Raw genomic sequence first — 72,089 nt, 5'->3', positions numbered from 1 at the left:
CTGGTAGGGAGGTGAGAGAGGGCGAGGTCCCGTATCTCACCAATAGCAGAGTGTAGATGGTGTTCCACATCTCAGTAGCAGCAGAGCAGGGGCGAGGCCCAAGTTAGGAAAGGAGTGAGGGTGGGCTGGGCCCGAACCTCACTATCAGCAGGAGTATGGACGAGGTTCCATGACTCATCAGTAGCAGAACTCGGGCGGGGCCCAGAGATAGGCGAGGCCTTAGAGCAAGGGTTGTTAGTATATGTTTAGCTTATGTAATGTTATGTGATACGTTATGTGCTATTATATGTTAGTGGGCGAGGCCCTGTGACAGGCGAGGCCTAAGTGAAACAGATCTGTATCCGAGCGAGGCTCGAAGCTAGGCGGGGCCTGGAGCGGCGGGGCCGTTGTAGCGGGCGAGGCCCGAAGTAGGGGGCGAGGCCCCGGATAGCGGGCGTGGCCCAGTATGTGCAGTATGTGGTTATGCATGGTATGTGGTAAGGTGGGGAACTCACTAAGCTTCGTGCTTACGGTTTTCAGTTTTGTTTTCAGGTACTTCCGGTAGCGGAGGGAGGAGCTCGGAGTGATCGCATGACACACACCATAGATTAGTCAGCCTGGGAATGTTTACTCTGATAATAACAAGTGTTTTGAAAACTTATACTGGAATGATGTCTTTGTTTAAAGTAATGTTTTATTAAAAAGAAATTTTTGGTCTTGAATTTTGGGGATGTTACAGTTTGAACATTCGGGACTTATTGCTATGAGTTCTGAAAAAGTTTAGACACACACATAAGCTATCTAATGAATGGTGTATGAGCTTGAGAAGTCTAGATAAAGACTTATCGAAGCACCTTGTATGAAATCTGAACTTTGGTAAGAAATTCAATAAGCATTGATTTCTAGAAGTCTAATTGATTTATGAGTACATGTCAAAGCTAGTGGAGCATAATTGTTATGCTGGTAAGAACATAATTGTTATGCTAGTGGGAGCATGATTATTATGTTAAGTGTTGCAACTTACCAATGTTGTTTATAGGAAACAAAGTTCTAAATTTGCAAAGTTATAGAATTTGGAAATTGTTCGCTATAATAAGGTTTAAGGGAGAGGGCATTAATACTTTATTTCAAATCTAAAAGGTTTAGCTTGAAATTTTAATAGAACTTAGTCATGAACATATATGAATGTCATGTTGAAATGTTTCAACATAGGAAATTCTATATATATATAAATATTATAGAAATATATATATATATATATATATATATATATATATATATATATATATATATATATATAAAGAGATTAAGAGAGTTGACTTTTATGTTGAGACCTCATGATTATCCAACATACCTCTAAGCTATATCCCTCATGTATCCATGCCAAGTTCATGTACAACGAAAGCTCATTTCCCTCATGTATCCATGCCAAGTTCATATATCCCTCATGTATCCATGCCAAGTTCATGTATCCCCCCTCTCTCCTTATCTACGGCCGAGAGCACCACACACCACCACCATTTTCATTTTGATCAAACTCTTACAAGGAAAACTCTCAAGGACTCTTCCTTTTTTCTCTAAATTTTCGAGCATTAGTGTGTGTCTTCAAGGAGTTTATCAATTAATATCATCATTCTTGGTAAGTTTTTACTTGAATCCATGGCTTAACTTCTATATTTCATCAAAAATCTCATCTTAACTCATGCAAATTCATCATCATGCTTCTTAGAACCCATTTAAGCCTAAAGACCTCTCAAGAAACTTGCTAGGGCCGAAAATCACCTCATTTTCTTCCAATTCTTCTTCAAACCGAGAACAACTAAGCAAGGTGAGTTCATACCCCTCTCTTTTCGGTTTTCACAAGTTTTATGCGGGAGAATACAAGTAAAATGTGTAGATCTATGTGTATGTTGTATGTTATGTGTGATTTCATGTGCTTATGTGGTAAATATGTAACAAAATGAGAGAAATATCGAGATCTATGGCTCTAGGAGTAAGATAAACATGATCTAATATATGTTACACTAAACAAGTCAAGAAAATTACCCTATAAGGTGATAATAAACATATTACAACATAAAACCCATTTTGGACTTAATTTGTCAAATAAACAAAAGTTGGGTTGAAAACTTGCCATCCACGGTTTTCTTAAGGACCAAAAGAGTCAAAACAGTAAAAATAAATGTTTTTATGAATATCATACTCTTTTAAGGGCTAGAAATGTAATTTGTAGCTTAATGGGCCAAATTTTGGGCTTTTCGGCCCATTGAGCCAAAAATTGTGAAAAATACAACTTTCAAGGGATTGAAATGGTACATTTCTCAAAAAAGAGGTTAAAAGGGTAAATAAAACTAATTCAGGGGTTAAAATGATGTATTTTCCAAACAAGGATGAAAAATGTAAACTTTTTGGATTTTGGGCCAAAATTGTAAAAATTGCGATAAGTTTGGGCTTAAACTGAAAAAATCTTTACTAGAGGGGCTGAAACCGCCAAAGAGTAAATTTTGAACTAAAAACATCACTTAAACAAGTCTATGGGTCAAAGATGTCAAGAAAATGGTTTAAGGGCCTAAAATGTCTTTTTTTTTTAAATAAGGGGCTAAAATTGTCATTTTTATTAAAGAAGGGCTGAAAAGGTCAAACTGATATTTTGAACCAATTATTTTATTACTAAGATATTTGAGTCAAAAATACCAAACCACAACTCATAAAAATAGAAAGATTAATATACGTGAAATTCCAAATATCGTTATAAACAACTGACCGGTCTCGTGCCGATACGAAATTAACAATTGTTCAATCAAACCTTCCAACAATTATACTATACCTAAAATAAGTAAACATTCAAATCTTTGGGCTTGAAAGTCTCAAATCATGCTTATTAGGCCTTCGTGACCCATTAACATAACTTTTGAGGCCAACGATAGAAAATTAATGTTATTGGGCCTCTTGTGACATTACATGTTTAAGAGACCCTCAATGGCTTTCAAGTGCTATTGGGCCTCAGTGGCCCATTAGCATTGCTAGTAAGGTCCGAATAAATCAAATGCGAAATGGGTCTATGCGTCCGTCGCATACTCGACAACCTTAAATAACAAACGTGATTAGTAGGATCTCGTTCTCCTCTTCTTCTCGTCTGTTAGGCTCACCATCATTTCAAGTAAACAAATACAGGTCGATAATCAATAGTAATCAAATTCATTGGGATTTAGTGAGTAATAACGGGCGGCACCAACGAGTGTCGGTCGTAGTCTGTAGTTATAATCAAAGTCTCCTGGAGGGAGAGCGAGAGTTTGTGTGATCTATACGGGGGTGACTCCCCCACACCTCAGTTGTTCGCTACAGTTAGACTTGTCCATTCTAGGGTGACAAAATCTTAAGATCAATTTCGGCGTTCACCAGAGTGCCAAGACAGACGAACTAGTCATTATCATGCATGGTTATAACGACTCACATAAAAAAATCTAATACTATCAGAGTAATCAAGGAAAAATCGTAATCATTCGTTGTGACGGTATAACAATTTGAAACAATTATATTTCTGATCGGAAAACATCGGGTTTTTCGAGGAAGTCAACACCATTCATTTGTACTTTTCAATAACTATAATGCAAAACTTTTCATTTATACACGTTTTGAAATCATTCATGCATTAACCGATGGATCTTCACACTTTGGTATAAACAATTGTCTTTTTTCAGAAAATATCGGATTTTCTGGGTTTTATAAACTACACAAAACATTTTCCTAACAACCATGCTTATGAACTCACCAACATTCCACATGTTGACGTTTTTCAAAATAACTTGTATTCTCAGGTAACAGGTAAGCCGAGGAGTAACATGAAATATGTTAGGATATTATGTTTTTTTTAAACTATCAAACAATTTATATTATGGATATGTAATGTTTAAACAATGTACTTGATGTGAACAATGTCAGTTGTAATGTATTGATTCATGGTGATGTTTATGTTATGATTCATGTATATTCATTATGATGATATTCAATTTAAGTCACGCGAGCCCTCGGACGGTTCCGCCGTTTGGTTCGGGGGTGTGACACACTTCGCATGTTTTACTTCCCAAATAATAACATTATTCGAACATCCACAATCGATCATACTTTGGAAGTAAGTAATGAGGCAACACTATCATGAATCCGACTGTAGATTATCTAAGAGGTTAGATATGGCACAAGTTTGATGTGGTGTTCATGAGTACTCCTGAAATAGGAATTTGAGTATTGGATTAAACTCACGCTCATTTGAATCATTTCATGGATTTTATCACGAGTGGTTGTGAGACGATAATATCTTATATTCTTGAAACAGAGACATATAGTTGTTGTTTACAAGTCGGTTGTGCATTGATAATACGTAAACGCATCAGTAACTTGATGTTATAAAACATATTATTGTTTGTGATTTGATTAGTAAATAATACAAGCATATGAGTCGAAGTTTATCCATTCCTTTTACCCTAAATGGGATAAAAGCGATATCTGTGGGCCCCTCAATGATTCAGTGATGACACCCTGAGGGCTTGGCTAAGCCGGGACTAATTTGATGTGTTCAGTTGTAGTCTGAGTCAGTCGTCGTAAGTCAAAATTCGAGAGACAACACATGGATAGAGACAATGATTATAATCCACGTCTCATGTCCATATGATATCTTCTAGAATGCAGGAATATTTGATCCCTTATCTAAAGGACGCGTTAGTGATAAGATCAGAGTTTGACAACGACTTTTGAAAGCTACGATTGCTAATCAGATTCTGAAGTCATACTTGCAATAATAGTTATTAAGTGGATGTTTGGGATAGCTTTTAAAAAAAGCTTATTAGCTTTTTAGCTTTTTAAAAAGCTAATAAGCTAAAAAGTGTTTGTCTATTTAAAAAGTGCTTTTTTAAAACAACTTTTTGGATGAGAAAAAGTAAACATTCAAAAAGCTGGAAAATCCTAGCTTTTTAGTTTTTTAACCATTTTACTCCTGAAAAAGCAGCTTTTCGCATCCAAACACTTTTTAAAACCAGCTTTTTCTAAAAGCTATAAAGCTAATAAGCACTTTTCTTAAAAATCACTTTTGACCTAAAAAAAGCTAACCCAAACATACCCTAAGCTTATCCAAGTGGGAGACTGTTGGATTAGGTGTCTAAGCCCATAACTATATTTGGTATGTACTTGATTTGATTATGAGCATGGTCCTTCTGGGTTGCCTTCACTCATGCAATTTGATAGGATGAGTAGTGGAGAGAAAGAGAGTATTATTTATTATATGAATAATAAATTGGTACTCAGAATGATTTTATTAATATATTATAAGATTAATATATTATTTGGAAATCATATTATTAATTAGTAATTAATCAGAAATTAATTTGATATTAATTTTAGGATTAAAAGAACTAATAAAAGAACTAATTTTGGGATTAATTTTGGGACTTCATAGAGTGGAGTGGATGAAATTTATGGGTAAACCCATAAGATTTCGTCCAAGGGCTCTAAAGAGGAAGTTCATGGGCTGCTTAAGCCTTAAGCAGGAATTAGGGTTTCCTCCAGAAACCCTAGCAGCCCACACGACTATATAATGAACCCCTTATCATGGGATTTTTGGCTCTATGCATAAGAATCATAACCCTGGCCAAAAATCCTTGTCTCTCCTTCTTCATCCTTTGCATTGGGTGTTTGTGACTCCATTAGAGGTGCAACACTTGAGGCACTAAGCTTTCAAGAGTCAAGGACTTCAAGGATTGTCTTGTTATTACTACATAACAAGTGAGGTAATGATTAAACCCTAGTTTTATATATGAATTTCGAAATTGTATATGCTAGATCTAGGGTTATTGCTTTGGTGTTCATATTTGCATGTTCAATAGAGAAAAACTTAGATCCAAAGCAATTAGGGTTGCATGATTACATAGGATTGTAGTTATGCTCAAAACCCATCAGTTTCTTCTGTAGCTAATGGCAAAGAGTGGCGGGAAGGGAATCCTAGAAGAACCTAGGAAGCATGCTAGTTTAGCAGACGTGTTGTTTAGCGGTAGTGTAGAATGTTTGGTAGCAGGGAGTCAGTTAGCGAATCAGGACGGCTCTTGATGAAAGTATGGATATATGTGGAAGGTAGTATTGTACCCATACTACTGAAAGCACAAGATTCGTACTCGGAGCAGTCATGAGGATACTATGGAACTCACTATATGTGGAAATTTTTCAAGTTTTTTTTTGATGGATGTATTGTTTATTTTTAGTATGGTGGTCACTTAAGGTGGTTCAAGTTCAGGTGAGGGATCGGGTTTGGGATCTGGAGCCAGATCCTTGTATGATCATATGTGAGAGTTCATTTCGTCTGAGATTACTTACAGCATTCTGGAGTAGACTCCTATGATCTTTCGTACGATGAAGGAGAGCATTATGGAGTTGATAGATGAGTGTATAGGCTCATTCTGTACTAAGATGGTGGCTATGGTGGGTGCATGCTCTTTGAATTTTTGAGAGTTTTGTGAATGTGGGGCTCCTAAGTTCTTTGGGAAGAAGAACCCCATTGCTGGTAGACGGTGGTTGGTGGACATCGGGAATGCCTTCTAGTATAGCCTTAATCCCGAGGAGGCGAAGGTCAGACTTGCATCATGTCTTATGAAAGACAGAGCCTGTGACTGGTGGGAGGAGGTAGGCCATGACTTGGGAGGAAAGGTTGTTGAGGCAATGACTTGGGATGATCTGGTTACGAGGTTCAAGGATCAGTTTGCACCACTGATCGAGGTCCAACAACTGGCGAGGGAGTTCCAAGACCTTCGTTAGACTACTGAGTCAGTGCCAAAGATTATTGCCATGTTATGAGAGGGGGCATTGCTAGTTCCGTAGTATGTAGTGGATGAGGAGATGAAGAAGGCTAGGTACCATGATATGTTGAAAGATGAGATATAGGAGTTTGTGCGCATGTGTAGCTGCAAGACATAGGAGGACATGATAGCTCAGGCTTGTGAGCGGGAGATTAATCTGGAGACTATAAGGAAGAGGAAACCGGTTTAGGCGTAGGAATCAGAGGGATCAGGTAAGAAGCACGAGGTTTTTGATTCGTGATAAAGATGCCAATAAGGTCGGGGCCGCTGTAGAAAGTGCGGAAAGGAGCACGATGGAGTTTATAGAATGTGTGGGTTCGACTACTACAAATGCGACAAGACCGGTCAATTTAGTTGGGATTGCCCCACCCCCCAGGTGTCTGATCTGATTTGCTTTCATTGCAATCAGATTGGCCACAATAAGGCCCATTGTCCGAGCTTGCTGGGGGAGCGGTGGTAGAAATTTCTCCAACTACACTGAGGATCATCGATTGTCACCAGGGTAAGGCAGATGAGGAGCCGATCTTTCCAATTGTCATCCGAGGAGTCTCGCACAGCACCAAATGTGGTTACAAGTATGTATTTTCTCCCTATTTCATTTATTGTTCTGATGCTGATGCTTATTATATTTGTGATGTTATTTGGGGACGTTCCTAGTGAATGATGTTCCAGTTTTAGTTTTGTTTAATTTAGGCGCCACCCGATCGTTTGTATCTCTTGCGCTCATTAATAGGTTTGATGACGCTCCATGGGAGCTTGATTATCCATCAGAGGTAGAGATCACCGATGATCGTCCGATATGGTTATCGAGGGTTCATCGGGGTTGTGTTCTGGAGCTATTTAGCGAGTGGTATCCGATTGATTTGGTTCCTATTCCTTTGCAAAAGAGCAAGGTGATCGTGGGGATGGATTGGTTGATCCCTAATGGGGTGATGATAGATTTCAGGCACCAGTTAGTTCGGGTTCGAACCCCAAGTGGGGGATAACTAGTTATTCATGGCGAGGGTGCTCATCGTGGACCGATTCTTTGTTCATCCGTGAGAGCTAGGAGATACCTACATCATGGTTGTTATGGTTTTGTGGCTTATGTATTAGACACTAAGGAGGAGATGAAGAGGACGATTGAGGATGTGACATTCGTTCGAAAGTATTCATATGTGTTCTCAGAGAACTTGCATGGGGTGCCTCCTGAGAGGCAGATGGGGTTTCGTATTGATATGGTTCCAAGTGTGGCTTCGATAGACAAGGCACCTTATCGGTTAACACTGCCAGAGATGTAGGATTTGTCTACACAGTTGTAGGAGCTGTTAGAAAAGGGGTTTATCAAACTAAGTAGTTCACCTTGGGGAGCGCTGATTCTGTTTGTGAAGAAGAAAGATGGCTCCTACATGATGTGCATCGATTATCAGGAGCTGAACAAGCTAACACCAAAGAAATGTTATCCGCTTCCGAGGATTGATGATTTGTTCGACCAGTAACAGGGTGCGCCTTGGTTCTCAAAGATTGATCTGCGTTCATGCCATCATCAGATGAGGGTTAGGGATGAGGATGTCCAGAAGATAATTTTAAAGACTCGTTATGTTCATTACGAGATCATGGTGAGGCCTTTGGGCTCACCAATGCACTGGTGGTGTTCATGGATCTCATGAACAGAGTTTGCAGACCGATGTTGTATCGGCCAGTCATTGTGTTTATTCATGATATCTTGGTCTATTCTAAGACACAAGAGCAACATTTTGGAGAGTTTGAGGAGGCAGAGGCTATATTCCAAATTCTCCAAGTGCGAGTTCTGGTTGTGCGAGGTGCAGTTTATGGGGCACCTTGTCAATCAAAAGGGTATATAGGTTGATTCGGCCAAGATCAAGGCCATGATGCAGTGGGAGGTTCCAAGGTCTCCATCCAAGATTTGGAGTTTCCTTGGTTTAGCTGCATATCATCGGAGATTTATTGAGAATATCTCGACGATCGCAGTTCCGTTGACCAGATTGATGAAGAAGTTTGTTACTTTCCATTGGGGGCCTAAGCAGCAAGCGATATTTGAGACTTTGAGGCAGAAGTTATGTGAGGCTCCGATATTGACCTTACCAGATGGTGTAGATGATTGTGTGGTGTACTATGATGCGTCAATTAAAGGGTTTGGGTGTGGTGTTGATGTAGAGGGTCATGTGATTTCTAATGCTTTGTGGCAGCTAAAGCCTCATGAGGCGAACTATCCCATTCTTGATTTGGAGTTGGGGCGGTGGTTTTTGCCCTCAATATATGGCATTATTACTTGTATAGGGTTCGTTGTATCATCTACACGAACCATGAGAGTTTAAGGTATTTGATGGATCAGCCAAATCTGAATATCAGACAACACAAGTGGCTCGATGTGGTGAAGGTTTATGATTGTGAGATCCTTTATCACCCAGGGAAAGACAATATGGTGGCCGATGCTCTTACGCAAGGCGACTAGTACTCCGATCAGGGATGTATGTTTGAGGAGGTCAGTGATTACCCAACTCTTGGAGCAAATTCGTAAGGCTCAAGTTGAGGCTATGAAATAGGAGCATCAGAAGAGTGAGCGTATAGTGGCTCATGTGTCCTCTTTGGATTATGATAACCGAGGACTATTGTCCCTTTATCGGAGAGTTTGGTTTCCATATTTCGGGGGTACGCAACATATTTTGATGGAGGAGGCGCATAAGTCGAAGTTTTCTATTCATCAGGGTGCGTCAAAGATGTATAGAGACCTCTAACTTGATTATTGGCGGCCCTGCATGAAGTGGGACATAGATATGTATGTGGAGAGGTGCTTGACTTGCAGGAAAGGCAAGGCCAAACATCAGCGTCCTCACAACAAGATGGATCCGCTGGGTGTTCTCATTTGGAAATGGGAAGAGATTACAATGAATTTTATCACAAAGCTACCACGAACTGTCGCCGGGGGGGGGGGGGGGATGAATTCGATTTGGGTCATCATGGATCGATTGACCAAGAGTGCACATTTTATTCCTATTTAAGAGAGAATTTCCGCGAAGAAGTTGGTGGATGTCTATATCTGAGAGGTCATGGCACGACAGGTAGCTCTAGTCTCAGTGGTTTTGGATTGGGATTTTAGGTTCACTTCCAGGTTCAGGAAGAGATTCCATGAGGAGTTGGGCACTCATCTCCTTTTCAGCATGAATTTTCCTTCGCAGACTGATGGGCAAAGTGAGCAGACTATTTAGAACTTGGAGGATATTCTTCGGGCATGCGTGCTGGATTTCGGCGGTAGCTGGGATACGTAACTCCCATTGACCGAGTTTTCTTACAAAAACAGCTACCACGCCAGTGTTGGTCGACCTCCTTTTGATATGCTATATGAGAAGAAATGTCGGACCCCAATTTGTTCGGGTGAGGTCGGTTAGGGAGTTATGGGTAGCACGGAGGTGATACTCCGAACTACTGAGTTAATCCAACAGGTGCGCGGGAGATTGTAGATCTCATAGAGCCAACAGAAGAGTTATACTGATAGGCGCCAGTCGGATTTGAAATTTCAGATTGGGGACATGGTACTCTTGAAGGTGTCACCATGGAAAGGTGTCATCTAGTTTAGGAAGTGAGGCATGTTGGGCCTCATATATATTGGTCCTTTCAGGGTTATTGCTCGGGTGGACATGGTTGCATATCATTTGAGCTACCCAAGGAGCTTATTCACATTCACAACACTTTTCACATCTCTTAGTTGCAAAGGTATTTGGTTGATGATTCTTAAGTAGTGCCATTGGAGGACATTCAGGTGGGCGAGCACCCTAAACTATATAGAGAGACTGATGGCGATCCTTGATAAGAAGACGAAGACTCTGCGCAACAAGGTGATGAATCTTGTGAAGGTGCAATGACAACACCGGAAAGGTTTAGAGTGGACTTGGGAACCTGAGGAGGAGATGAAGGGGCACTATCCGGAGCTATCTTCAGCAACGGACTTCGGGGACGAAGTCTGATTCAAGTGGGGGAGAATCGTAACATCCGGTTTTTGAGGTATATTTTTATTTTAAATAAAGTTTGATTTTAGGAGTCACCACGACGTGGGGAAGGATTGCCACGGTGTGGTGATACATTTTTGGTCGCGGGTCTCTTTTGACTTGCCACGACGTGGCATGTAAAGGCCATGGTGTAGCCGCCACTGACGTCTTAAACCCTAATTTTCTAGGTTTTGCACCTTATTTAAAGGAACGAGGAGGCTATGGTTTGCTCACTCTCAGCCTCCACCTCCCTCTTTAGCTCAAAAGAATTCCTAATTCCTTTTCCTCCATTTTTAAAGCTTTCTTGATTGCTCTTTAGATATTTTTAAGGAAGAAGCAAGAAGGAGTAAGCCAAGGATCAGCAAGAAATTTCCCATTTATCTTCCTAGTTTGATTATGGACCCTTGTAAACGTTCAAGGCTCCACTTTTATGTTACTAGGTTTATATATCTTGAGTTTTATCCCATTTTCTTCTAGATCTTGCTAGTTGGGGTGGTGAGATTTCATAAAGGTTGCAACTTTACGAATCTCTGGATCATTTGGAGTAATTCATGGTTTTGATATGAAGTTTGGTTTGTTGTTTGATCCATACATAAGATTTTGGTCATAAATCCCATTTTTGATATAATATGAGTCCAAGACATGCATTGGTCATGCATGTCTAAAAAGCACCAACCTTTAAGTTGGTTGTAGTGTTATAAGCTCTTATGGAGCAAATGGGTTAAGGAATCGAGGGATTAAGTTTTTCTTGGTTGAGCCCATGTCATGTTTTTGCCTTTTTGACATAAGAATTGAGATCCAGACCTCTTGGAGAGTCTTAAGGGATAAAGATGGAAACTTTATTCATCTAGGATATAATAATGACTAAATATGTTCTTTGGAACCTTTAGAATCGGAGGATTCGACTTAACCCATTAAGATGTTTTGAATCCTAGTGTGCATGACATGGCCCTAGGTTGTTACGATGTGGAGATTGGGGGAAATCGTATATGTTTTGTCGATTGAGGGCCACGACATGGCCAAGGATGGCCACAACATGGCGAGTCAAATTTTATCACTGACTTTTGATTTACATTGACTTTTGTTCAAACCCATAGTTTTGGAAGATAAACTAAGGGTGTACTTGGTATGCCTGTATATGTGGTATATAGCATATGTATTCACGGTAGTAGTTAATCATCGTTGGACAGGTGAGTATCCTCACTATACTTGTGGGTCGAAGGCACCAATGCCGACCCTTTGGATTATGTTGTAGGAGAATATTTGTCCTCTTGACACTTATTGGTATGCTTGTATGTGCTCATTGTCTTTGTTAATCTTGTTAGTATGATTGTATGCTTAGTTGTAGGAGTTCAAATAGACCCGTACCGGTTGAAAGATACCAATGGAGTCGGAAGAGACTCAGTGAGTCGGAAGGGACTGAGGGATGAAATAGACCCGTTACAGCCTTAGTATGATATGTATGTATGGTATGTTTTATTTGGGGGAGCTCACTAATGTTTATGCTTATGGTTTATGTTTAAATGTGTTTCAGGTACTTCCTATTCAAAAGGGAAGGGCTCGACTTGATCGCATTGCATCCACCTTTGTTTGGAATTTTATGATTTTGGGATTATACTTTTATAACTATTTTTACTCTTTGACATACTTGATTGTTTTTGAAATATTTGGTTGATGGTTTGGTTGATTTTAAGCAAAAAAAAAATTACTTAGTATTCTTGGGATGTTACACCCACATTTCATGAAATTGTCACTTTTATTTGATTATAATATTATCTTAAATAATTTTCTAATAGTAATTATATCATCTTTATTTAAATTAACTAAAATTTGTTTTTATTTAACTATTTTATCTAATTATTAATTTATTATCATTTCTCTTCTAAAATTTTTAGTTTCACTAAATAACCAAAAAATCTAGGCCCAAAATCAATTGTCACAATTAAGCTGTTGAGAAACCATTGATGTATTGTTGTTAAAAAAATCAAATTAATATTGTTATTGATGGTTTTCATATGTATTTTGATAACACATTAATGTACTTGACACTATTTGATGTTATTATGTTATAACGAACCCTAAGGAAACACACTATTGCCCATTTATGATGGCCGATTCTGTCTATCCATGGACGATAGTCATCGGTAAGGACATGTCATAACCTAGCTAAATTGTCTCTAAAATTTGACTCCTTGTAAGCTTTGCATGTCTCCCAAAATAAAATTTTAATTCTCTTATGTTTTACAAATCTTCGCTCGCATATTCATCAACAAATATCAACAACAAAAGTTTGTGGTATGCATTTGGGAACAAAACTTGGATGGTCATATCAATGGAAATCTCCTTATAATATGCATCATATCCCTAATATATTCTTTGAATAAAAACCATATCTATGGTTCCTCACTTTCTGTTTTTCCAACTCTAAATGCAAGTGAGATGATTTGGTTTGTTGGTGTCCATTGCTATCACTAGGAACATAGTTCCTCATCATTTCCCTTTCAAGTGGGCACCGTCAATGACAAGAAGGGACGCAAACAGGTTTCAAACGATCGAATAACGCGGATAAATGGAAATTTTATTGATAAAACCTTTTCAATTGTAGCCAATATCTGATTACGAATATATATAAAATAATATATTGGTAATCAAATCCTAAAACCTTATAACAACTACAAAAAATGTTTGCAAAATATTTTTACCATACAACCGATAGCGACAAAAAAAAATTCAAATCTCGTTGTCATCTATCTTTATATGTGTAACCGTATTTGGATTCTTCTTTCTATAAATTATAACAATATATAGAGTCTTGGAAAGCTTTGTTAATGATATCCTCTCAATAAATCTAGAGCATGCAATTTCGTCCATGTTTGTCGGTTGAAAATATTAACATTAAAGAGGTCATTTAGAGTTCGATGAATTTGCTTTTTTTGTGACATATTTTATGTATTATCAACTAATATATATATATATATATATATATATATATATATATATATATATATATATATATATATATATATATCAAGATTTACTAAACATTTTCTACAAAATCTCTTCAAAATGGACGAAGAAGGCTATAAAAATGACTAATTTATAACTTTTGAATATCACTATGAAATATACTTACATTCTGGACTATACTCCATAATATATAATGTCAGATTTCAAAATACTTTTATGTTACATCATATTAACCACCATTTACATTATAAAAAACTATGGATGTCAACGGCGTCCCGTAGGAGATTTCACGAGACTTTTCGACATCCTTAGAACATTCATAAGAGCATTGAGTGTGTGCAACTAGCCATAACATCAAATTTATGTCACCTCACATGCAACATAAGCAATGGTATTATGACACCAAGTGGGGAAATGATCACCATGTTAAGAGTATGTTATAACACCAACTTTTTTCAATTTCATAAATTTTCTTTTTATTAGTTAAAACAAATATATTTTAAATAAAACATAATATATAACTAAAACATAATGTTTAAATAAAATAACATAGCTTTTAAATTACACATAACATTCAAATTGAAAAAAAAAACATTACAATCCAAATAATATTTTATTTTTCCTAAACAACGTTATTCGTTATCATTACCATGGAAGATATAATCCGCCAAGTCCTCTCGAAGTTATTTGTTGTAACATTCCAAAATTCAAGTGCATCTCTTAAACCCTTCTTCTTTATCAAGTGGTCAAGTTTATCCCCCAAAGGGAAAAGTATGTCTATTGAGTATGTTGGGCGTACTGAAGAGTATGTTGCGCATACTCAAGCGCTTACTTTGGACACAGACTGGCCTAGGTACGCTGGGCGTACCCAGGGTTACGCTGGGTGTAGCTCGCCCAGATGCAAACCCTAATTGTGGCTTGTGGACTGTAAAAGGAATGATATGGTCTTGTCCCCAGCCACCATTCCACAAAGAGAAACCCTAGGAGACCAATATTATTATTCTAAAGCTAGTGTGTGAGTCTTCTTGAGCTAGTAAGTGCCTTTGTGTGTTAGTGCAGAAGAAGAGGAGGTTCTTGTGGAGGCTAGAATTTGGAGTATAAGCATGGATCTGAGTTCTATAGAGGGAGGAGCTTCACTTGGAGGTAAAAAGCTCAAAGCTTTCCTTGTCATTTTTGATTTGTGCTTCATGGACCAATTTTTAGGGTTTTTGGTCCCAATGTAGAGACTTTATGAGCAGATGGTCTCCATAATCTGAGATTTGCCATATTTTAGAGTAATATGAGTTGTGGGTTCATAAAAATCCAATCTTGGACGTGAATATTAAGTCATGCATGAGATAAAGGCTTTATGAGGAAAGAGGAAAGGTGTTTAGAGTGATTAGTGACCTTTTCAGCCATGCAAAGGCTTAAAGGTTTCTACTTTATGGATTAAGTGACCTTAGAAAAGTCAGATCTGGAGTTTGAGTTTATGTCTTAACCGTTTAAGACCAAAAATCCATAAGAGCATGAAACTGAGACTTACGCTGGGCGTAAATCTCAGTACGCGCAACGTAAGGGTTTGAGACCCCGATTCTGGATCGCCGGAGTACGCCCCGCGTACAAGAGCTGGTACGCACCGCGTACTGCCCCTGTTGACTTTCGTTGACTTTTAGGGTTTTAGTCAACATTTGGACCTTTTGTGGGATTGTAGAAAGGGATTTAATCTAGCCTTTAAGAGCCATTATTTATTTGAGGATATTGTTTATGTGATTAGGCGGGGGCTAGATCAATATATTCGTGTGCGAGATTATCCGAGTTACCCGAGGTGAGTCTTCTCACTATACATTACCTAGAGTGGTATCTATGTGTAGACCAGAGGGTCTTGTGAGCTATGTGTATGTATGAGATTATGTGCATTGTGATATATGTATGCTATGTGTTGTATAGACCGGACCGGAGGATCCAACGATATAGACCGGACTGAAGGGTCCAACGATACAGACCGGACCAAAGGGTCCAACGAGCTATGACCGGACCAGAGGGTCCAACGAGCTACGGGACTGGAGGGTCCCGCTGAGACACATCGACCGGAGGGTCGTATTGTAGCCTCGAGTGGCGTATGTGTTGTATGTGGTATTTTGGGTAACTCAGTAAGCATTTATGCTTGCCGCGTTGTGTGTTATGTGTTTCAGGTACCAGTGAGGATTGCGGGAAGGCGCCAACATGACCGTACACACAGATGGAGTTTTATTTACATTGAGATCTTGGGATTTGTTTATCGAGATGATGTTGATACATGGATTTTGATATTACATATGAATTTTTATTATATTTTGAAATGGAATTTTTTTTTGAAAATTTACGTTCTTACAAGTTGGTATCAGAGCCTTGGTTTGAGGGATTCGGATGCACCTTTGGGCGTATCTGAACTAAAACTGAGGATTTGAGAATTTTTTCACAATAAAACAATTTTTTTAAAAGAGTAAAAGGTTTTGAAACGAGCAGAACAGAGCAGTGTGTACGATCAGCCAACGCCCGAACGGTGATTTCCCAAAATACCCTTACATTATGTGTTATGAGATATGATATGATATGTTATGCATGCTAGAGTAGGCTAGGTATTCATATTAGGACTAGAGTTGCCTGATTTGTGATGCATTAGCCTAGGAGATTACTGCTACTATGAGATGCTTCGAGAGTGAGTAGGTAGCAGTGAAGAGCTTATGAGAAGTCTACCGAAGGGTATCCTATGCTTAGCGAGATATATAGTACTTGTGATCTGGGATCCTAGGAGGAGGACTTGGAATGAATGCTGATGCGATGTGGAAGGTAGTATAAGGCCCGTACTACTGAAAACATCGGATCAATGCACAGTCCAAGTAAGAATCCTTAGGGTACTAAGGAACAAGTAGGGTTGAGTTGTCGGGTGCGAGTATACTCGAGCGAGTCTCTGATATTTTTATGTTGTATTTCAGAGACATCATGGTTTCAGACACACCACAGACCAGAGATGAGCGACGTGAGTGATGTGGAGCTTCGTCAGATGATCCACGATGAGGTGGATGCGACTATCCGCGCAGAGATACCGGAGATGTTTGGGTCTATCAAGACCACCTTGATTGAGACATTTGACGAGAGATATGCAGCGGTTACTGAGGCTGCGGCTGCTGCAGCTACTGCGGTTATGGCTGCTGCTAGACCTCAGGGGGCGACTCGTTGCTGTACCAGGAGTTCAGCAACATGAAGCCACCAGAGTTGATGGGACGCATCATCCGATTGCTGCGATGAGCTTGATTTCAGGTATCGAGGGATGCTTCTACACCTGCTCGTTTCCAGAGCAGATGAGGGTTCGGTTTGCACTGAACCAGGTTCGCTTGGGGGAGAAGGACTGGTGGAATTTTGTGACGGCGGACTTCACTACAGCAGAGCTTACTGTAGTGACCTGGGAGAGGTTCACCGCAATGTTTCAAGACGAGTATGTTCCCCCTGTGGAGAGGGAACGTTTAGCCCATGAGTTCTTGTCCTTCAAGCAGGGGACTGAGTCTGTGACAATGATTACAAGGATGTTTCACGAGAGGGCGTTGTTTTACCATGAGCACGTGTCTTCTGAGCAAACACGTATGAGCCAGTACTTGAGCATTCTGAGGAGGAATATTTGTGAGTTTGCGGCAAACTTGTCATATCGGACATTTGTTGAGCTCCACACAAATGACTGGAAGAGGGAGATCGAGCTGTAGACTCAAGCCAGGGAGGAGGCCGAATCTCAGATGAGGGACAGAAGACCGGCACAGGCTCAGCCAGCCGCCAAGCGGGCAAAGCCTGCTGATTCGAGAACTGGAGATCCGAATGGCCGCACTTGTGGGAAGTGTGGCAAGAGTCACGAGGGGGTGTGCAGAGCTGGGGTATGTTACAAGTGTGGGAATGAGAGGCATTATGCAAGGGATTTCCCCAAGGGATTTACAGTTTGCACTCATTGCAACTAGACTGGCCATCGGAAGGCCGAGTGCCCATAGCTGCTGTAGGGATTAGCACAGGGATCTGCACTGCTGCCAGAGCTACTGAGACCCGGCCAGTGAAGGCTGAGGCACCTAAGGCTCGCGGGAGAGCCTTCCAGTTGACAGCGGAGAAGGTCCGTGCAGCGCCCGATATTGTGGCTGGTATGCATTCTTTCATCTATTTATTTTGAGTTTGAGATATTGCGCTTATATTATGGTATGCGTAGGTACTTTTCTTGTGAATTCGGTACCTACTTTGGTGTTATTTGACTCGGGTGCGAGTCGATCTTTCGTGTCTTTAGCATTTAGTCAGCACATCAATATCTGTCGAGAGGCGTTGAGTCGACGTCTTCGAGTTTCCATAGCTGTCAAGCGAGCGGTATATGCTACTGAGGTGATTCGGGGATGTGTACTTAAGATCTTCGGTGTTGAGTTTCCGATAGATCTGGTCCTGATTGCGATGGGGGATGTCTGTGTCATTGTAGGCATGGACTGGTTGAGCAGATTCAGAGCGGTTATTGACTGCGAGCGACAGCTGGTGACCATACGAGACCCTAGTGAGAGAGTACTTACGGTGTACGGCGAGGGTACCCGTTCTGGGTCAGCGTTTTGTTTGGATGCTAGGGCGAGGCAGAGTCTACAACAGGGTTGTAGTGGGTTTGTGGCCTATGTGATGGACACACGAGTGGCCGCGGAGAGGCCGAGTTTGGTTTATGATGTACCAATAGTGCGAGAGTTCCCAAACATTTTCCCCGAGGAGTTGTCGGGTGTGCCTCCCAATAGGCAGGTGGAGTTTCATATCAATTTAGTCCCGGGAGCGGCGCCTATTGTGAAGGCGCCTTATCGCCTTGCGCCGCTAGAGATGTAGGAGTTATCCTCGCAGCTTCATGAGCTGTTGGGGAAGGGGTTTATTCGACCGAGTAGCTCGCCGTGGGGAGCGCCGATCCTTTTTGCCTAGAAAAAGGATGGTTCACACCGGATGTGCATTGATTACCGGGAGTTGAACAAGTTGACGGTCAAGAACCGTTACCCCTTACCGAGGATCGATGATCTGTTCGATCAGTTACAGGGAGTGTCTTGGTTCTCCAAGATTGATTTGATGTCTGGATATCATCAGATGAGAGTGCGGGATGAGGATATCCAGAAGACGGCGTTCAGGACTCGTTATGGGCTTTACGAGTTCATGGTGATGCCTTTTGGGCTCACCAATGCACCGGCGGCGTTCATGGATCTCATGAACAGGGTGTGCAGGTCGATGTTGGATCGTTCGATGATCATGTTCATCGATGATATATTGGTGTATTCGAGATCCAGAGAGTAGCATGAGGAGCATTTGAGGGCGATCCTCAGAGTTCTGATATCGGAGAGGCTTTACGCCAAATTCTCCAAGTGCGATTTCTGGTTACGAGAGGTCCAGTTCTTGGGGCATCTCGTCAACCAGAATAGGATATTGGTCGATCCGGCCAAGATTGAGGTTGTGATGAGTTGGGAGGTGCTGAGATCCCCCACCGAGATCATGAGTTTTCTGGGGTTGGCCGGCTATTATCGGAGATTTATCAAGGATTTCTCCAAGATTGTCGTTCCTCTCACCATATTGACCTTGAAGGGCGTGGCTTTTAGTTGGGGTCCTGAGCAGCAGGCCTCATTTGAGACACTTTGCCAAAGATTATGCGAAGCCCCGGTGTTAGGCCTTCCGAAGGAGATGAAGGATTTTGTGGTGTATCGTGATGCATCGATATCGGGGTTAGGTGCGGTGCTGATGTAGAGAGGGCACGTGATAGCATACGCATCGAGGCAGCTGAAGCCTCATGATACGAGGTATCCCACCCATGATCTGGAGTTGGGGGCAGTGGTGTTCTCCTTCAAGATCTGGCGTCACTATTTGTATGGGGTTCGGTGTACCATATACACGGACCACAAGAGCTTGAAGTATTTGCAGGATCAGCCCAACCTGATTATGCGCCAGAGGAGATGGTTGGATGTGGTAAATGATTATGATTGTGAGATCCTGTACCACCCGGGCAAGGCTAACGTTGTAGCCGATGCCCTGAGCCGTAGGGCGGAGAGTGCCCTGATACGAGACGTTTGTATGAGGTTGACGGTGATGACTATGGTGTTGGACACCATTCGGGAGGCCCAGGCAGAGGCCGTAAGATCGGAGAACCGCAAGAGAGAGCGGGTGATCGGGCAGGTATCTGAGTTCTTTACCGATAGCCGAGGGCTTATGACCTTTCAGGGTCAGATTTGGGTGTTGTTTGTGAGCGGGGCACGTACCATTATAATGGAGGAGGCGTACAGGTCGATTTTCTCGATCCATCTCGGGGCCACTAAGATGTATCTGGACCTGAAGAGAGACTATTGGTGGCCCTGTATGAAGAAGGATGTTGCGTGGTTCGTTGACAGGTGCTTGACCTGTCGCAGGGGGGTCAAGGCCGAGCACCAGCGTCCGCATAGCAAGTTGCAACCACTTGAGGTTCCCCAGTGGAAGTGGGAACAAATTTCTATGGACTTTATCACCAAATTTCCAAGGACTGCGAGGGGTGTCGATGCAATTTGGGTGATCATCGACCGGATGACGAAGAGCGCTCACTTCCTTGCTATCAGTGAGAGCTATTCTGCATAGAGACTGGCAGAGTTGTATGTAAGAGAGGTGGTATCGCGGCATGGAGTACCAATCTCGATTGTGTCAGATCGAGATGTACGTTTCACTTCCAGGTTCTGGAAGAAGTTCCATGAGGAGTTGGGTACGAGGCTGCATTTCAGTACCGCTTACCACCCACAGACGGACGGACAGAGTGAGCAGACGATTCAGACGCTCGAGGATATGCTTTGAGCATGTGTGTTGGACTTCAGAGGAAGTTGGGACACATATTTTCCGTTGGCTGAGTTTTCCTATAACAACAACCACCATTCGAGCATTGGTACACCTCCCTTCGAGTTGTTGTATGGGAGGAGGTGTCAGACTCCTATCTGTTGGGGAGAGGTAGGGCAGCGAGTGATGGGTAACACTGAGATAGTGCTTCAGAAGATAGAGCAGATACAGCAGGTCAGACAGAGGTTGTTAATAGCTCGGAGTCTCCAGAAGAGTTATGCGGATAGGCGACGGTCCGAGCTTGAGTTCCAGGTGGGAGACTTTGTACTCCTGAAGGTATCTCCTTGGAAGGGAGTGATCCGATTCCGAAAGAGGGGCAAGCTGGGACCCCGGTACATTGGTCCTTTCAGGGTGACCACTAGGGTGGGCAGGGTAGCATACCGTTTGGAGCTACCTGCGGAGTTGAGCCAGATACATGATACCTTCCACATGTCTCATTTGAGGAAGTGTATTGCTGAAGAGACGACAGTTGTAGTGGGGGAGAATTGTAACATTCCAAAATCAGGTGCATCTCTTAAACCCTTCTTCTTTATCAAGTTGTCAAGTTTAGCCCCTAAAGGGAAAAGTATGGCTATTGAGTACGCTGCGCGTACTCAAGCCCTTACTTTGGACGCGGACTCGCCTAGGTACGCTGGGCGTACCCAGGGTTACGCTGGGCGTAGCTGGCCCAGATGCAAACCCTAATTGTGGCTTGTGGACTATAAAAGGAATGATATGGTCTTGTCCCCAGCCACCATTCCACAAAGAGAAACCCTAGGAGACCAATATTATTATTCTAAAGCTAGTGTGTGAGTCTTCTTGAGCTAGTAAGTGCCTTTGTGTGTTAGTGCAGAAGAAGAGGAGGTTCTTGTGGAGGCTAGAATTTGGAGTATAAGCATGGATCTGAGTTCTACAGAGGGAGGAGCTTCACTTGGAGGTAAAAAGCTCAAAGCTTTCCTTGTCATTTTTGATTTGTGCTTCATGGACCAATTTTTAGGGTTTTTGGTCCCAATGTAGAGACTTTATGAGCAGATGGTCTCCATAATCTGAGATTTGCCATATTTTAGAGTAATATGAGTTGTGGGTTCATAAAAATCCAATCTTGGACGTGAATATTAAGTCATGCATGAGATAAAGGCTTTATGAGGAAAGAGGAAAGGTGTTTAGAGTGATTAGTGACCTTTTCAGCCATGCAAAGGCTTAAAGGTTTCTACTTTATGGATTAAGTGACCTTAGAAAAGTCAGATCTGGAGTTTGAGTTTATGTCTTAACCGTTTAAGACCAAAAATCCATAAGAGCATGAAACTGAGACTTACGTTGGGCGTAAATCTCAGTACGCGCAACGTAAGGGTTTGAGACCCCGATTCTGGATCGCCGGAGTACGCCCCGCGTACAAGAGCTGGTACGCACCGCGTACTGCCCCTGTTGACTTTCGTTGACTTTTAGGGTTTTAGTCAACATTTGGACTTTTGGGTCAAGGAGGGGTAAAATGGTCTTTTACCCTTCCGTGGGATTGTAGAAAGGGATTTAATCTAGCCTTTAAGAGCCATTATTTATTTGAGGATATTGTTTATGTGATTAGGCGGGGGCTAGATCAATATATTTGTGTGTGAGATTATCCGAGTTACCCGAGGTGAGTCTTCTCATTATACATTACCTAGAGTGGTATATATGTGTAGACCGGAGAGTCTTGTGTGCTATGTGTATGTATGAGATTATGTGCAGTGTGATATATGTATGCTATGTGTTGTATAGACCGGACCGGAGGGTCCAACGATACAGACCGGACCGAAGGGTCCAACGAGCTATGACCGGACCAGAGGGTCCAACGAGTTACAGGACTGGAGGGTCCCGCTGAGACACATCGACCGAAGGGTCGTACTGTAGCCTCAAGTGGCATATGTGTTGTATGTGGTATTTTGGGGAACTCACTAAGCATTTATGCTTGCCGTGTTGTGTGTTATTTGTTTCAGGTACCAGTGAGGATCGCGGGAAGGCGTCGGCATGACCGTACACACAGATGAAGTTTTATTTACATTGAGATCTAAGGATTTGTTTATCGAGATGATGTTGATACATGGATTTTGATATTACATATGAATTTTTATTATATTTTGAAATGAAAAAACTGTTTTGAAAATTTACGTTGTTACATTTGTGTTTATTTACATCTTGAATATCAACGACTCTATGCAAATACTTTGTTGTTCCTGGTTGAAATTGAACGTGTCTGGGCTCCATTGGGATATAGTGTGCAATATTTCGTCCTTTATCTTTTACTACTATGTTATGCATTATGATACATGCATACATGATATATCGTATAGTTTTTAAGTCCAATGGTCGTGCTGCATGTTCAACTATGTGTCACTTCGCCTTTAGCACTACAAAAGCACGTTCCACATCCTAACGTGTCCCTTCTTGTCTTCTTTTGAAAAATTTGTCTATTTCTTCAACCGGGTGCTGGAATGTCTTTACAAATGTGGAATACTGAGGATATATTCCATCTGTAAAGTAATACCCATATTTGTATTTGTTTCTATTCAATGTGAAAGGAGCATCCGAGACCTTTCCATTCAAAAGATCGTCGAATATTGGCTACTGATCAAAAGTAAAATTCAACTCGTTTCTTCTAGTTGTGACGCCAATGAGATACGTTCTTAACGAGAAAGGGGCTTATATACCCCGTTATAACGGTGTTTTGGTTGATCCACGTCAGCAATAACAATGTTTTTTAGCCCATACCACATAGTCTAACTAATCTAAAATATTGCAATCGAGGGAAAATAAATATTCTGTAAATTCCTAAATAAAATGATTATTTTTATTAATTAACTCTTTATGAAAGTTAGTTTTGTTAATATCCCATTTTTTTATTTTGAGAGTTGCTTACAAATTAAAAAAAATCATATATCATACATTAAATAAAAACGTACTTGTATAAAATTATCTATACAAACGTTGGGAAGATAACTTATTTTGGCTATAAATTGGACGTCAAACTTATGGAGTCATGGTTTCTCTTTGACAACTTAAAAAGTGAAAATATCTAATCCAAATCCAAAGATATGGAAGCAATTCCACCAAACAAGGGATACATAATTTCCTCTTTCCCCAATCTTGTAGACAGCTCAGATTTCAAATCTGATTTTGCTTGGGGTGCTGCCACTTCTGCTTATCAGGTATGTTTTGGCATCCTACTATTTCGATTTTTCTAAAAAAGGGCTTAAATTTATGAATCTTTAATTTATAAATGAGTCACATGATGGCATTACGATATGAAACAGAAAACATAATATGTGGAATTTCGATTTCTACATTTCACCACTTTCCACCACTAATCAACATGAAGCACTCCACAAACCAATAAGTGGAAGCATTGCAAAACCCAGATCTGTTCATATGGTCGAGCTTGAATCACTCTTTATCCCAAGAACAAAACCATTTAAATGTAAACCCAGTGATGCAGCCGTACAAATTGAAACCTGCAAATCTAAATCTTGAAGATATACAATCAAATTGCTATCCCAGTCCAAAATCATGTAAGCCTAATGAACAAAAACTCAGATCCAAAAAACAAAACGAAAAAGAAGATAAACGGTAGGGATTGGGAGGAAGATGAAGTTGCTTTCTTGTTTTCGAAACCAGATCCTAGATCTAAAAAACGAAAACCGAAAACACTGATCTATGTTTTGGAACTTCTACATATTTATTAAAAATTGGCTCAGATTAATCTTTAGTTGGGATTATGTTAGGGAAGAAACCCTTTGATGAATCCCACTTTATCTGGGAAGATGAACACTATGTGTTGTGCAAATGCTGAAAGCCAAAACAATAAATAAGAAAGAAGAATAGACAAAGAATGGCGAAAAACCAATACCCTTTATTTCTGCGTCTAACTCACAATGGTCAAAAGCCAAAACTTACATCTTTAGTCCCTAAAGTATAGTAAGCTGGTTACATTTAACATAGTTTTATGCCACTTTTACCTACAATCTGACAATCTCCACATTAGCTTACAAACTAAGTCCAACCTTTTCTTGGGTACATCCGAAAGTAAAAGCCCAAACTTCTCACTTGCTCATTGACTCACGACCTATCATAGATCATTCTTTTCCACAAACATGTAGATTATCACTTGAAAACCACCTTCTATGTTGTCAATAAATAATCAAGACCATTACAACTTTGTTTCACCAAAACCGAAAAAACCACTATCAGCTAGACCATAAACATTAAACGCAACACTACAAAATGTCTTGCTTACATTATGCCCCATTTATTTTTACTAATATTAGTATATTACTCCTACATTTTACCCCTGTTTATATCTAAAAATATTCTTATCTTTTACTAATTAATCTATTTTCTCATGTATACAGATCAAAAAATAAATATTACATATTGAGAAATGTACCATTAAAGAGCATTTGTAAAAAGAATAAAAAATACATTAATATTAAATACTAAAAAACTTAACAATTATATAGTAATTTAAAGTTTTTTTTTTTTTTTTTTTATTTATAAATATAAAATATACATGATAAATTCTGTCGTCTTTTCGTTTTATAATAATACGTGTGCTTATAAACGGCAAATTAGATGTGGTGGTAACTGGTAATTAACAATTATCTTCCATTTTTCCTGAAAAACATGTGAAATTTCAATCCAAGATTCGGGTTATGATAACATTAAGTCTGGTTTCATATAGATTGAAGGTGCTGCATCTGAAGGTGGTAGAGGTCCATGCATTTGGGATATCTTCTGCAAGAAGCACCCTGGTCTTTCTTATTTTCATTCTTTGTAAATACATGAGTGACCTTTTATTAATTGAACTTAAAAAAAATTTGTTTTCAATTCTACTGCATGCAGATGCCATCGTTAATGGTGATAATGGAAACAATGGTACCGAGGCTTATTATAAGTACAAGGTAATATTATCCTGCTTAACCTTTTTGTTCTCTTAAAGTCAAATGAGAGATTCATTAATCCAAACCCCTTTTAATTTAAATATACAAACAGGAGGATGTGCAAATGATAAAGAAAATGGGTGTAAATTCCTATAGATTCTCAATTTCATGGAGTAGAATACTCCCAGGTGAATTACGAGTAAATGAACCTTAATCCTTATATGCATTTTATTTAAAGCTGTAATTAAATTGATGTTCTCTTTTTAGGTGGAAAACTAAGCAAGGGCATCAACAAGGAAGGTGTTGATTACTACAATAACCTGATCAATGAGCTCATAAGCAATGGAATTACACCATATATCACTCTCTTCCATTGGGACACTCCCGAAGCCCTGGAAGAAGAATACATGGGCTTCTTAAATGAAAAGATAATGCAAGTTGAGAGATTTACTCCAAGACGTACTTTTATAATTAACTTTTGATTTTTCCAAACTACAACCTCAAACTAATTAATTAGATTATTGCTGTGTGTATATTTGATTATTAGATATGACTTTATGAGTTATGCGGGATTTTGCTTCATGGAGTTTGGTGATCGGGTTAAGAATTGGATCACAATAAATGAACCACAAGCTTATGCTTCGAATGGATACGCTAGTGGCACTTATGCACCTGGCAGAGGAAAGAAAAATGGTGCTGGGAATCCTGGCACTGAGCCGTACATTGTGGGCCACAACCTACTCCTTTCTCATGCTGCTATCGTGGACCTATACCGCCAAAGGTTTCAGGTACTAGATGTCAGTGTATCCTACATCAGTGCGACACTGTCCAATAAGTGTCTATATATACATAAGAGCTCTTTTAGAGAGACAATCTAGGACTCCATGTATATATTTACATTATATAGATATATTGACAAATAACATTTTTTAATGTTCTTAATAAATCACGTGGGTTCAATATATCATTTAGGAAAGCCAAGGGGGTAAGATTGGGATAACGTTGAATACATACTTTTTCGAGCCACTTAATTCTGAGAAGCAGGAGGACAAGGATGCAGCCATCAGAGCCTTAGACTTTATGTTTGGATGGTGAGTCTATATAATTATATATTCATGCCAACCGTGTTTTTAAAGGAATTAGGTTTCAGATTTTAGAATATTACAATAATTTCCGTTTTTGATATCAACCATTGATTAATTTAATCTAATTCACTAGAATCATGTTAGTCTATCCCAAATTGGTGGAATGTCTTTATAGGGCTTTTTTAGAGATTAAACCAAGGACGCTAACCTATATCAAACAAATCTTTTGCTTAATTATTTTATGAGAATCAAGTAATAGTATATGAATACGACCAAACAATTTCAGGTTCATGGAGCCATGCTTTAGTGGAAAATACCCGGACATTATGATAAAAAATGTTACAGGTGGTCGTTTGCCTGAATTCACAGAAGAGCAAGCCAAGTTACTCAAGGGTTCTTACGATTTTATTGGGTTCAATTACTATTCTTCGTATTACGCCACCACTTTAAATCCAAGTCAAGAGCCATCCTACTTGACAGATAGCCTTGTTGATAAGCGACCAGGTATTTTTCATAAAAGCCCCTCTAAAATGTCAAGAATCACCCCTTAACTTATATAATTAATTATATCATTTACTGTTTAAAGTTTTATTTGATATTTTTATTAAATTTTTGACATATGATATTATTTATTTAGGACACATTATTAAATTTGTATACAATTTTAACTACTTTACCCAAAAAAAACTAAGTTTAGTACCTGAAACACATAACATTCTTTTCTTTAACTAAAACTGAATGATTTAACAATTCATTCGTAATTTTTTATCAAGAGTTCAATGAAGAGTGACATTTTTATTTCGGCATTTTAGACCTTACAATTCATATATAAAAACTATGTATTTATTTCTATTTTATGTAATTACGATAACATTCAATATTGGTATATCGATTTGAAGATATTAAATGAGATCCTTTATAGAGTGTTAAAAGTTTATATATGTTCAGGAATTACTCAAAGTTGGAACTAAGTGTTGCTTTTTATTTTTCAGAGGGTCTTGATGGGAAACTTATCGGTCCAAAGGTATACTTAGATTTGATGAGGTGTAATGTTGCATCATATTTAAATTTATTTCTTAATTTATTTCATTGATCAAATATTGTAGGCGGCTGGTGACTGGTTGTATTCCTATCCACCTGGATTTTACAAAGTGCTGATGCACATAAAACATACTTATGGAGATCCAGTGATTCTGATAACAGAAAATGGTAGTCATCTTGGATTCTTATAATTGTATGTTTAATAATATATTGGAAATATTATGTTGTGATTATCAATCAAGTGGACTATTTCTGTAGGGTGGTCTGAAGAAAATCGCAACGATATTGAAATTGAAGTAGCATGTGCTGATATTGAACGTATTGATTATCACCATTCACATCTTCAATATCTCCGAGATGCAATTAGGTAAATTTATTTTGTACATGATGTATTATTGTTTTATTGTAATTATGAAAATTAATAATGTATATAATCAATGTAATGTTGTGTCTCATTTCCCTTTTTCTAATAAAACCATGTTACGATGTTATGTAGGGATGGCGTTAGAGTAGTGGGGTACTTTGCATGGTCATTAATGGATAATTTTGAGTGGAAAGATGGATATTCTGTTCGGTTTGGTTTGTTTTATGTAGATTACAATGATGGAAAATACACAAGGTACCCAAAGAACTCTGCAATATGGTTTATGAATTTTCTTGAAAACCACAAGAAAGTATCTGAACAGAAGAAGCTTCATGAAGGTGATACAAAGAAGCTAAAAAATACATATAGGGTTAACGAGCAAAAAAAATTGTATGTTTGGTACTTTTATACCATTTTCTTCCTGTCCGTGCTTGTTGCTTCATACATCCTATATAACTTTGATGTGCTTTTTGGCTAGTTGTCAGTTGACTATTATTTTGGATTATTTTGTGAGTATGTTATGTTCTTACTTGATAATAATAATAATAATAATAAGTACTTGTATACTATGACATGTTTATATTGGATAATAATTTCAAGAAAGTTTGTTTTGGGTCTGAAATTAAAGTATATTGTTCTTGTTATTCTAGTACGGGATATGCATTTTCCATTGGACAAAATACATAGGTAATCCATTTAGGGGTTAGCTGTTTTATAATATTAATAAAAATATACATCCTAAAAGATATGTACACGTATAAATTTAAATGGATTTATAAAATTTGGCTTAATCGAAGCGGATCGAAACAAATAAATTTTGGGGATTAGTTTAGTTATAAAATTTGTAACATGATTAAGTCTATATATATAGGGTTAGGTTATTTTGTTTTCTCTATTTATTGTTGATTCTGGACCAATCATTTTAGTTATTTTAAGAAAGTAATTAATGCATATTACATGTTGAAGATATAATGGATATTAATTACATCTTCAACATTTAATATGCATTAATTACTTTATTAAAATAACTAAAATGATTGGTCCAGAATCAATCATAAATGCACACAATAGATAGTAAAAACATTTGAACCTAACTTTATAGGGTTAGGTTATTTTGTTTTCACTATCTATTGTGTGCATGTATGATTGATTCTGCACCAATCATTTTAATTATTTTAAGAAAGTAATTAATGCATATTACATATTGAAGACATAATGGATATTAATTACATCTTCAGCATTTAATATGCATTAATTACTTTATTAAAATACTAAAATGATTGGTCCATATTCAATCATACATGCATACAATAGATAGTAAAAACATTTGAACCTAACTCTATAGGGTTAGGTTATTTTGTTTTCACTATCTATTGTGTGCATGTATGATTGATTCTGGACCAATCATTTTAGTTATTTTAAGAAAGTAATTAATGCATATTACATGTTGAAGATATAATGGATATTAATTACATCTTCAGCATTTAATATGCATTAATTACTTTATTAAAATAACTAAAATGATTGGTTCAGAATCAATCATACATGCACACAATAGATAGTGAAAACAAAATAACATAACCCTATAGAGTTAGGTTCAAATGTTTTTATTATCAAAGTAATTATTGTGTTATTATATATATATATATATATATATATATATATATATATATATATATATATATATATATATATATATATAGGTCTAGGTTATTCTATTCAAAGTAATTATTGTGTTATTGTATGCATAACTGTGGGCCAATCAATTTTACTTATTTTAAGAAAGTGATTAATATATATTATTGAATTGAATGTAATTGAAAAATATCATCTAATTTAATTACAAATTTATTTTAGTCAATTAATATAGATTTAATAAAGGAAAATTGCATATTTTAAGGGATCATAGATTCTATTAATTTTAATAATCCGATTTTATGAATTATAACTATTTTAATTCGGACATTCTGACAGAATATGTTTATTTATTTAATTATTTACTCAAAAATAAAAATATTCTTGAACCATAAATAATAAAAATATTTTTGAACCTATTTCTTGATCATGAATTTAAAAACTTCTTGTAGAATAACAAATTCTTGAACAATAGATTGAAGAATAAAAACAAAAAATACATCATTTCTTATAGAATACGGGTAACAATTGTTAAGAGTTACATTTATTGTTAAAGAATAAAACTTAAAAAACTTTCAAAACAGGAAAAAAAACATCAAAATCTAACAACGACTAAATACATTCTAAAAGAATAATGTGGTCCGTTTTAATTTTATGGTCTATTCTTCAAGCATCAACTTTTGTGATTCCAACAGAATAGGAATTCGTGATTCCATTCCAACATAATTGGAGTTCGTGATTCCATTCCAATAGAATTGGAATCTCACCAATATCATCCATTGAATCATCTACATAAACATACTTGCTACCTTTTCAGAATTCAACTTTGTCAAAATCCTGCACTGTCCACCTAAATGAAGTGTCAAATCAGAAGAAAAAAACATAAATTGAAATATGAATCAATTAATAAAATGCAGCCAAACAAATTGGAATTACCTCATAAGCCTCGTTTTTTCAAAGCCTGCAAACACTTTCAAATTGAACATATTAAAAAAAACATCAAATCCATCTATTTCAATATGTCTTTCTAGGAACCCACACAATGGATAGTCTTGCACAACATTATCATAACATAATAGAATATGATAATAAGCTTTCAATAATTAAAAAGCATTAAGTAAAATGTAAACAATTACAGCGGTCAAAATAATCACCTTTAAACAATTACTTTCATACTCCATGGGACAAATTGATCTCCACATTGTCTTCTCAATTATCGCTTTATCTGATATTTAGTTCCTAACTATCGCTTTAATATTATGCAAAAGGAAAATGACTAATTAACAAACATAGGAGATCTAATTAATCCAAATTATGTATCAAATAATACACCGTGTTCCAATATGTGAGGAATTCCAGTTGAATCTTTCCTGCATTAGTAGTTGGATGAAGTGACGATTAGTATAACATATGCAGTTATGCACAAATGGATTATGGACAAATCAGTTGTCTCAATTACAATGCATATGAGCATTAAACAATACACAACAGTTTTCAGATTCTCAAAAGGAAACTTACGGAGGAGTTTGGAAAACTACGCCAAAGACCTTATTCTCGTCGTCATTTGACACATACATTATTTCGCAACCGGTCTTCTTATGTTTATACAAAACAACTATCGACCTGCATTCCTCAACAAACTGCTCGGAGACCTTCTCAAATCCAAGCTTCTCAGCAACATCATCATGAGCGCCAATAGCGTCTACAAACAAGCGGTAAACCCTAAAATTAACATTAATAAGTGAAATTGAGTGATAAGACAACCTAATCCGGTAAAATCAGTCATGAATAAGACAACCTAGTCATACCAGGTGAGAACTGTGGAGATGAAGTCGCGATGGCTTTGGGGGTTACAGGCGAGAAGCGAGAACTGAAATGAAGGCCGGATGGCAAGGTGGTGGAGATTTGGCGGAGGTGGCGGCGAAGAGGAGAACAATGGTGGATATTAGGAATAAGACGATGGCGATTGTTACCTTAATTACAGAGAGTGTCCATGGGGTTGTTGTCAAAAAGGGTTGATTAGGGTTACGGTTTTAAAAGACGATGGGTGGAGAAAACTAAGTCAATTGTTACCTTAATTATAGTATATCATCTGTGGAAAGTAATTATCAAATTACCTATTTACCCTTATTTATTTATTTAATTATTTATTTTTATTTTAAATTTTGATTGGCCCACATTTATGCATACGATAACACAATATTTAGTTTAAACAAATGAACCTAGCTCGATAGACCTAGGTTATTCTATTCAAACTAATTATTGTGTTATTGTATGCATAAATATGGGCCAATCATTTTACTTATTTTAAGAAAGTGATTAATACATATTATTGAATTAAAAATAATCGAAAAATATCATCTAGTTTAACTAGAATGGTATTTTAGTCAATTAACATAGATTTAATAAAGGAAGTTTGCATATTTTAAGGGATCATAGATTCTATTAATTTTAAAAATCTGATTTTACGAATTATTAGGTTTTTAATTCGGACATTCTGACAGAATATGTTTGAATATATACAAAAATAAGAAAATTCTTGAACCATAAAATAATAAAAATATTCTTGAACATATTTTTCTTGTAGAATAACAAATTCCCGAACCAGTAATTTAAGAATTAAAATAAAAATTATATTAATTCTTATAGAATACATGTAACAATTGCTAAGAAATACATTTATTGTTAAAAAATAAAACTAAAAAAACTTTCAAAACGGGAAAGAAAACATCAAAATCTAACAACTACTAATACATTCTAAAAGAATAATGTGGTCCATTTCAATTTTTCTGGTCCGTTCTTCAAGCATCAACTTCTGTGATTCCAACAGAATTGGAATTCGTGATTCCATTCCAACATAATTGGTATTCGTGATTCCATTCCAATAGAATTGGAATCTCACTAATATCATCTATTGAATCATCTACATAAACATAGTTGATACCTTTTCAGAATTCAACCTTGTCAAGATCCTGCACTGTCCACATAAATGAAGTGTTAAATTAGAAAAAATATATATATAAATTAAAATATGAATCAATTCATAAAATGCAGCCAAAAATTCGGTCAAGAACAAACTGTATGAACATAAATTGTGGTGGTTTCACTGAATATGAAACCAGGCTCTGAATGAACATAAATTGAGTAATTCGCTGCATCAACATTCTGCACATATGTTATTTACTCTATGGATTTATAGACAAGAGAACAAATCCTAGGAATTTAAGATCTATGAATGATCCATGGAAGTGTTCGAAATTAAATTACTAGCTATCAATGAAGTTTTGGGTGTTCAGCTAAAACATATTCTTCAATTTGCTATAATTGCTTTCAAATAATGCATATAAACACCCCTGATTCGTTTAAATTTTTAGTAATTCAATGTTGATTAAATCAAGCTATGTATTCATCTGATTAACCGTATTTAAATCCAATCAAATGATGTAGAAACGAAGAAAGAGATGGGATGATGATGATAACTGATTAATGGATGATTTAACACTACAGAAATGTTTTTAGCACTAACCTCGAAGAAGCTTTGCCAGAGGAAATCAAGGGGCAGATCGCGATGGACAAGAAACAAGTAAGCAATTCTAGGGTTTCCTTCAAAACCCTCATCATCGATCATCGGAAGCTGAGATCGCCGATAAACTCGACCCGAAGAAGACTATGGGGAAGTATCATAATAAAACGGAATCCGTGCAAGTGTCATGACTACAAAAATGATGCTCAGAAGAATCAAAAGCTTCCAAATAAGCCACAAATTCTGGGATTTTGAAAACAATGAAGATCCCGTCGATTGTCCCCATTGATCGACTGATCCCTTAGCTCGATCTAATGAGCGATGGAAGATGAATAGGTACATTCAGATTCAAAAATCGAATTCAATTATTGATGGGGATCGGTGGAAGTTTTTTTTTATGGTGGAATAAGGTTTTTGACAGTGAACGACCGTGTATATAAGAATGAGAAGAAATTAGGTCAAAGTAAAAAATAACTAGCATAATTTTAGGAAGTATTTGTTGAAGTTATTTATAAAATTAGTTTATTACCCTTATTTATTTATTTAATTATTTAATTTTTTATTTAATTTTGATTTGTCCACATTTATGCATACAATAACACAATAATTAGTTTAAACAAATGAACCTAGCTCTCTCTCTCTCTCTCTCTCTCTCTATATATATATATATATATATATATATATATATATATATATATATATATATATATATATGGACTTAGGGAATATATGACTGTCATGTACCTAAGCTTATATATAGAACCCTCAAAATAATGTAGTTTTGATCAATTTATATCCAAATTAATCATGATATCTCTTTTTTAATTCTTCTTTAATTATGTGACTTACTAAATCGATCAAATTTATGTTATTTTTCTTCATGGTGTCCAAGAACTTAAAGCATTAAAAGTCGTGACTATTTAATCAACCCTACTAAATTCTAAATGAAACTAATAGAATAAAAGATAAAAGAAGAACATGTCATAACTCAATCAAGTTTTTTCACAAAATCATTAGATTTAGTTTTCTATTGAAAGACAAAACACTTGAGTTATATTCGTTAAAAAATATTGGTTTTTTATTTTTTCTATAAACTTCAATAATTATTTGCAATAAAAATATATATAATTGATCTTTTTCATTATATAATTGAACTTAATTCAATGATATTCTATTAAAACAAAACTAAGAGAAAAGGAAATTGAATTTGTTGTGTTTAAAGCTACGGTTTTTAAAAGCTTCTATACTTAAGCTTTTATATATATATATATATATATATATATATATATATATATATATATATGACTACTTTAATCAAAAGCTGATCAAAACATATAAATTTTTGTAGATGTATAAAAAAAATTGACATAGAAGAATCATCCCCTATTGAAATTGTTCGGAAAATAACATAGGGTAAGGAGTAAATAATTGATTTGGAAGGATCTTGAAATATATGAATGCTTAACGGATATTTATTTTAAAAAATTTATAAACTATATTTGTAATGTATAATAAGGGTATTTTTGTTATTAGCAACTGATTTTATTTCAAAAATGATTTTTTTTTCTCATTCAAATAACATGAATTAAGAATCCATTTCATGCCAACAAGTAATCAAACATAATGACAACATGAAAATGTTTTATTCTATTCTATTATCGATTCTATTTAATGATTAGTTCGATTTTTTATCATTATTTTCCTTCCAATCAAACAAACCCTTATATACCACTAGCAGTTAGATTATTTTTTAACAACACCACTAGCAGTTAGATTATTTTTTAGGCAGAAATTTTGTTATAATAACGATTTTATAAGGTTTCCAGCTATTTACCCTTAAAATTATTGATAAAAATAAAATTAAAAGTTATAAGAGGTTTTCTGAATCCATATTTTAATAAAAGAATATGTTTATTCTCATTTTGTCATAACCTTATTAGGCCTCCTAATTATTGTTTTGCCATTTGTCAAACTATTGATTCTTCATTTTAAATTTTAAATTTTCCACTTTAATTACATTAAATTAATAACATTAGAATAAAATTTAAAATAGAATTAATAGAGTTTATAAAATGATATAATTTCACGTATTTATTTAAATCAACTATTATAATTTTATATAACTAAAAATGTCTCTGAATTAGAAATTTATTTAAAAAAGTTGATTAATAATTTTGAATTTTACTATGAAAGTTTAATTAATTTTGTAACCATAGTTCACGAGTTATAAAATAGTTAGATACATAACACAAAAATTGAGATATAACTAAATCCCGTTTAGGATTATATTTCATTTATAGCATGTTTGGCAATTCATTTTTTTTTCATTAAGAGAATTGCTTACATTTTTAACAAAAATCATACATCAAATCTTCTTATTTTAATAAAAGAACATGTTTATTCTATTTTTGTCACATGTCACCCAATTAGACATCCTATTTAATGTCATGTCACTTGTCAACCTACTTATTTTCCATTTCAACTAGTTAATAACCTGTTGGAACCATAGAATTAATTAAGCTTTCATGGTAAAAACTCAAAATTATTAATCAACTATTTTAAATAAATTATTAATTAAGAGATATTTTTTTAGTTATATAAAATTATAATCGTTGATTTAAATAAATACGTGAAACTATATCACCTTATAATTTGAATTAATTTTATTTTAATTTATATTCTAATGTTATTATTTTAATGTAATTAGAGTGAGAAAGTTAAAATTTAAAATTGAAATGGAGAATCAATAGGTTGACAAATGACATGACATTGATTAAGGGTCTAATAGGGTGACATATGACAAAAATAGAATAAACATATTCTTTTATTATAATAGAGAGATTAAATTAGAATAAAAGTTAAAATAAAATTAATACAGATTATAAGGTGATATAATTTCATACATTTATTTAAATTAACGGTTATAATTTTATATAAATAAAAAAATATCTCTTAATTAATAATTTATTTAAAATAATTGATTAATAATTTTGAGTTTTTACTATGAAAGTTTAATTAGTTTTGCAATCGTGGTTCCCACGGGTTATAAACTAGTAATAATAATATACTTTCGTAACATTATTTATTCAAACGCCAGGAAGATACTTTATCTTGTCTATAGATTAGACCCATTGTTTTTGAGTTTTTCTCTTGACAACTTAAAAATTGAATATCTTCTTATCCAAATCCACATCCAAAGACATGGAAGGAATTCTAACAAACAAGGGATACATAATTTCCTATTTCCCTAATGTTGTAGACAATTTTGATTTAAAATCTGATTTTGCTTGGGTGCTGCCACTTCTACTTATCAGTAATGTTTTGTCATCTTACTATTTTAATTTTTCTATAAAAGGCTCAAATTTATGAACCTTTAATTTATAATAAGTCACATGATGGCATCACATTATGATAAGAAAAATAAAACATAATATTTGGAGTCTCTACATCTACCACCGCTGTCCAATACCACCTTTCACCACCGTCCAATACCACTTTCCACCATCAACCAATACGAAGCCATGCTTGATAATTTCACTTGAAAGCATTCTATATATATCATCACCCAACACTTGATTTTACCACTTCAATCAATCAAGAACCCATTTTAACTACCACATTTGATTAAATATCCTCTCCTCCTCCTGATGAGATAATGTTGTGCCAATGCGGAAGCCAAAACAGTAATTATGAAGAAATTAATTATATAGACACTAATACATAATAAATAAGGTTTTACAAAATCTGAAAATGACAACTCATGCTACATAAGCACCTACATGTCCACGTGGACATATTATGCCACATATGCACTTACAGCCTTTTAGCCTGCTATAGCAGGTCAACCATTGTGTAATGTGTACAAAGTCTATACGTTAAACCACCATACACATACAAAAAACTATATAGAGTGATTGAGTGAGTACAAAGTGAATATAGGTTCCAAGTAGATTATAAGGACATCTAGTTTTTTAAAGTATTTCAATTAAATATTTCATTAATGCCTTTTATAAGAACATTTTAAATAGTAGTTTTTTAAAAAAAATCTATTTGAAGATTTTATTAAAAAGCATATATTGTTAGAATGATATGCTTTTTTATAAATATCACTTCAATGTATGTTTTGTTTTTGAACGACATATACTTTATTAGAAACATAAAATTGCAAGAAAGACACTAACATGAGCATTGGATATAAAGACATAGAATAACAATACGAAAAAGGCATCCCAGCTAGACCAGAAACATAAAACGTCATCACTTGTAAAAACAATCAAGATAACATTAATATCAAGACTGAAATAAACACAAAACCAAACTCATGCATAAATGAAAATGAAAATGTATTGAAGATTGGAATTTCACATTAGTATAATATACATTTCAAATACTCAAGAATCAGCGTGTCCTACAGATTAAACCCCTTAACTCATTTGAGTAACTGAAGATATTATACATATAAGTCTTACACAAAATCTTATGTTTCACACTTGACACAACTACAACCACGTGTCCTATACATTCATATGTGCATAAAAGCCTAGGTCGACAACACTTCACATTCACATAGGTAGTTCTTCTATATCATTCACCTGTTAATGTACTTTTTCAAAAGACTATTAAAAACTTAATTAACCTACTTTAAATCACTAGGTTATAAGCACATACATTGGGATGTAATAACATAAATGTATTTTAGTCTTCATAAGAAAATTTTCCACATTGAATTCAACTTCTAACATTATATTAGAAGGGAATTCGGTATCTCACCCATAGAGATATCAAATGGTACTTAAACTCATCCCTATATAACCGAATTCCTTACCAAGCCTCTAGCTAACCCCTTTATCAAGTTACCGGCTAAATTATGTTGAGATCTAGCAAACCTATCCCTACCACCACCAGGGGCTCTACTCCTTGGATCCCGTAAGGGGCCTGCCTCTGGACCATCGTATTCCCGAGTTCACATTTATCACCCTGAATATGTACTTACACTTCCAGTCTCGATGAATAAATAGAACTCAACATAACTTAATATTAATAATAATTATACTAAAATATAACGATAACACTAAAATCACTAACATATAATAATTTTATTGTTTTCATGTTTTTATAACTATATAAGTGATAATTTCTACTGTATTTTTTAATTATAATTATATATGTGTGCTTATCAACCACAAATTAAACGAGGATACTTTATAAACTATTTTAATAATTTTATCGTTTTGATATATATGTAAAAGTTCAAAGAGAACCATTAAAGGTTAAAAACCCTAAAAACCCTTTTCATTAATGGTATTATGTAAAAATATATTTCTAACATTACACACCTAATAATTAATTATAGTAAAATATGACATTTGAACCAAGTCTAGGGTATACTATGTCAATATGGCTATAATATAGGGACCATTAGTGTAAATAGGCGTATCATCACTTTTAGAAAGAGATTCGTACAGTGAGTTTTTCTTCCGTAGTTCTTTTTCTTCGTAATATCCAAATAATTAATTTCTTGAAATCATTTTTTGTTATTTCTTTATGATTTCTTCTATAATTTATTACAAAATTATTAGTTATACTTCTAAAAATGCACAACCTTAACAAACATTCATCAGATTTTTAAGAACTAAATTATCTTTTTTTTTTTTTTTTTTCGGGTGATATCCACCATTTTCACCATCACCAGCGACGGACTTCCTCCGAAGAAAACCACCGCCAGCTAGCACTATTGTCTGACCTACTACCACTGCTACCTGGTCACTAGATTTCAAGCCTCCAAATGTATTTGAACCTGTGATATGTCGTGAACTACCAGATCTATCAGATCCTATGATTCATTTAGATCAGATCTAGATCTGGTCGGATTTTCATTGGGATCATCCAGATCCGTCGTCAACGAGCACCGACGCCTTCATCGCACCATAACCACAACCTTCTAGTACCACCAACGACAATCGCCACCACCTGCAATCATTCCAGATCTACATAGGTCTGGTCCGATTTACTTAGATTTGACATTTAGATGCGATTTCGATAAGCCTTTTGTTTTCCGACGAGCTTCTTTGCCTCAGATCGTCGTTGGGAGAGTCACTAACCATCATCATCATCTCAGATCTAAAGCCAAATACATACCGATTTCTCGGATTTGGCAAGATCTGTTGTGTCTGGTTTATTTTCAAACATAAATCTGATGTTTATAGAGCATTTCATGGTGGCCAGTTGTTGTTCCACTACCACCTTAGATCTTAAAACAATGTGCACACAAGGTGTTTGATGAAATGCCTTAACGAGATCTGTAAGTTTTTATATTATAAATAAGTGTTTAAAATTTTGTATTAAGTTGTGAACTAATGTCTGAAATGTATATTATATTATGAATTTTGTTTTTTTATGTATTAGTTTGTGAATTAGTGTCTAAAATGTTGAATTAAAAAACATTGAATTAAACTTTGAATTAGTGTCTAAAATATTGAATTAAACTTTGAATTAGTGTGTGAAATATTGTATTAAACTGTGAATTCTAATTTTTTTTTTTATCCAGATCTGAATTTTATATTTGTAAATGAGTTGTAAATGTAATGTATTAAACTGTGAATATGTGTTTTTTATGTATTAATTTGTGAATATATAAGTTATTAAATTGTGAATGCGTATTTTTTTATGCACTAAGTTGTGAATTAGTGTCTGAAATATTAAATTAAACTGTGAATTAGTGTCTGAAATGTTGAATTAAACTGTGAATTCTGATTTTTTTTATGCATATATGATTTTAGAAGGAAGGATGTTGGCGGTGTTGGCATCGATGGTCGAGATGGTTGATGGTAGTGGATGTTGGTGGTGGTGGTGGTAGAGTAAGGATATGTTTTATTTTTCACTCATCTTCATTTTCTTCACTGATTATTCGATGATTTCAGATAAGTTATCATCATTTATTATTTATGTATATGTTTTTTTTTCCTTTTGATTTTTGCTTCTGAAATATGAAATAATTTATTTATGTATTAAACTGTAAATGAGCTTTTTATACACTAAAATATGATATTATACTTGTAAATGAATTGTTAATGCATTATATTAAACGGTGAATATTATGTATTAAATTGTAATTTTATTCACAACTTAATATAATAATTTCACAATTTAATACACAAATATGCCTCCAAATATGAACGTATAAATGTACGCTTTAAGTTGACAATATTATTGTGAGTATATATCGTTTGTTTATTTATTGTATTAAGCTGTGAATTTTGTGTATTAAAATATAAATTAAACTGTGATTTGACTAAAATAAACTATGATTTTTTACGAAATTTTTTTTTGCTTCTGAAATATGAGAATAAGGAACCATTATACACATATATGATTTTCTCTAATTTAAATTAATTATATAAAAATTAAAGTGTAAATATTGTGTAAATTAAACGTTGAAAGAAGCACTGACATCTAGATTAAAATGTATAAATATAAGTTTTAAGTTAAGAATATGATATTTCTATATACTAAATTGTAAATTTATTATACTAAGTTGTGAATTTTATGTAGTAAACAGTAATTGACAATATAAAGTTTTGAATTGGCTGAATTTTGCTCTAATTTTTCTTTATAAAATTTGTGTAAAAATATGAATGATGTATGTATGTATTTTTGTATTAATGTTCTTATGAATATATTTATTTTGTGTGTGTAAGTATGTAAGAATGCATTAGTTTTTATAGCTATTTTGTATTAAATTCAAAATGAGTGAATTAATAGGTTTATTAAATTATGAATGTAATATCTAACATGTCATCGTGTGACTATATATACATATTTGATTTGGAAGAAAGACTGGTTGCGCTATTGGTGGAGGTGGTTGGCGGCGGCATGTGGTGGTGGTAGAGTTGGTTTGAGTTCTTTGAATTTGAGAATTAGTATAAGATGAATTGTATTAAGTTGTGAATTTTATATATTAAACAGGAAACTGACTATAGAAAGTTGTATTTTATATAAAATTTGTGTTAGAATATAATTGAATGCTTGAATGAAAATGTTAGACTAAAAAAAAACAATTTTGCCGTTTTCTTACCAAAAAGCTAAAAGTTATAGTTTTAACGTATTTACTTATGAAATGTAGGTTCTTAGGGTTCCTAACTTTTTATGGTTCTCATTTGAACCACACACACACACACACACACACACACACATATATATATATATATATATATATATATATATATATATATATATATATATATATATATATATATATATATATATATATATTGAAGGTGCTGCTTCCGAAGGTGGCAAAGGTTCAAGCATCTGGGATACTTTTTGCAAGAACTACCCTAAGGTTCTTAAATTTTTATGGTTCTCATTTGAACCATTCCATATATATATATATATATATATATATATATATATATATATATATATATATATATATATATATATATATATATATATATATATATATATATATATATATATATATATATATATATATATATATATATATATATATTGTAATGCCCTATTTTTCCGTCATATGTAATTATTTATTATCATTACCTTTTTATAAAAATGGGGTTTAGCGAATTATATGATATTAGAAAGCTAAGTGAAATAAATAATAAATGTTAAAATACAAACTTAATAGATTTTGATATTTAACAATGATAGTAAATAAAGTAAAACAATAATTAGTAAGTACAAGTTAAGCATATAAGTAGAGGGTTTAAATTGTAATTATGAAGAAATTAGTTTTAAGGAGTTATTTCCATCCAAGGTAGATTTTATCATAAGGCTAAACCCTAGGGACCATAACTGCCAGATTGTGGTTCTGCGTTTTCTTCCTCCCCTGCTACCCGACAGGATCTGGTACATCCTTCTCTTTTTCTATCGTGCGAGAAGCACGTCTCCTTGAAGGCAATTGGATGTTTAACCACAACTTCCTATATATAATATTGTAATGAGAGCTAGGGTTAGGAAGTGAGTCGCACAAAGAAATCGTATGAGGAAGGGTGAAGCTGCCATTGCCATGTTTCACCGCCGGCCTCAGCTCTCGCCAGAAACAACCATTGAGAGAGTGAGAAATAGCAACGAAGGGCTCCATGCGAGGTGTTGATTTCAGAACTCTCACTGGATCGTTAGTTGAGAGAAAGCTGTGGGGATAGTTTAGCGAGAACGAGATCATTATGTCAGCAACAGTTCTACGCGACACCATGAACCTGGTGGGGATGCGCCTTCCGGTGGATACGTCATCCTCCGACAATTTCGTGGGACTCGATGAATCCCGTATGTTCTCCATAGCAGTAAGGGCAGGTAAGGCTCAGTTTATCCTTTGACCTCTTAGCCCTCACCGGTGACTTCAATTAGAGAGAGACTAATTGATGAGTTTTGATTCCGTTTTCTTGGCCTACTACTTTTCCGACGACTGTTTTGGGACATCCAACAACAACAGTAGGGAAGAAGATGAGGTACTAGTCTCCAATGGCCATAATGAAGGCTTGGAAATCGACATCTGTCAGAGCATGGGTTTTTAGAACTCATAATTTGATTGTGGAGTTGCGTTTCTTGGTGAGCGAAGAATCCAACCACCGTTGAAGGATTTCTCTGGTGCACTGCCTGGAAGCTAGGTACGGTAATTGAACTGTTGGGCTTTAATAGGATGATGAGTATCATGGGCTAATGGGTTAATGCGTATCATGGGCTGGTGGCATGTAATTGACTATGCGAATTGGGCTTATTGAAGAACATAATTAATCTAAATGGGATTATAATCTATGGCTGTGAAATTTATTTGTAATTTAATGGAATGATAATTTGAAATATATGGATTGAATAAATGATTAAATGAAACACGTTTATAGACGAGACTTGAATTAAGCTCTAGCAAAAGTATGTGGGCTCAAATTATATCTAAATTGGATCGATAAATTATTTAACTATTTATTAGCTAATGGTCATATGAACTAAATGCACACGAGAATATTTGATGGGATTTGGAAGGGTAAATCGATCAAGGCGTTATTTATTAATAATGCAAATAAGTATGATACTAAGTAATATTAAGGAATATTTTTGAAGCATAAACTAAGTATAAAATATTGATGTGGGTTGTAGGTGTTTAGGGAGCTGGACGGTCCATCTCAATCAGTTTAGTGGTTATTCGGTGATTTCTACTTCAGGTGACTTACCTTCCAATAGCGTAGCGGTGGGTCTATGGCCACAATGCCGGCCCACCAGTAGGAGTTGTTGTTAGATGATCGTCTTTATGATAATTGTCTATGTTTGCTGCTACCTGTTATGTTTATGTGCTAGCATGATATGATGTTATGTGATAGTGGTAGTAGGGGGTGAAATAGTCCCCGGTTACCGGTCGATAGGGCCGAATGGGTAGATTAGTACCCAACTATCCTAGACAGATTATGATATATGTGATATGATATTATGTGGTAGTAGTAGGGGGTGAAATAGTCCCCACTTACCGGTCGACAGGACCGAAGGGGTAGGCCAGCACCCAGATATGCTAGGCAGTATATGACTTATGTGTTTATGCTATGCTTTTATGTGGTAGTGTTAGGGGGTGAAATAGTCCCCGGTTAGCAGTTGAAAGATACTGAAGGGGAGGCTAACACCCAGATATGCTAGGCAGTATCCGGTCGAGAGGACCGAAGGGGAGCCCAGCACCCAAGTATGCTAGGCAGTATCCGGTCGAGAGGACCGAAGGGGAGCCCAACACCCAAGTATGCTAGGCAGTATCTGGTCGAGTGGACCGAAGGGGAGGCTAGCACCCAGATATGCTAGGCAGTATCCGGTCGAGAGGACCGAAGGGGTAGGTCGGGCACCCAGACATGCCTGACATTATATGTATGTTATATGATCGTATGGTATGTGGTATGATGGGGGAACTCACTAAGCTTTGTGCTTACGGTTTAAAGTTTTGGTTTCAGGTACTCGTTTTCAAGGGAAAGGAGCCGGCTTGATCGTAGCGCATCACACTATGTTTTCCGCACATGAGATCTTTGGGATTACACTTTGATATGGTTTTATGATAATATGTTTTGATTATTGACACTTTGGTTTTGACATGAGATGTTAATATGAATATTTTTTTATACTGATGTTTTTATATAATAATGTATTTAAAAATGAAATTTTTGGCCTTGAATTTTGGGATGTTACATATATATATATATATATATATATATATATATATATATATATATATATATATATATATATATATATTGAAGGTGCTGCATCCGAATGGCAGAGGTCCAAGAATCTGGGATACCTTCTGCAAGAACTAACCTAACAACCTTGGTCTATCTGATTTTCATTCTTAGTAAATATACCTACTTTTTATTAATTTACGATAATGAAAATTTGTTTTGAATTGTAATGGATACAGACGCCATCGTTAATGGTGATAACGGAAACAATGGTATTGAGTCTTGTTTCAAATACAAGATGGTATAATCATGCTTACCCTTTGTGTGCTCTTAATTAAAGGGATATATACACTAAAGTCCCAATATTTTCATAAATTTGACAAGAAAGTCCTAAACTTTATTTTTTTAACAGTAAAGTCCAAATTACCGGCACTTTTTGACACTTTTACGCTTTTTTCCGGTTAGCCGTTAATTAAGACTTTTTTTATCAATAAAATAAAGTTTAGGACTTTCTTGTCAAATCGTCAGTTAGGACTTTATTGTAAAAAAAATAACGTTTAGGACATTCATGTCAAATCGTTGAAAATATAGGGACATTAGTGTATTTTCATAACCCAAAAACTTTTAATTGTGACTTTGTTGCAGCACCACTGTTTTTCTTACCATCATCATCTTTACCCTGACACAATTACGATCAAGAGAAACATATACAAAAGAGAGAGCGAGAAAGGGTGAAAAGACTTGTAAAACTTTTCTTCTTGCTTCGCTACCAAATCTTGAACTAAAAAGTGGGGACATATTATACAAACACAAACAACACATGCCTAGTAAAAAAAGGTGTGAATGTGGAGAAGGGAAAAAAAGGCAATTTCATTTTTTTCGGTTTCTTATTTCTCCATTTTGGAACTGCAAAAAGCCAACACAACCATGGTTCTTTCTTTCTTGATTATCTCTATTTTTTTCAATGTCAGTTTGTTGAAATTAAAAAAACAATTTAACAAGAAGCAAACATTAAAGATTTCAATAGGATCTAGCTGACTAGAGAATGTTTCAATAACTCTTATGCTTAAAAAGTATCATACCATTAAATTTCTAACAAAAAAAGGGATATATACACTAAAGTCCCAATATTTTCAATAATTTGACAAAAAAGTTCTAAACTTTATTTTTTTGACAGTAAAATCCTAATTGACAATTTGACAAGAAAGTCTTAAAATTTACTTTTTTGACAAAAAAATCATAATTACCGGCTAACCAGAAAAAAATGGTAAAAGTGTCAAAAACTGTCGGTAATTTGGACTTTATTGTCAAAAAAATAAAATTTAAGATTTTCTTGTCAAATCGATGAAAATATTGGGACTTTAGTGTATATATCCCTTAATTAAATGAGATCTGTTGATTATCATAACCGAAAATGGTTGTCAACTTTTATTCTTATAATTGTTTGTTTAATTTATTGAAAATATATATTATATTGTGATGATCAAGCCGACTATTTATATAGTGTGGTCAACGAAAATCGCAACAATATTGAAATTGAAGTAGCTTGTGTTGATATTGAACGTATTGATTATCATCATGCACATCTTCAATGCCTCCGAGATGCGATTAGCTAAATTTATACCGTATATGATGTATTTTTGCTTTTTCTGGTATGAAAATAATGTATATAATCAATGTATTTTGTGTCTTATTTCCTTTTTCTAATCAAAGAATGTTACCATGTTAATGTACGTAGGGATGGCGTTAGAGTAGTGTATATGGTACTTTACATGGTCACTAATGGATAATTTGAGTGGATATATTTGGATAATTTGAGTGGATATATTTGGGCTATTTATGTAAGGCTACAATGATGGAAAATACACAAGATACCCAAAAAAAAACTCTGTTATATGGTTCATGATTTTTCTTGAAAATCACAAGAAACTATTTCAAAAGAAGAAGCTAACCAAAGGTGATACAAACAAAACCAAAAAGTACATATATGGTTAATAAAACAAAGAAGCCAAAAGGTATACCATCCTTGTGTGTTTGGTACTTTTATACCATCCTTTTCTTGTGGGAAGTGATTCGTACACAACAGTTTTTGCCATACACAACAATTCATGCATTATATAGTTGTACAATACACCATTTTAAAGCACCAATTGTTGTGTATTGTCCGTGCATCTTATATAACTTTGATGTACTTTTTGGCTAGTTGTCCCTTAACAATTATTTTGGATTATTTTATAGCAGTATGTTATGTTCGTACTTGATAATAATAACTAGTATTTGAGTGTGTGCTTTGACGCGTGTTGCTATATGTTTTTCATGCGTAATAGACATGAAAATTGATTAAACCAGTATAACATATCACAACTTTCAAAACACTAAAATTTTAAAAGAAATAAACATTGGGTGGTTTATCAAAAGCTGAGAAGAGTTTAGAGATTACTTTTTAAGTTGGATTGTTTTTGAATAATCCATAAGAATACAAGGACCATTACATAGACCAAAATACAATGATATAAAAGCAAAGATTAAAAATGAGAACAATCAAGACATAAGGATTAAAGTTCCACAAAAAGCAAGCCCGACCTGATAGGGTGGGCAACAGCCCCGGGCCACACTACAAGTTAGGGCCCCAAAATTAATTATGTATATATATATATATATATATATATATATATATATATACACACACACACACACACACACACACGTTTTGTTAAAAAGGTATAAAAGATGTAGTAGCTGAGTTGGTTAAAGATATTTTATGTAGCCACCTCTCTGTGTAAACGCATGTTCGATTCTGGCTATTAGCGTTTGCTTTCAATGAGCCTCTTTTTATACTTATTATTATAAGTAAACGACTATTACTAACCTGATTTATATTTGAATCATTCACCACTTTTTCATTGTTATTCACAAATCTTCCAAATTATAAAAAGTCTATTGACTTTTTTTTGACAAACAATCCAAAGATTCATTTCATTTAAAATTTTGATGTTTTTATTGCCAATTACCATTTGTAATGTTTCTGTGAAATTTTCTAACTTGCGCCTTCTTTTAATGTATATTAATTAATTATTGTAGATTTGTTAATAAAAATCATAGTAACATATTGTTTAGATGGTACATCTTTAAGTTTATTTTTTTACTTTACATATTTCACCAACATTAGATTTTTTATTGTTTATTTTCAACACCAACCCGATGGTTTTTCAAAATGGTTCAGTTGTTTAGTCGTTCGATTGTTTAATTTTGTTTTGTTATTATCTTTTAACTAACATCCTTTAAACACATTCCAATTTTTTTCAATATATATATATATATATATATATATATATATATATATATATATATATATATATATATATATATATATATATATATATATATATATATATATATATATATATTGCGGTTATTAATTTTTAAAGGACACCATTTTTTATTTTTGCTCTGGGCCTCAAATCGACATGGACCGGCCCTAACAAAAAGAAGTGTGTTACCACTTCAACTTAGATTAAAAAAAACACCTAAATATACACAAAATTTATAGCGAAACATATATAAACTCGAATTTATACCGACAAGTTCATACATGGGTGGATGCAAGATTTCCTATGTACTAGGTGTGGCACGGAAAAAAATTCGCTTGTAGTGACACATTTTCTTTAATGTAGTTGCATTTTTTTAAGCAATGACATAATAATAGAAAAAAAATTCAAAATATTTTGTTGTATGTATACAGAAGTCAAGTGTTTCTGGTGCCACCGTGTGACACCTATAAGAACCACCTCTGCATACATAAAAAATGACAAATAATGGACAAAAGTTATTAAAGAAAATCAGATTATATATCCACAACTGGAGATAAGAAGAATGTTTAGAAAATGGAGGTGGTAAGAATAACATTTTATAAAGTTCAAAGTTTAGGGGGTCAAAATAATATTTTAAAAAATTGAGGGGTGGAAAATGCATTTTACAAAAAAAATTTAGAAAATAAAGAAGTAAACTTGACCTTTAAAAAAATAAAAGAGTTAAGTAGTAAATTATAGTATAAAATTAAAGAATTGATTACGCTATAATGTTGAAACATGCATTCATTTTTACACTTCTTTACACACAAAAAACGAGTTATATTTTATAGACAAAACTTCAAAAATGGTCTAGGTGGTTTTCGAAAATATCAAGTTTAGTTTCTAAGTTCGAAAAACCTCATAGATGGTCCTTGTGGTTTCAAAACTTTTAATGTTTAGTCCTTCCGTCTAACTCCGTCAGTTTTCTACCGTTAAGTGAGAGACATTTTCGTTATTTCAATACCCAATGACCATTTATGAGGTTTTCTCTATTTAAAAAAAATGAAAAAAATATAATTATTTAATTAAAGTGCCTCACACACTCTCTCAATAATAATAATTATTTTTTTTATCCCCAAATATTCTTTCATCTTCTCTGCAGAGAAATCCCACACAGAGACCAGCAACAGCCACATCAACCAGATTGGAGCAACGGATGTTGTTCAAATCCAATAAAAACTTGTGGGTATGACTACGATTGAAGAAAAAATGAACAATCTAAGAAAATCGTGAAAAAGGATTGTAAAGTCGAAGTCTTTTGGGACGTATCAAGACCTGCGTTTGTGGAAATGGAGCCTATCACTAATGTTGATCATCTGGATCTCATTTTAGACAACGCAAACCAAGGGATTGTAAAGTACGATAGGATTCACAAGCTTCATGTAAACTTTCCTGTTCTTTTCGCTAATTTACTATGCTACAAATGTAGTCAATGAAATCAGTAGCAACTCCCTCTGATCATTTTTATATTCCAATCCGTTTTCTGATTTCTGTTCATCACTCAGATTCCCCTTTACAAATCTTCTGTTTTTTGTGGAATCAGTTCGTCTTCCCGTTCAATCCACATTTGTGGGGGTTCTTATTTTTTTCGTGGGTTTTCAATCCATTTAGGTTGGGATAATATCTCCAAGTAAACTGAGGAAGAAGCTGATGGGGCAGAGGAGTTTGAATCAGGAGGAACAAACATCCAACTCCTATCTCTCAACGAAATTTCAAGACTAGAAATGTTATTGAATCGCAAAACCAAAATGATTAGTGGGTATGTATGTTCTCAAAATTCAATCAGTTTCCTTCCTATCGTTTTGTGTTCTTGAAGCTCTCGGCATAACAGATAGTAATTCAACCTGAAAACATAGTCCATTTGTTCATCCATTAACAGTTTGTTAAATATGTTTCGTGGTTGCAATTTCAATTCATCTGTTGAGATTGTAAATGGAAAATAGAATCCCCTAAATGATTTAATACTATTGTGGTGTTAAAGAAGGAAGATAGTCTTAACCTGATAAATCCTTGTGAACCCATCAAAGTTTTTGATGAAGATGATGATATATGAAACAGATTGAATAAGGTTTTGATAGAATGGTGATCAGATTATGTTTTTTTACCTGATGCCCAATTGGAGATTAAGCATCTCGATCTAATTTTATGGCGTCCTTGTACAACATTTATCGAGATTCCAATTTTGTTCAAACTGTGTTTGTTGGTGTGAAATGTATGTGGTTTTTTATTATGAAGAAGATGATCGTGTGTGTGTGTTTGTGTGTGTGTGTGTGTGTGAGAGAGAGAGAGAGAGAGAGGGTGGGGCCCTTTAATTAAATAATTATATATATTTTCTTTTTTTTTAAATAGTGAAAACCTCATAAATGGTCCCTGGGTTGAAATGACAAAAATGCCCCTCACTTAACGGTAGAAAGCTGACGGAGTTAGACGGAAGGACTAAACATTAAAAGTTTTGAAACCATAGGGACCATCTGTGAGGTTTTTTGAAATTAGGGACTAAACTTGCTATTTTCGAAAACCATAGGGACCATTTTTGTAGTTTTGTCTATTTTATATCTCTATCCCTATACTAATAAAATAGTAGTTCTTTTGTCATGTGCTATCATATTAGACACTAGGTGTGAGACCCATGTATTACATGAGTTTATTTAAAAAAAAAATTAAATATAAAATTCTAAACATTAAGAACTTTGAATTTATAAGAAAAATGAAAAAAATGTTGAATTATAAAAATTAAGGTGTTTTATTTCTTTTTTAAATTTAAACAAATAATTTAGATAAGTAAATAAAAGAAACTAATAAAACTTTAACTTGATAATTTTGAAATTTAAAGGAAAGTTTATTAATGAAATTGATACCCATTTATTAGTACATTTAATATTATGTGAAATTTAATAAAATGGAAAAACCATAAAATGACATGTGGAATAAAATTTAATTTAAAATTACCATAAAATTACATGTGACAAAATGAATAAGAATATGACATGTGCCAAAAAGATCCTTATTTATTAGAGTAGATCTTAATTAATATGTTGTCACTTGTCAATCTATTAGTTTTCCATTTTAAATGTATTAGACCTCCTCACTAATGTGATGTTATTTGTCAATATATTTATTCTCTATTTTAAATTTAAATTTAAATTTAAATTTTATATTATTCTTTTCATTAATTCACAAATAAAAAATATCTAATATATATTAAAAATTAATTTTACATATTTATTTAAATCAACGATTATAATTTCACATAACTAATAAAAATATCTCTTAATTAATAATTTAGTTAAAATAATTGATTAATAATTTTAAATTTTTACTATAAAAATTTAATTAATTTTATAACCATGGTTTCCACGAGCTATAAACTAGTGTATTTATAATTTATAATTTTGATGTGAAACATTTGATACGTATCCTAGGAAATTGATCTCCTGCATGTTGTGAGTTTTTTTTTTTTTTTTTTTTCAATTGAGCGAAAAAGGTATAATAAGTTTTCAAAGATGATTTCTGTTTATTTTTCCACATGAAGTAATTGTGTTTTTTAATTAAAAAAAATTAATGCAATATGTCTAAGCATTATGATTGAGATGAATAGAATATTGAGACCTAGGGGACACGTGTACATTATTGATTCAATTCTGGTGATGGATGACCTTCAAGTGATTGCAAAGGCTATTGGTTGGCATTGTAAAAAGTTAAGAGATACAGTCGAGGGGTCACATGCAATTTATAAAATCTTGATTTGTGAGTTGTACATTGCGTATGACAAAAGGGGCGTTTAGCTACGGTATCTTTTCCTCACATAAGGAAAGTTAACTTTTAGCAGTATTTAGTAATATTTATAATTTATACTATGACTTATGTTGTGTTGGAAATTACAGTTTATTGTTCCTCCTTATGTTTCTAAAGCAACAACTTGATACTAATAAGTACTTTTATAGTAGAAATATCGTCTCTAAATTCTATCATTCCTTGTCTATATTTAGCGATGGATGGATTTCATCGTCTATTCTGTCTTTGTTGCACAATACTCTAATAGTTTTTAATTTCGCAGATATCATCTACGATATTGACGCAATATCTACAAAAAGTCTAACCACGAAAAAAGTCTAGCTTATTTAAGGTGGTAAAAACGAAAAAGGTTTTCAAATTGAGGTCATTTTAGCAAATACTTGAAAAATAATGGGTTCTTTTCTTCATTTTCACAAGTTGAAAAATTCAGTACCTTTCTTTTGTTATGAAAATTGACTTTAAAGATTCTCACCATTGTGCTAATTTTGCAAATAACATATGCTTAATTGGTGACTATTTTGATAAATTTCAAATTTTTGCTTAAACTTTAGAAATTAAGGTTAATATGATTAATTTTTTTCTTTTAAAATTTCAATTACGTATACAAAACGGTTTTGAACCGGTCCGGTTTTTATGATTGTCGGTAAAGATCCATACCAAATGGGAGCATGCACTCCATTTTTCTATATTGGATTCGCCACCTTGTGTGTGTGTGTTTTTTTAATCATATTTAATTAGAGAGTATATTGCAGCTAAAACTTAAACTTGTAGATAAATAAAGCAGGTCAAAATGGAATTGAGACATAAAACCTACGTTTAGATTTTAATGCTAAAAAATGTGAAAAATTAAAATATATTAGATTTGATGGCCTTTTTGTTGTACTTTTACCCTAACAACAAGCTTCTTGTGTTCTCCGCCTTCGGCTACGTTGACCCGTTGATTCCGACAATGTTTTTTTTTTACATAAAAAAATGGAATATTCTTAGCATAAAACTATGTTAAATTTCACATATTCTTGTGTAATATTCTCTAAAGATTGGTTTTTTTTTCTCTTTACCCCCATGTACTTTCATAAAATGCTTATTGAACCTCTCTTCAAGAGGGTTCTATAAATCCTACAAATTAAACTATCGCTTCTTTCATGCAATATAACCATGAGTTTCGAAAATTATGACCCTTGTTTCCCTGACCAGCCAGTGGTTGATCGGTACCTTCCGGTGTGGGCTAACCTGCCTTCTTTTCAGTCCAAACCGGCATTTGTTTGGGTTGAGGATGGTTCATCTGGTTTGTTGGAAGGCTCGAGCCTCACCTATGAGGAGCTAAACCATTCGGTCCAATTGATTTCAACGCAACTTCTTATTTCCCTTCAAAGAGGGGACACTATCATCATCTTATGCTCACCAGGGCTTCAACTCGTTGAAATCTTGTTTGGATGTCAACGAGCTGGCCTTTTGGCTGTTCCCATTGTCCCTCCTAAACCAACATTTTCAAACAATGATCATCACCACCTTATTCGTGTTCTTTCCCAAACAAGGCCTAAATTTGCTATTGCGAATGGGCCATACGTAAAATCCGTCCGAAAATACATCAAAAACTCTAAACCAGAAAACCCCATTGCTCATCTTTTGAATAATCTCACATGGATATCTACGGATAACCTTCGGGTGGAGAAAAATGTAAGCTCAAAAAAGAACTTACATTCTTCCTACACCGGTTGCAAACCAGAGGAGGTGTACTTAATTCAGTACACCTCTGGTGCAACCGGGATCCCTAAACCAGTTCTAGTAACTGCGGAATCTGCTGCTCATAATGTCAGAACAGCTAGAAAGTCATACGATCTTCACCCAAATAGCATCATAACCTCATGGTTACCGCAATACCATGATTGTGGGCTAATGTTTCTCTTATTAACTATCGTTTCGGGTGCAACTTGTGTCTTGACCTCACCCGATGCATTCATCAAGCGGCCTAGGCTATGGCTCGAGATGATATCTGAGTTCAAGGCCACTTGTACTCCGGTTCCTTCGTTCACCCTGCCTCTTGTTCTCAAACGGGGCGGAGTGGATGAAGGAACCCTTCCTATCAACTTAGCCACAATGAAAAACTTGATAATTATCAATGAGCCAATTTACTATGAGGCCATAGAAGATTTCTTGGAAGGGTTTAAGCCATTTGGCTTGAACCCTTCTTCCATTTGTCCGTCCTATGGATTGGCGGAGAACTGCACATTCGTATCCACATCATGGAGACAAGGATGCAAACACGCATTCCCTGTGTACAAGAAACTCTTACCTAGTGCGAGGCTTGGCACAAGTGAAACAAAAGCAGACGAAGAATCAATTGAGATTCTAATTGTTCACGAGGACTCACATGAGCTAGTCGAAGATGGGATCGAAGGTGAGATATGGGTTTCGTCTCCAAGCAATGCCTCGGGCTACTTAGGCCACCCTTCTTTAACTCAACAAGTTTTTCAAAGCAGAGTCAAGAGACCGTTTAGCCACAAGTTCTTCATTCGAACAGGAGATCGAGGAGTTGTTATCGGTACCAAAAGATTTCTTTTTGTAACAGGCCGATGTTCGGACATCATAAGGGTTAAAAACGGGATCGAAATTCATCCACATTATTTGGAAACTTTAGCCTACGACTCTTGTCGTCGGTTTCTAAGAGGTGGGTGCATCTCAGCCTTTATGATTCCAAGAAACACTGTGGCAATTGTGGCGGAGATGCAACGAAGTGATTGGAAAGATGAGGTTTTCTTGAAAAGAGTATGTGAAGGAATAAGATGTTTGGTGAAGAAGGATGTGGGGATTGATGTAGGATTGATTGCTCTTGTTAAGAGTGGGGAAGTCTGGAAAACAACATCAGGAAAGATACAGAGATCTGTCGCAAAAGATCGGTTCTTAAGTGGTAAAATGAATATATTGATGGAAATGGGGTACGAAGAAATGGGCTTCAAGAAATCTTTGGGGAAAGCTAAGAATAAAGGAAAAATAAAGGTGGTAGAATCGATATTATCTTCTCTGTAGGAAATGGATAAATCCAACATTTGTATTAAATATAATGTTTGATTATATATATCGTTTGATAAGTGATAACACACAAAGTGACAAAACCAATAACTAAATACTCAAAACTCAAACTCAAAACTCTATGCCGATTTATTTGCTATGTTAACAATAACATAAGCTTCACAAAAATTATAAAAGATATGGCCCATGCAGGTCTCGAACCTGCGACCTTCGCGTTATTAGCACGACGCTCTAACCAGCTGAGCTAATAGGCCAGATGTTCGATATCAAACTTCTATTAATAATAATCCTCCCAAAAACATAAATGCAATTTTGATGGTAGTAAAGGTATACGTATGACCGATAACTTGTAAGACTTAGTTATTGGAAAGAAGAATCTCTAAAAAAGATGGCGAAATGGAAATGGAATACTTGTAAATGTGAAACATAAAGTTGCCCAAAACATAAGATAACAAAGCCTTTCAAAGGTATCAAATTCAAATTAACCAATTACTTATTTATCCAAAATCTTTCATATCCGTTTGATTTCATTCCATCATCATGACAGATCAGAGATCCTCCTTTCGTCTTCGGGTCCCTCGCCTGAGGCCCTCGATACCACCACGCTCCACCACCGCCACCAGCACCACCACTACCACCACCCAAACCCCCAAAAGAACACGACCTATTCGACAACCGCCACAACAATCACCACCACCAATTCAACCTCAGGGCACATCCCCTGCTCCACCACCACAACCACCACCACCGATTCAACCTCACGGCACACTCCCTTCTCCACCACCAGAACCACCGGTTGTACCATCATCGGTGTCACCAAAACCACCTGTGGAACCATCAACAACACCACCAGAATCACCGGTTCAACCATCATCAGTGTCACCAAAACCACCTATGGAACCATCAACAGCACCACCAGAACCACCAGCTGAACCATCAGCAACAGCACCAAAACCGCCACAAACTCCACCGCCTCTGCCACCACATTCATCTTCAGAATCCAGAAAAACCGAATCACATCCGTCTTCACCATCACCAACAGCCATTCAATCACGTGCTTCTTCACCACCACTGTCGCCATCTCATATCTCCACTCAACCCCATATCTCCGCCAAGCCACCATCACCCTCCACCTCGTCTCCGCCTTCATCTCCACCTGCAAAAAAGATCTCATCTTTACCATCTTTTCCTGTTGTAACTGCGACAAAAGAAGAACTACCACCTGTTATTACACTTGCCGGTGATAACAAAGGGACGTCCATGTGTATAGGTTATGTTGCACCCAAACGGGAAAGGGGAATCCACATCCGCAGAATGTATAAGGTCAATCCCGATGAAATTGCAGATACAACGAGTACTGATGGTGAAGAAAGCTCCAAGGAGAACGAAATGGAAAACGATTCGTACATTAATTGCAATATTCAGGGGATTAATAACTCAATGCTGTTCAATTGCTCTATTACTGAAAGGAACCCTGGTGTTCATCTCGCTTCCATTTGTGACCCGGATAATGTAAAAAAACGAAAGAGGAAGAAGATGAACAAGGTCAAAGTCAACATTCCCCAATCGCAGAGTTCCACAATCCGAAAGAGATGCCTTAGAGGTCTTTTCATGGAGTCAAGTGATTCTGAATCAAACGATCCCCAGAAGCCTAGGCGACATGGTTGTCGGCACGTCTGCGGGGAGAAGAGTAACACAGATCACAGATGATAAGATGGTTGTTCTTTGATTTAAAAATTAATTTGAAACAAATATACAGAATAAGGATGAAACTTCATCCATGAAGTCTAAGTTTTCTAGTACGTGTATTGTCGTCTTTTCTTAAAAAATGATATTTATTTAAAGCAATTATTCTTGTTATGGGATGCGAACTTTCAGCTTCATGAGGGTTGCTGTTTCTAAAGTTGTGAATAATTTGCATTGTGCTCCCTTGATCAACGGTCCGATGAAGATGGTGACCAAAACGATTACATCTTTCAATTCTCGAACTTATACAGAAAGATTTTTAGAAAGAGAATGAATAATTGTGTAAAATTTTTGGATATTAAATGAATATTATACGAAGCTAAATAAATTAAATAAAATTTTTTATTTCTTTTAATTGCAATAGTCGATATTAATCAGGAAAAAAATAGCAGTAGGGCTGGAATCATGATCACTAACACGCAATACAATGTTTATATGTGGGACCGTATTTGTAGATAGGATCCCGATACATGCAGGATGAGTATAACTGTATAAGGCTATAAGTGCCACCTTATTATTTATTTATTTAAAAAAAACAAATTATCTTTATATTAAAATAAAACGATTTCATTAATTAAAAACAAAAGAATGCAAGACACAAAAATATTAAAAGTTACATAAAAGCCCGGAATATCTACTCCATCAATTTTGTATTTTAGCAACAATCATAAATAAGTCGAAGTGATCCATTCAAAAGACATGCGTCTACATCAAGTAAAATCATTATACAATTTTGTGATTTTGCTTTTTGGTTCATACGGCACACCACTAACCACCTGTCCACTTCCTGGTCAAAGTCTCTTCTCACCGGAAAAAAGAATTTGTGTTGCGATTTTACGGAAGAACAAATGGGATCGGAGAAAAGCAAGAATCTGATCATCGGAGGAACCGGGTACATAGGTAAATTTGTAGTCGAAGCCAGCGTAAAGGCCGGCCACCCAACCTCCGTTCTGGTTCGAGAATCCACGGTGGCGGACCCTGTGAAGGGTAAGCTTATTGATAACTTTAAGAACTCCGGCGTCACTTTGGCTTATGTATGTTTCATATCGTTTCTTAACATTATAAACATATGGTTAAGTAAAAAAAATGAAGGTGATTGATTGTAGGAATTAATTACAAACGTGTAAACAGGGAGATTTATATGATCATGAAAGTTTAGTGAAGGCGATTAAACAGGCGAATGTGGTGATTTCAACCGTCGGTAAGATGCAAATCCCAGATCAGACCAAAATCATTGCCGCCATTAAAGAAGCTGGAAACATTAAGGTTCGTTTCACAGCGATTTTGATCTAATTGATTCTGTATTCAAGTGGTTGAAATGAATTCATAACCAACAAACTCTTGTGATTTGGTTTAGAGGTTTTTGCCATCGGAGTTCGGAATTGACGTGGATCATCAAGAGGCGATTGAGCCAGCAGCCTCGATGTTTTCCGAGAAAGTGCAAATCCGTAGAGCAATCGAGGCCGATGGGATTCCGTTCACTTACATCGCCTGCAACTGCTTTTCCGGTTACTTCCTGCCTACTTTGGCTCACCCCGGAGCCGCCGCTGTTCCTCCCAGAGATAAAGTAACGATCCCCGGTGATGGAACCCCCAAAGGTACCAATGAATTCTTGCATCTTTCTTTACGATTGATCAAGCAAAGACACAGCAGTTTTTCATCTTGATTTGTATCTGTAGCTGTTTTTAATGAAGAACATGACATTGGTACCTACACAATCAAAGCTGTGGATGATCCAAGAACATTAAACAAGATTCTTTACATCAAACCCCCTAAAAACACTTGCTCGTTAAACGAACTTGTTTCCTTATGGGAGAAGAAGATTGGGAAATCTCTAGAAAGAACTTATGTTCCAGAGGAACAACTTCTCAAGCTTATTCAAGGTACACATATGACATATGCAACTGACAATAAGAAAAAAACCCATCGGTTTTCAATTATTGGTTTTTCTTATATTTATATACTCTGGGTTTGTTTTTGTGATTGTTTCAGAGTCTGCATTTCCGATGAATGTTGCATTGGGTGTCAGCCATTCGATTTTTGTGAAGGGAGATATTACCAATTTTGAGATAGAAGAAAGGTTTGGTGTTGAGGCTTCTGAGCTCTACCCGGATGTGAAGTACACTTGTGTCGATGAATACCTTGATCGATTCGTTTGAGTGAAGTGTGTTTGGATATTGAAATCAAAATTACATTTCAGTCATTGAAGTGTTCACATCTGTCCATAGTTTTGTCTTGTTAACATAATACTCTAGTGCACTCTTCTTCCTCTGAATGTTCTGATACATAACTATTCCTAATTGGGGGGCAACAATATGCAGCTTTGAGGTTGATATTTCTCAATCGTTTACACGTTTGGGGATATACTAGTGATCATGATTCACGAGGCTGAACAAGAAACCGATAGTTGTTTACATAAACCGGCAATCAGTTAAAAATTTGGAATTTTATCTGGAAATTAACAGCAAAAATCCTATATGTGTAAACGATTTCCTGCTTGTTTGTTCTAGTATGTAAACAAGTATCGGTTTTTGTTATTTTTTATTTAAAAATAAAAAACCATGATTTTATCGTTAAGCCCCCAAAATTTTTTTTTTTTTTTTTCTCTAAAGATTCCCTACAAAATAAATAATGAATTAAAAAACTGCTATTAAATAAGAAAAATGAGTAGTTTTCAGTTTTCCCAGTATCCGTAAATATTATACAGATTCACATTATTATTTTTCAATGTAGTATACTTCTAAAATGAAACAAGTGTTATAAATTTTTATACTAAGTAGTTCGCGACTAATATTAAATTCTAGACAAAATTGCTAATGAGGTATAGATAAGATCGATCATCTTACCTCTATTTACATGGTGGAACCAAACCATGTAAATGTACCTCTGTTTACATGGTCGAACAAAACTATGTAAATGTTTGCCGAGCCGTCGAACCAGTTTTAAGCAAATATTATACCTAAACGGAAAGAAGACCGTTAATCTCGATATTCCCAATGTACATGTTGTAATCGACCATGGAAGACTGCAACAATGGACGGGTTCTATTAGAAATGACCAATGACTCCACCTAAGTACAACCTCTTGTACCTTCGGCAATGGCAACATTAATGGCTGGATGAGCCTGTCCGGTTTCATTAAAACGACAGTTCCCGATGATTCCGGTATAAAAGGGCGAACTTGGTGACAAAGGCAGGTACACAATAACATCAAGATACATAATTACATAAAAATGATCATTGACCGATATCTAATTTAACCATCGAAGCGTTCTCCCGAAATTCAACCCCGAGTGAACGTCTGGCTGGTTGTATTGTCTTCAGGTTCAGAGTTTTAATCTCGTCAAAGACGTCAACCTTGCACTATATCATACATCGAGAAACCTACGATTCATCACGTGGCGCCATCCATGAGACCACGCAACAAATGGTCACCGGTAGCAATCCAATCGTCAATACCAGTTCGATTCCAAGGATGCAAACCCTAGAACCTCCTACATGAACGCCACAAATAACAACACTAGTAAGTAATAAAGATATAGAAGGACCTTCTGGACAGAAGTGCAAGTCAAAGGAAGCAAAGAAGAGTTCATGACGGGAATGAAAGAGATGGAAGAATACAAAGCTTTCAAAAGATACAAAGCCATGAAAAAACTTCAGGAAGAGAAAGCAAAACAAAAGAAGCACGTCGAAAAAGATCGGGAGTATGTGTCATTTAGAATATACAACATTAGCAATTCTGAAAGCAAAACAATAAAGGATTGGCAAGCTCATGGAAAAGGTGAAATCGGGGAAAAAGGAAAGAAAGGATGGACCAAGACTGAAGGTAATGCAAAAGGCAGTAGAAGTTAAAGAATACATCTGAGCCTTCGAAAGCTTAAATTTTGGAAACCCATTAACAGATGATATCAAGAAAACACCTATTCCAATGGAGCTTAAGGGACCCATAGTTAAGCCATATGAAGGCATTGGAGATCCCGATGCTCATGTTTCTAACTTCCAATGGGCTATCAAAATGATCCCCATGAACCCCAAGTTATGGAGCCTCTACTTTGCGGGAGCATTAGATGGGTTGGAACAATACTGGTTGACTAACTTATCGACAAAGAGTATTGGTAGCTTTGAAGAGTTGTGTACAAAGTTCTGCAGCAACGAAGATTCCAACATCAAGCACACACCATATTCCCTTGTAGGCAGTGGGAAGAAGAATCAAATAAAGCAATAAATGATAACAAAAACTATAAGGATATGAACCTCATAAAAATAAATAGAAAATGAAATAGATAATATAAGATAATACTCGTTCCTTTGGAGGATCTCTCAGGAAAATTATGTCCATCGGTAGGAACATGTTGAGTGTCAATCACAAAAGTTATGAAAGTGGATGAAGAAATGAGGGCATCCAAGTAAATAACATTGGTAGCAGTTAGATCGATTCCCTCCTTGTCAGCATGATTTGAACCTATTGAAGTAATGTGAGCATCCTCTATCTCTGAAAATTTAGGGACGAACCTGTCGAATCCGGTTCCTGACCCAAATAGCTTTTGCCGAAAGGCAAGCCTAACAACATCACTATTCGAGGCATTTGACTTGTTGAGGTCCAGTTTCAACTGTTGAGAATTTCTAGTTCGACGTATGGGTTGTTATATACACTCCACAATTGATTTGGCAACCAACTTCAGAGTTAGTATGAGTATTCTCGCATGAGTTTTGAGTAGTAGAGGATGGGGTTTCAGATTGTCGACAACGTGTTCTTAGTTATTGACGATTCCTTCGTGTTTCAAACTGTGAGTTGGAGTATTTTGAGGTTATGAGTTGTGCGAGAGGAAGATCAGTGGTCAAGGCAAGACATCGTGAGGTTCTGTGATTGTGTACTGAGGTATCCGAGTATGATGCCCTAAATTTTTGGATTATTTTGAGACTTGAGTTTGTAAGATGGCCAATGGAGTACCGAGTGACTATTGTTCCAGTCGGAGCCCTTCAGCTACATGTCATCGAGCGGGATTGTCCAAGAATGTGAATTGTAGCGAGAGAAAGTGTTTTGTTGCGACGTCTATCGTCAGTAGTAGTGATGCTTAATTTGGGTGGGTGTGTGTACCTATCTATGATTGGGCAATAGAACATGAGCTAGTGAACTCGGTTGGGTGTTGAATCGAAGATAATATTGTGGGGTGATAAGAGAGCGAGTGGATCTTAATGGGAGTAAACACTTGGGACTGTCAGGGAAAAACCGTGGGGTGAGCCCATGGCGAGTGAGAGAGTATTATGAAACTGCAGGAAGCCGTAGCTTTCACGAGATCAGTGAGAGAGTGTCGTAAGCCTGTGGGGAGCCGTAGCATTCATAAGTCAGTAAGAGAGTGTCGTAAGCCTGCGGGGATCTGTAGCATTCACGAGTCAGTGAGAGAGTTTCGTAAGCCTGCGGGGAGCCATAACATTCACGAGTCAGTGAAAGAGTGTTGCAAGCCTGCACCGGGGGGGGGGGGTAGCATTCACGAGTCAGTGAGGTAGTGTCTTAAGACTACGGGAAGCCGTAGTATTCACCACTCAGAGCATGATGCAAAGGAGTTCTTAGGCTTGGGTAGCCTTACCAATTGAGTCTTTGAGAAACTGGAGGCCAGACCAGGGGCGAGACTGGGGTCTCCGTGATAGTCGGGAATCGTTACATCCCGATTGGAGAAGTGGTGTACGCATAGATTTATGGATCATGCGGCGTGAGTTAAGTATCAAATTGGAGATGAGTGGCTCCAATTCTTCTGTTGAATCAGACTCCCGGGCTTGAGTTTGGCTCTATTTGTCTAATGAGTAGGCAGGATGAGATTCAGGATCTTCGGATGGGTCTCATTTTGAAAGGTAATGGGTTCCATCTGATGTCTTAGACCTGAATGGGTCAATTCGTTGGTTTGGGAAGGACCACGAGACGCATGGAACTAGTGAGTGGTAGACGACAAAGTATGGAGGTGAAGCGACTTCGGATGGGGTTGAAGTATTCGCTCGAGGTAAAGCGAACTTCGTGACTGGTGTGTCATATGATGAGCACAGATAGCTATTGTGAGAAGGAAGTTTGTAAAGTTGAATTATTGGGTGTGCAATGGGTAGCCTTTGGAGGTTCCACTGTTGGGTCGGGAGCTGACCTTATGCTCATTGTTGGAGGGGTACTTGAGAGGAAGCTGGGGCTTATGAGTATAGATGTCAGAGGATAGTTCCGAACGGGATGATCATTTTATTGTGTCTGAAGACATATTATAGAGGTTCACTTTTTCAGATGGGTTTTGATAGCAGTACAGGTGGTGGGTCCCTAGTGAGATGTGACATTTCCGTTCCTTTTGAGCTATGATCTGGATCGATTGGTTTATCTGACTTGAGTGATCTGTAGCCAATTATTGGTCAACGACATGTTTCCATCAGTCGCAACAAAAAAATCAGAGTTGGCAGTATGTTATCGGGGTCTTTTATTCGATGAGCAAGTAACATGATGATATCTTGCATGGGCGGTCTAGCAGGGAGACAGACCATTAAAGTTTCCAGGTTCTGGAAGTAGAGGGGTCCGTCCTGTTTCAGGATTAGGAGTTCCTGATTAGGTTCGGGTGTCTTAGAAGGGAGATTGTTGTATGATATGAGATTTTTGGTGGTGCTTCTCGGGTTATTGGGTTTGATCTATGTGTTGTCAAAGAGCGATTTCGAGGGCGAAATCTAATTCAAGTGGGGGAGAATGGTAATAACTCGAATCCTGGAGGAGAAATTTAAGATTTATAATGCACTTTGGAGGACCTACTGGATGAGTTGGTTGGTCCCGACTCGTCGTGTAGGGGCTGAGCTGGCCACGCGAGTTATGAAGTCTATTTGTCGAGTCGAAGGGCTGGACTTGACGAGTTGAGTCTGTATTCAGAAAACCCTAATTTTAGGGCTTGCACCTTATTTAAAAGCTCTGTAGCCCTCATCTCCGCCTCCCTTACCATTTAGACACACTAAGAGAAACCTTAGATGATTTGTAGTCACTACAAGAAAAAAGGCCTTTTACGACGCTCATTGCGCGTCGTAAACGGCTCAGACGACGCGCAAATGCGTGTCAAGGAAGGCCCTGTCATAAAGAGAGACGACGCGCTTTTGCGCGTCGTCTGTAGACGACGCGCATTTACGACGCTCATTTACGACGCACAATTACGACGCGCGTTTACGTCACGCAATGCGTATCAAGAAAGGCCCTGTCATAAAGGAAGACGACACGCATTTGCGTGTCGTAACCTTACGACGCGCGTGTTAATGACCCGCAATGCGTATCAAAAAAGCCCCTGTCAAGAAAGACCATGTCATAAATGAAGATGACACACATTTTTGCGTATCGTAATTTTAAATTTTTTTTTAAAAAAAATTTATTTATGGATTTACTTATTTTCATATTAAATTTGCATTTCATGTCACGTAATGGAAAATAAAATACCATATACAAGTAATACAATGCATTGCACAAAAGTTAATGTTATACAAATAATCATTCCAATAGTAGACAAAATAATTAGATACAAGAAATATGAAAAACTTGAAATCCCTGAGATTAATAGTTCTAACAGAAACTTCATGTGAGATACATACAGTTGGACCAGTAAGCAAGGATGTTCCTGAATCCACAATAGTAACACAAGAACACGTACACATCTTCTGCTACTGTTGAAGGTCGTAATGATAGCTGTTATGATTTAAGCATATATAACAAAAAACCAATAAGTGACTATGAGAATTTAGATAGCGACAAATCCAATTTAAATGGATGAATGAGAAACAATGGACTTTAAAAACTTACATGTAACAAAATGATCAAAGGCTTCATGGTATGAAAAGGATACATATACACACATGTTGGTACCGGCTCACGGAGCTCTAATTCCTCAACAGATATGACCGTGCTTGTATCCGTGTGAACCATTGAATCATCTCCATATATGCCTAACCACCTTCTTCTTCTCCTTGCATCCTTTCCCCATCTATGGATTGTATCTCTTATACTTTGTGGAATTAATGTTGCCTAGCTTGTAATTCGTACCCATTTGTGTACAATAATACACTGTTCATGTTACTATATCCCATATCATTGCGACATTGTCATATAAGTGTCTGTATATGTCAGAGTCTCCCACATCTTTTTGGATATTTTCATGAAAAAATCATACCTGGGTAACTAGGGCATAGAGTGGTGGGGTGATATAGCTGCATAAGAATTGGCCCACAAACCTGGATAATGGAAACAAGAGATAAGAATACTTAGAGGTTTAATTTTGTATGAAATTCATGTCAAAATTGAAAGGAACTTCATTCAAACCCTAAAAACAGGTGTATGTACGCGAGCATGTGGTTCTTGATGAAAAAATCATTATAATTGAATTTCCACTAGAATAACAAAAGTGCATAGTTGATGTATAAATATATAATGCCAACTTTTGAGATGAAAATATGTTAGGGGATTAAGTAGAAGAAATTACCCAGAACCAAAAGAAAGAAGCTAGCTCAAACGCTTTCTACATACGAATTGATCATGAGTTATGAAGTTGTTTTACTAGCCCTAAAAACAAACACTTGATGGAAATGAAGAATCAAATGGAAGGAAACTACACAAACCAGGAATTATTGTATGAATTCAGTAGGATAAGATTTGCAAAGCACCTGTAAGGTAAAAGTAAATAAATAAAATAAAACTTAAAGAGAATAAGTACTTAAAAGTATATTTGCTGTAAATAATAATCAATACCTCAATGGGAGTAAGCATCTTTTTTTCACTAATTTTATCATATTTCTGCTTAATTCTTGGTGCCAGCTTTTAACCCCTCCCATGGAAGGCTATAACAGCATACACATATTTCATAACATAAGCTAAGATGATGATGTATATGACTATATTCCACAGATTTCAGATTTTTAGTCATTTCACCACAGATTCATAGATTTCATCACAAATAAGTCACAGATTAAATACATTCAACTGATTCAAGTATACAAATAAAATAAAAGAATGTAGAAGGATTGTAAGAAAAACATACCTCACTGCCTTTTGGTATTGTTTGCATAGCACGTAAAGTTGCCATTCTGCCTTCAAATACAAGAACTGAATTTGGAGAGCAGCTGTAAAATCAAAGTCATTTGTTAGTTGATGTGAGTGAAGTTTCAAAGAAGAAAATACCATTTTTACCCCTAAAGTCACCTGTGATTTATAATGGAAATGAAGGGATATAGTCCAGTTCCAAATGGTATCAGCTCACTGTCACAAATTGTATGTGCATTGCATGCAAGCTGTGTGCGATTAAAATAATATGTATTGTGATGCTAAGTTTCAATAGTTTTTGTTGTTAAACTTGACACATTTTCATAAAGATATCTCGGAAGTTGAAGAGAAGCAGTTGGTGTTATACGCACCAACTGCTTCTCTTCAATAGTTATTGTTTATGCACCTTGCGAGATAAAAGCTCACGAATTGTGTTGGCTAAAGGTATCACCGAGTCCAAACTCATGCTTTCTAATCTGGAAATCAATAAATACCATAAAGAAGTCAACTTTCATATTGTTGACTTTTAGTTTTAGTCAAATTGAAAATTTCGAAACAGAATAAGGTTACCTTTCTGTGATTTGTCCAGAAGTTTCTTGCTTTTTAATGAATTCAAGAGCTTCCTCTAGTCTTCCTAGATTGAAATAGGATTTAACAATCAGGGTTGACCTCCATGAATTAGGGCTTGTGTGTGTGTCCACCTCAGCAGAATTAGGATTCTGCTCACACATCTGAATAACCTGTTCATATCTTCGTAACTAAAAAACAGACAAGAGTGTTGAATTGAATCATATAAGTTATCAAGAATTAAGTAGAGAAAATTATAAACTACTTTGTAACACAAACCATGATTAAGATACCTGCTTTCATTTGAAGTAATTGCTCTGAGAAATTGCTAATCTGCAGAGCTTCATCAATAACTCTCAATGCAGATTCTAATTCATCAGATGTTCTTCGTGGAAGTTCTGTATATTGCTTAATGCATTTTGTTACTTTCATAAAGATAAACATTTAATAATTAAACCAATGTTTATAGGTGATGAGTAGTAATTGCTTACCTTAAAAATACAAGCTTGGAGTTTTATATCTTTTGGGTCCCCATCTCGATCAAACACATCAAAAGTGATCATAATTGGGACTTTTGCTGCCGACTGTAAAGGGATTCCACTATTGACCTGAATGCCCCTCACAAGCTTACTAGGAGCTGTTGGTAGATAACAATCATCTCCAGGTAACTGAATTTTTTCCAGCCCTCTGTACCCATATCGTTTATAAAATTAATAACCAGTAAACTACTATACGCTAAAAACAGGAAAACATAACATTTAATCAATATATAAATGAAACAACTGAGATATACCTCTTGATGCCAGCTCTCCTTTCTTCTTTGGGGAGTGGATACAGAGCACCTGATATAGTGGTGACTTTTTCAAAGAAATCAAATTCTCTGTGAAATACTTCACGTGCCTCGGGGCTATAACCATCAATTATGTGGTCTCTAACAATGGGGAGTAGAGCTAGAAATTCTTGTGTCTGAGAAGGACAAAATGGTCAAAACTCAGAAATATGTTTGTAAATCATAAAAAACAAGTGATGTTAGTGCAAAGCAGATATAGCCATATAGGTAATAAGACACATTTACACGTTTCCACTGCACAGACACTAATAATAAAACACAATAACACAACACACAATAAAAAAATATAACAAAAGAACATAAACTATTTTTTTTTAAATCTTATGTGAAAATGACTGACACTGACTCACCCCTGTCTAAAACAACACAATCATTGTAGTAAACATCATAGCGACTCAACCAACCACCGGTTCCATGGCCTCCAAACATGAGAAGCTGAAAAAGATATATTTTTTTAAAATAATAATAATAATGTTAATAAAAGTTGAAATTTGAAGAAAAGGAGACTAACATAGTGGCCTCCAGAGGTGACAGTATGCCCGCATCGGGCAGCTGGAGCTTGCCCGGGCAGCTTTAACTGTGTCCATCCAGGCGCTTCGTTATCTTCCTTACACAAACAATTCAAACAGATACTTCGTTAGTATTAAGACAATATAGTTTTACGGGAAGTAAGGGTAAAATGGTCATTTAGTCACGTTCATAAGGTTTATTCGGTCTATAAAAGTAACAGACTTTATGTATATAGCATTTTATCCAGACATCATTACCCATACCTTCTTCAATGAGACCCTTTAAACCCCATAAATCACCCATGATTGGTCCTCCACCTCCTGCCAAAAGATCAATAGAATGATTAAAATCATTATTAAATAATTAAATATTATGAAAAAGAATAGAAAAAAAAAACAGGCATTGAATTTGAGGTCACCTCTGCCACCATATACAAGCAACCGTTTCTCAACCATAGTGGCTGTATGACCACACCTTGGTGGTGGCAATGTTCCTGTAACTGCTAACTCTCTCCACTCCAATGACACTATTTAAAAATCATAAAACATAAAGATAATATTCATCATCATAATAGTAAACGCATAAATAAAAGTAAAAGGATAAGATTTTTAAGACAGAAACATTACTTGTATCCAAGACAAATACATCTAATAACCACTTTTTACCATCCCATCCACCATACCTATAATAAGCATGTAAGGGACCATTATTATTAAGGTATGTATGTACATATGGGTAACAAATAGGGAATAATTGTGAGTAGCAATTCTGACATTACTATTTTATGGTTCCCAATGGCTGAAGCAGCAGCAAAATCTCTTGGTGAAGGTAAATCACCAAAGCTGGTAAGTTCAGACCATTGCCATATATCTGGACATGTAATTCGATGTGAATGAAGTATGCATCTTGATCTTTGGTGAAAAGTAAGTTGGAATTAATAGTTGTTGAGTAAAAAAAAAGTTTATAGTTAATAAATTACCAGTATCTAGGACCCAAAAGTCTCCCAATCTGCATGTTCAAGTATTTTTGTTAGTAAAACTGTGTCTTCGGTTGTGTTGTTGAAGTAGGCCCAGTAAAGTACATAGTCAATCCAACTTCCTTCCACACGATCTTCTTTTCTCAATCCCAATTCCGGGAAGTTTTTGGTCATTAGAGCCAACCGTCTTCTCCCCAAATCACTCAAAACCCTAACCCCTAATTCACTAATTCAACAGTGGGATTAATTTTGTATTTAGGGGAAGCTAGAGAGGAAGAAGATGAATACGAAAGTAAATATGCCAGAGCAGTCAACCATGTTATGTAATTGCTTCACCTTTGGTCCCCATCGTGAGTTGCAGCAGGGCGTTGTCAACGTGAAGAGTCGCAGACCCCCAATCGTCGGTTCTATGGAAGATTTTGTGAGGGACAAGAAGCGGTGATAGAAACTAGGGTTTTTTTGGGAGACGGAAAAGCAAAATAAGAAGCGAGCCTGATTCTTTGGTCGCCGATTTTATTTTATGGAGCAAGAAGAAGATAGCATCGGGGGAGAAGAAGATAGATCCGACGAAGGTAAAAAATATGGGGCAAGAAGGAACGTGAATGGCCAGTGGTTGTGTCTAGGGTTAGAGAGAGAGAGAGAGAGAGAGAGAGAGAGAGAGAGGATGGAGAGAATGGCTCTGTGCGAGAGATAAGGCGACCCATAGGATCAGAGTGAGAAGCGGGGTATTCAAAATTTTAGAATTTTAGATCCCTCTTTAAAAACGCGCGTTTTGTTAAAAAAATATAAAGCGACATTTGTAGACGACACACACTTAAAATAAGCGCCCTCCGTGTTTTTAATTTTGTTTTGTTTAACACTAATCGTAGGGCACGCACAAATGCGTGTCCTCTATCCTTCAAATTTTGGAAAACTGACATCGATTTTTAGGGCACACACAAATGCGTATCCTCTATTAGCGTGTGTCATTGATTGCGCGTCGTTAAAGGCTGTTTTTCTTGTAGTGAGTCGTTGTGAGAGAGAGAGAGAGAGAGAGAGAGAAAGGCTAAGGATCTTGTGTTCAAGTGCATTTTTAGAAGAGGGTTGAAGAACAAGAAGGTTTGGAACAAGAAGAAGCTTTGGATCCAGTGTTCTTTCGGTGCTAGCTTTCAATTGGAGGTAAAAAGCTATCTCCTTGATCATTCCTTATGTTAGATCTCTTTCTACAGAGTTTTAGGGCTTTATCCCATCCATCTTTTGGTTTGGAGTTGTTGAGCCCAAAGATTCGAGCTTTATCAAGATTTGGGCAAGTCTTCAAGCACAAAGGCCTTTATGGAGCTTGTTTTGGCATCTTGAGCCCTATATGCCATGCATGAATGTAAAGGTTGCAGCTCTATGTGATGATTCAGCCTTAGAATGCTATATCCAGAGTATGAGACCTTATTCATGTCCAAAATCGCCTGAATGAGAAAAGAGTATAAAAGGACTCGATGAGTCGATGAGACGACTCGACGAGTCGGTTAGGGTTTACCCGATGGTTCGGACACGTGGCAGACTCGACGAGTTGATGAGCCAACTCGACGAGTTGAGAGAGTTTTACCCGTCTTTGGTTTTTCCTGATCTTTTGGACGCTGAATGGACTCGACAAGTTGGCTAGCAAGTTGGCGAGTAGAGCCAGGTTTTTGCGATTTACTGAGTTTTGAGGAACTCGACGAGTTCATGAGCTGTACTCGGCGAGTTGAGTCAACATGGACTATTGACTTTTAGAGTTGGATTAGTTTTAACTGTTGACTTCCATTGACTTTAGGGTTTTGGTCAACTATGGATTTTGGAAGCCATGGAGGGGCGGAGATTTGACCAGCCGCTCGAGTGTGGGATGCATTGCTTTACTCTACGAGTTGAGTCTTCTCGCTATACTTACCTTGAGTGGTAATTTGTGTGACCGGAGGGTCTTGTGTGCATATATTGAGTATTGTGATATTATGCATTATATCTTTGTGATTTATGCAGTATGTTGTTTTGTGCTTCTATTGAGTTAGGATTGGAGGGTCCAAACCGAGTTGTGAGACCGGAGGGTCCTCACCGAGATTCCAGGACCGGATGGTCCGACCCGAGTTGTGGGATTGGAGGGTCTTCACTGAGACACATGACCAGAGGGTCCTTATCGAGACATAGCCATGAGAGGCTAACTATTTGTGTGTGTGGTATTTTGCGGAACTCACTAAGCTTCGTGCTTACCGTGTTTTGTAATATGTGTTTCAGGTACTTTTGTAGATTTCGGGAAGACGAAGGCTCGATTGTACACACCTGTTCGAGATCATGAATTAGGATTTTGGGATATTATCAGTTATTTCATTGAGTTGTGTTCTGATAAATGATAAATTGTGTTTTTTAAGAAAATGTGATAATGGTTTTTGGTGACTTAAAAACAAAAAATTATGTTTGAAAATTTACGATGTTACAAAATCTTTAACAAATACAAACAAGCAAAATGTAATAAATCATTAAAAAATATATTTAATCAAAACGTCAAAAAATAGAAGAAATTATTCAAGCAAAAAGTCAAAAGAAATATTAATAAATATATTCGAATAAAATGTCAAAAAAAAATTATACAAACAAAATATCAAAAAATGCAAACGGAAAAATTAAAAAAAAAAAAAAAAAACATCAAGAATATATTTGAAAAACACGTCAAAAAAAAAAAAAAAAAACTAAATCATAAAAATATAAATAAATTAAATCATAAATAATAAATAATAAATATTAAATAATAAACCAAGTTACATAAATGGTACCTATGGCTAGAACAAATTACATAAAATGGTCCTTATGACATTAAGGACAAATTCGTCATTTCACAATGGACTTAACTGAAAAAGTTAACACCGTTGGCTAAAATGACTGTGTTTGCAAGATTTTGAAACAACAAGGGCCATCCACGCATACAAATTTTCATAAGGACCAAAGTTGGTCAATTGTGTCGACCACAAGGACCATTTATGTAATTTTGTCTTATTTTTTCTAACAATCCATCCATCTTAATTTCGGTTTCTGAGTCGTATACTGCTATGCTGAAATATTAGAAAAATCATAACTTCCTCCCACGAAGTCAAATTTAAGCGTTCTTTATATGCACGTAATCCTTGTCACATATACTATAACTTTGGTTAAGATTATTCATCCTAAATAATCTTGTATCAAAAAGTCAAATATAATGCTTATAATATTCAAATTGACTATCCCGAATTTGCAGACGTTATAGAAATCCATCGCAAATATTAATCAGTCCATGCCTAAGGGAGAAAGATATCCAATCCTTACTCACCATGGTCATATAGAAGTAGTGGAACAAAGGAAGAGTAAGGACGATATTTAAGGCCTCACATAACATCACAAAACATATAATTTTGCGAAAACCATTTGGAGTAATCTGAGTGAAATGAAATTTGTAATGATCAGTGATTACCCTCAAGAACGCAAAGGCGGGTAGCCTTAGAACGACCTTGAAAAACTGTTGGTAGACCCATATGAAACCCAAATGAGGATTAGTAATCGTTTGGGATGGAGATGGAAGTTGCGGTTTAAACTGATGATCGATCCTATACAACTTAGTTATGCCATCCAATTTTTTTTGGGAAAGTCTGGACAAGGTGTTGTTGATACGATGACTATCTTTCACCATTGTAAAATCAACAAAGAAGTTTGAAGAAAAAGCACAGTGAGATTTATGAATTTATGGTTACGAGGCATTAGGGTAATAATGAGAAATAGGCTTGCAGAACGGTCATGTCAACATTTACGTTATATTTAGACTTATCCATTTCTAGAAAGATCGACAACAACGACATTAATTCGAATAATTATAAATAACAATTCGAACTAGGGAGACTTAATGACGTATAGATCAGATCGATCATCTCATCTCTACTTACAT

General features: G+C 35.8%; 4 protein-coding genes and 1 non-coding gene across 5 annotated transcripts; 4 read left to right on the top strand and 1 right to left on the bottom strand.

Annotated features, from left to right (window-relative positions):
- Positions 1-23,583: 23,583 nt before the first annotated feature.
- LOC111875882 (beta-glucosidase 24) lies at positions 23,584-28,562 on the top strand. The gene is made up of 12 exons (XM_023872414.3): positions 23,584-23,778; positions 25,308-25,377; positions 25,469-25,527; positions 25,619-25,694; positions 25,774-25,939; positions 26,054-26,294; positions 26,479-26,597; positions 26,878-27,095; positions 27,584-27,615; positions 27,698-27,800; positions 27,891-27,999; positions 28,129-28,562. Exons 1-12 carry the CDS (start codon positions 23,665-23,667, stop codon positions 28,472-28,474), a joined length of 1,653 nt encoding a protein of 550 aa, XP_023728182.1. The 5' UTR covers positions 23,584-23,664; the 3' UTR covers positions 28,475-28,562.
- A 24,057-nt stretch (positions 28,563-52,619) lies between these two features.
- LOC111875956 (uncharacterized) lies at positions 52,620-54,491 on the top strand. The gene has a single exon (XM_023872480.1). The coding sequence runs from the start codon at positions 52,620-52,622 to the stop codon at positions 54,489-54,491; it is 1,872 nt and encodes a 623-aa protein (XP_023728248.1).
- A 183-nt stretch (positions 54,492-54,674) lies between these two features.
- TRNAI-AAU (transfer RNA isoleucine (anticodon AAU)) lies at positions 54,675-54,748 on the bottom strand. Its single transcript has one exon. It is a non-coding gene; the product is annotated as a tRNA-Ile (tRNA).
- A 286-nt stretch (positions 54,749-55,034) lies between these two features.
- LOC111875943 (vegetative cell wall protein gp1-like) lies at positions 55,035-56,204 on the top strand. The gene has a single exon (XM_023872473.1). The coding sequence runs from the start codon at positions 55,035-55,037 to the stop codon at positions 56,202-56,204; it is 1,170 nt and encodes a 389-aa protein (XP_023728241.1).
- A 754-nt stretch (positions 56,205-56,958) lies between these two features.
- Positions 56,959-58,583, top strand: LOC111875873 (eugenol synthase 1). The gene is made up of 5 exons (XM_023872404.3): positions 56,959-57,274; positions 57,372-57,506; positions 57,598-57,838; positions 57,920-58,123; positions 58,233-58,583. The coding sequence occupies exons 1-5, from the start codon at positions 57,089-57,091 to the stop codon at positions 58,397-58,399; spliced, it is 933 nt and encodes a 310-aa protein (XP_023728172.1). The 5' UTR covers positions 56,959-57,088; the 3' UTR covers positions 58,400-58,583.
- Positions 58,584-72,089: the final 13,506 nt, after the last annotated feature.

This window comes from Lactuca sativa, chromosome 1 (genome assembly GCF_002870075.4).
Source record: "Lactuca sativa cultivar Salinas chromosome 1, Lsat_Salinas_v11, whole genome shotgun sequence".
NCBI lineage: Eukaryota > Viridiplantae > Streptophyta > Magnoliopsida > Asterales > Asteraceae > Lactuca > Lactuca sativa.
Note: the sequence above shows the minus strand (reverse complement) of the source record. Positions and strands in the feature narration are given on the sequence as shown.

Excerpts from the sequence above, each read along its gene's own strand:
- LOC111875882 (XM_023872414.3), top strand. The coding sequence starts at position 23,665 with ATGGAAGCAATTCCACCAAACAAGGGATACATAATTTCCTCTTTCCCC. Across the intron at positions 26,598-26,877 it reads TTAGACTTTATGTTTGGATG|GTTCATGGAGCCATGCTTTA; the intron begins GTGAGTCTATAT and ends AAACAATTTCAG. Across the intron at positions 27,096-27,583 it reads CCTTGTTGATAAGCGACCAG|AGGGTCTTGATGGGAAACTT; the intron begins GTATTTTTCATA and ends TTTATTTTTCAG.
- LOC111875956 (XM_023872480.1), top strand. The coding sequence starts at position 52,620 with ATGAGTTTCGAAAATTATGACCCTTGTTTCCCTGACCAGCCAGTGGTT.
- LOC111875943 (XM_023872473.1), top strand. The coding sequence starts at position 55,035 with ATGACAGATCAGAGATCCTCCTTTCGTCTTCGGGTCCCTCGCCTGAGG.
- LOC111875873 (XM_023872404.3), top strand. The coding sequence starts at position 57,089 with ATGGGATCGGAGAAAAGCAAGAATCTGATCATCGGAGGAACCGGGTAC. Across the intron at positions 57,839-57,919 it reads CGGTGATGGAACCCCCAAAG|CTGTTTTTAATGAAGAACAT; the intron begins GTACCAATGAAT and ends TTGTATCTGTAG. Across the intron at positions 58,124-58,232 it reads ACTTCTCAAGCTTATTCAAG|AGTCTGCATTTCCGATGAAT; the intron begins GTACACATATGA and ends TGATTGTTTCAG.